This window comes from Myxocyprinus asiaticus, chromosome 6, assembly GCF_019703515.2.
Source record: "Myxocyprinus asiaticus isolate MX2 ecotype Aquarium Trade chromosome 6, UBuf_Myxa_2, whole genome shotgun sequence".
Lineage (NCBI taxonomy): Eukaryota > Metazoa > Chordata > Actinopteri > Cypriniformes > Catostomidae > Myxocyprinus > Myxocyprinus asiaticus.
Genome location: NC_059349.1, coordinates 29,723,429 through 29,795,517, shown reverse-complemented (window position 1 = coordinate 29,795,517; position 72,089 = coordinate 29,723,429). Strand labels below are relative to the sequence as shown.

At 41.2% G+C, this 72,089-nt stretch overlaps 2 protein-coding genes and 1 pseudogene across 2 annotated transcripts; 1 reads left to right on the top strand and 2 right to left on the bottom strand.

Annotated features, from left to right (window-relative positions):
• The first annotated feature begins 20,319 nt into the window (after nucleotides 1-20,319).
• LOC127442715 (UPF0489 protein C5orf22 homolog) lies at nucleotides 20,320-30,589 on the top strand (annotated as a pseudogene).
• Nucleotides 30,590-46,833: 16,244 nt separating this feature from the next.
• Nucleotides 46,834-49,113, bottom strand: LOC127442374 (melanocortin receptor 4). Its single transcript, XM_051700358.1, has one exon. The coding sequence runs from the start codon at nucleotides 48,831-48,833 to the stop codon at nucleotides 47,853-47,855; it is 981 nt and encodes a 326-aa protein (XP_051556318.1). The 5' UTR covers nucleotides 48,834-49,113; the 3' UTR covers nucleotides 46,834-47,852.
• Nucleotides 49,114-53,839: 4,726 nt separating this feature from the next.
• LOC127442379 (galactose-specific lectin nattectin-like) lies at nucleotides 53,840-59,657 on the bottom strand. The gene is made up of 7 exons (XM_051700366.1): nucleotides 59,589-59,657; nucleotides 59,327-59,409; nucleotides 59,070-59,173; nucleotides 58,751-58,885; nucleotides 58,441-58,564; nucleotides 58,245-58,348; nucleotides 53,840-54,024 (listed from the first exon to the last, which is right to left on the bottom strand). The coding sequence occupies exons 2-6, from the start codon at nucleotides 59,373-59,375 to the stop codon at nucleotides 58,275-58,277; spliced, it is 486 nt and encodes a 161-aa protein (XP_051556326.1). The 5' UTR covers nucleotides 59,376-59,409; nucleotides 59,589-59,657; the 3' UTR covers nucleotides 53,840-54,024; nucleotides 58,245-58,274.
• Nucleotides 59,658-72,089: the final 12,432 nt, after the last annotated feature.

The window sequence follows — 72,089 nt, the reverse complement described above, 5'->3', positions numbered from 1 at the left end:
AACAGCTCACATTCAATGTATGGAGAAAGAGAGCAGAGAGAGAGAGAGAGAGAGAGAGAGGTTGATTTTTGAAAAAAAAAACTATTTACAATTAAATCAGTATCGCTTCACAATAGCTTAAACAATATAATACATTCAACAAAATTCACAGATAATAATATGCATTGGAATTACAAAGAAAGAAATACTGCACACAAAGCCCCATGACTGCACCATATCAATTCAAAAGTGGAAAGATCTTCCATAGTTTTATAAAACCGAAAATCAAACAACACTCTAGATTTGATCAAAGTTAAAAAAACAGACATTAACATCATCACTAGACCTTTGTTCCATTTTGTTTTTTCTGCTGATATAAATAGCCATTTTTGCTTGCCCTAAAATAAAATTCAACAGTTGACAGATAAAACATTTTTTCTGAAAATACTTAAAACCCAAAATGAAAGTCTCAATACAAAATTTTAATTAAACCTACAACACAATACTTTTAACTTCATAAATAAAGGATCCAGTCTAAAACAATGCATGAAAGCATGAAAAACAGTCTCCCTTTGAAGACAAAAAGGGCATGCAGAAATGACTTCTGGATTCAACACCGAAATAAAAGAATTGACAGCAATGGCACCATGGAGAATTCTCCATTGAATGTCACCTACCCTCTTAGATAATGGTGGCTTATATAAGGATCTCCATTCAGGCTTTACATCATTACTTAGTTTAAGAACAGAACGCCATGGTGTATCAATTTTTTGGTCAAACCCCTTCTTATTAAAAACCAAAACACAGGCTCTATACAGCTTTTTGCCTTCACTTGACAAAAAATCTAAAAACAAAGATTCACATGGTTTAAGCAAAAAACCTAAACACTCATCAAGATTGGGTTGAACAGCTAAACACGGAAAGGGATCTTCACTATCAGGAGTACTATCCCCTGTAAAAAAATCTTTCAGTAAGTGGTCCTCTTCAATTGTAAAACATGATTTTAGTTTTGTCAAGAACTGAGTAAATACAGGAGCAGATCTGATTCCCAGATGTTTGGATGCTGCCTCCACATTCTCAAAGTGAGGCCCAGTTAAAGTCAATAAATATCCCAAATTGAAGACCCTGGATTCCTGAAATAAGGTACTGAACCCTGGTAAATTACAGTGCGTAGTATTGTCCAGACGGGCCCCAAGTATCAAAGGTTCTTGTAATAGCCAGTGGAGAGAGTATGAGTTCTCAGTCTTATGAACACGAAAAAACTCCACACTTTGAAAAGATTCCGATAAGAAACAGGCATTCCTGATAAATCCAATTTTGTTGGATCCATTAAAAAGAGGGGTTTATCCAGACCAAAACTTCCAATGGTGCGCAAAATGGTGCAACTAACAGCACGCCAGCTAACATCTGTAGAACCATCAAAAAATCTTTGTAAAAACTGTAAACGAAAAGCAGCAATCCTGCTTTGTATATGAATCAAACCTTGCCCACCTTCTTCTTTGGAGAGGTATAAAACACTCTGTGGGACCCAGTGTAGTTTGTCCCAAAAAAAGTTCACAAGGGCAGCTTGAACTTCAGCTAAAAACTGTGGTGAAGGATCTACACATGCCAATCTATGCCAAAGTGAGGATGCCACTAAATTGTTGACGATGAGAGTTCGCCCCCTATAGGACATATTTGGTAATAACAAATTTCCATTTATCCGAGCAACCTTTAACTTTTTCCAACACCCCCTCCCAATTTTTTTGTAACACACTGTCATCTCCTAAATAAACTCCTAAATATTTTATACCCCCTCTACCCCAACACAACCCATCAGGAAGGCAAGGTTTCCCATCAGTCCATTGTCCTAACAGTAAAGCATCAAATTTTTTTTTCCAGTTAACCTTTGCAGAAGACAACACTCTAAATTCTTCAATTAAATTAAGTAAAATCTGCACATCACTTTGTCTGTTGATCATTATTACAATATCATCAGCATAAGCTGACAAACAAAAACTATTATTACAATTTGGTAAAACCAAGCCACATAAATTACTTCTTATTTGTTGAAGCAAAGGCTCAATAGCTACAGAATACAACATTCCAGACAAGGAAGAGCCTTGTCTGATACCTCTAAGAACCTGAAATGGAACACATAAGCCACCATTAATTTTCAGTGCACTCTCAACATCACCATACAGTACTCTGACCATGTCAACAAACTTCTTGTAAAAGCCAAAAGCTGTTAAAGTTCTCCACAAATAAGAATGCTCAACTCGGTCAAAAGCTTTCTCCTGATCCAAAGATATCAAGCCACAATCTAAATTCAATAATTTAGAGACATAAAAAATATCTCGAATTAAAGAAATATTATCAAATATAGATCTACCGGGGACACAATATGTCTGGTCTGGATGGATAACCTGATCCAACACTCCAGCATATCTGTTAGCCAATGCCTTGGACAGCTATTTATAGTCGCTACATAGGAGTGAGACAGGGTGGCAGTTTTTTTATATCAGTAAGGTCCCCTTTTTTTGGAATAAGAGTGATTACTGCTCTTCGGCAATTCAACGGCAGCCTACCCTCTGACAAGCTATCATTGAGTACCTCCAGCAGATCTGCACCCAACTCCAACCAAAAAGCCTTATAGAAGTCAACTGGGAGGCCATACATTCCTGGAGCCCTCCCAGACTCCATGCTTTGCAGGGCCTTATGAAACTCTCCCAGGGTCAAAACTCCTGCGAGGTCATCATTAGCCTCCTCTGATACCTTTGGTAAACTGTCAAGGAAAACATTTTCCACACAACACCCTGACTTGAGCTCACTTCTATAAAGATTTTGATAAAAAAGAACTGCTCTTCCCCGAAGATCAGACAAAAGCACTCTGTCTTCAGAATGCAATGTATGAATAAAACATTCTGCCCATTCTTTATTCCAGATTGAAGAAGTATTTGGATGGTGCATCCATCTGATCAATACTTTGAAAAAGTGAACGGACCAGAGCCCCCTGTGCTTTATACCCCAGTAGATCAGCTAACTTAGCCTTATTCTTTAAGCAGTCTTCCAAATAGCGGAGCTCACCAGTAGATTGAGCTAATTATTGAGATTCAATTATCTCTTTTTCCAAAAACTCTAAAGAACGAGTCAACTCTTTAGTGACATTGTGAGTGTACTGTTGAGTAAACTGTGTTATTTGAACCTTGCCAAAATCTCACCACTGTTGTAATGAAAGAAAAGATGACTTTGTTTTTCTATAAACTTCCCAAAAAGACTTAAAGGATTCTTTAAAAAAATTATCATTTATCAGGTTAGTATTAAAATGCCAATATGCGCTTTTTGGTTTTATCGAACTTAAAATAAACTTACAGTGCACCATACAATGATCTGTAAAACCTACTGGCGTCATATAACACTTATTGAAAATACTAAGATGATAATTAAAACTATAAATTCTGTCCAGTCTAGCTAATGACATAACATCATCACGTGTGTGAACCCAAGTGTAATGTCTCTCATCGCCATTTAAAGATCTCCAGATATCACATAATTCATATTTTTTAATAATATGAATAAGATGTTTACGTGATGCCAGATGAGGCTCGATGTGATTTCTATCTAAATTTAGCTCAGTACAATTGAAATCACCACCTATGAACAAGAAGTCTTCAGGGCAGCAGTTTTGTAATGTCGAACACAGTGTGTATAAAAATAACATTCTTTCGACTGGTGCAGTTGGAGCATACACACAAATAAAATTGAACACAGAACATTCAAAAATAGCTTTGACTTTTAAGAGTCTACCTTTTACAATTTCATCAACATCATACGAGATAGGACTAAAATTCTTTGTAAATAAAATGGCAACTCCCCCACTTATTGAAGTATTGTGACTTAAAACAGGGATATCATCAAACTCCCTCGCCCAGTCAACAGCATTTTTCAGATCACTGTGAGTTTCTTGTAAAAAAGCAACATCAATATTTTTCTGTTTAATTACTTCATATAATGTTGCTCTTTTCCTGGAATCTCTTGCACCATTAACATTCAAAGTAGCTAAATGGACTTCACTCATAACTAACAAAAAAGAAAATAAACACAACCCATAAAGCCAAAAACATCAGCCTTCCTACTCAACTCCTAACAGGCATCACTGTTCAGGGCATTAATGAGATTTCTCACAATTTTCTTTAATCGATACACTTCTTTATTCATAAAGGAACCCTCTGCCATTAGGCTTCTAGCTTTTTCACCTAACTGTTTTAGATCAGGAAAATATTCACGTGCACACCTCTTTTATTTTTAGTTGATCTAAGAAATAACTTGATATCATCAAGCTCTTAACTCCAACCAATAATGTCACTCTGGTAAAATGTCACACTAGAGTCAGAAGACTCACCATAACTCTCTGTATCCTGATCCTCATCCTCTTGCACATCACTTTTTTTACTTATTTTGGCATCAAATATTTTGTTACACTTCTTTGTTTCTGGGGGCATTTTAAAAATAGTTTGCTCTTCCTCCATTCTAACACAATCCATCTCATATGTCTCAACACTGAATTGTCCTCTGAAGCACTACCATTTTGCCCATCTTTTTTGTTTTCAGAAAACTGTGTCATGCTCGCTAAATCCTTTATGCCAGTATCTGAAAACGTTTCGGTATGTGCCGTACATAAGTGCTCATGGTGCGACGAGGTCGACACAGTCACAGTCTCACCGGGAAAATGTGTAGCCATCACTGAAAACGAAAACATGAACGAAACAATATGTTTCAACAGAGGCGACCCACTACTGATTGGGATCTTTTTAATCGGAGATACCAATTTCCCATACCTGGATAAAGCCTGTGTTAGAATTGTATCACTTACAAAAGGTGGAACGTTTGACAAAGTGACTCGCTTAACTTGCAAAGAAAGGGGAAGAACAGGGACAAATTCACCACTGATAACTATTCCGTGTTTGACTAATTCATTAGTTTTATCTACACTGTCAAGGAAAACCACCATGGCACCGTTCATTCTGGAGGCAGATAACAGGCTCTCATGCCCCACAACCTCTCCAATGGCCAAGTAGCATTCTTCCACCCCCACCCAGAAAACACCCAAAAAAAAACAAAAAACAAAATTATATATATATATATATATATATATATATATATATATATATATATATATATATATATATATATATATTAAGCACAGCAAAGAGAGAGAAAAAAGAAAAGAAAAAAATCACCCACAACACTCCACTCGCAGCCACACCATTCCGTCCACTCGCACCCAGTCACTCCGGAAGTGAGAGAGAGAGAGAGAGAGCGATAAGAGAGAATAAGGGAGAGGCAAAGAGAGACAGGAGGAAAAAACAGAAAGAGAACATGGAAATCCATCAGCCCATCGTTATTTATTCAGCAGAGCCCTGACAGAGAGTTAGAGCTAATAATCCAGCAGAAGTGAATTGAGCTCCGTGTGTCCTAAAGAGTGCCAAGAAACACTGCACTCCTTCACTCTCCAAATCAGAGTGGCATAGATCACGATGCTGGGTTGCAGACAAACTGACTGACTGACTGACTGCACAAAGTTTCCACCTCCTTCTTTATACCTGTCATACCTACCGTGAACTTCCTGGCAAAAGTGTGAGCGAAGAGCTGGAAGCAGAGCTGGGTAGTAATGCATTACATTAACTCCGTTACATTTACTTGAGTAACATTTTGGGGAAAAAATGTCTTTTATGAAAATATTTAAAGGTGGGTAGCCTACTTTTCACTCTTACTCAAGTAAATTTGTAATGAAAATTTGTTACTTCATTATAATGGGTGACGTTCCTGTCATAACATTACTGGTTTTAATTCAATAAGTGTAAATAAATGTGTAATTTATTGAGAGATTTTTGAGAGGGACTTTTACAACAGCAGAACTTTACAGCTGTACTCTGTCACTGTAGTCAAGTGTTATATTGTCCGACCGGGAGGGGAGGGAGGTGGGGATGCATCATTGTCAGAGGCGTGTGAAGACAAAAGAGGAAGGGATTGGATACAGTGACGCACAGAACGAAGAGGTGCGGCTGTGAGTGGGATGGCCAATGGGCCAGTGGCCCAAGCTCCGCCCCTGCTGCACAGTATTTCTGCGTTTGACATATGTGGCACATTTGTCTCATGGATAACAGAGCTCTGAACTTAAACAAGCCCAACATGTTTCCAAATACAGAGGTAACTTGCAGTTTACCCTTAGTGTACAGAAATAATTATATAAATTATTTAGACACTGAAAATACTGTAACTACACTGATCTAAGAATCCATACAGGACATTAAAATGGTGACAGTAGGCATTAAAAAAGCATGATCTTATTTCGTTTTATTCAGCATTACATATAATTGGGCCTGTGGGACATCTTTCACATTTTTCACCATAATAATTACTAGAAACTGGTTTCTAAACTACTCTTGTAATTGACAGATTCATCCAAATCTGACAAGCGTCCTTAAAGTGATAGTTCAACTATAAAATGGTTTCTCTTTATATGCTTCCCTTAGGCTCAATTTTTAAAAAACATGGCTTGAATTATCACTGCTATGCGTATAATACACAAATTGATCTACCTCTGAAGCATAAAAATGGCTTAGATTCTCTCATTGCCTGTCTGATGTTAAGGCCTGGATGTCTTTAAGTTTCTTAAATTTAAATGAAAGTAAAATTGAGATCATTGTGTTTGGCTCTTCAGAAGCCCCAAAAACTTCTCATTTAAATTTTGGTGTCTTATCGTCTTCGGTTAAAACGTGTGTGAAAAACTGGGGGTCTTTTTTGATAGTGCCCTTAAATTTGACAAGCAAATAAACAGCTTTTATCAACTAAGAGTACTTGCTAAAGTGAAGTCCTTTCTGTCCATCAAGCACTTCGAAACAGCGATACATGCTTTTATCACCTCTAGACTGGACTATTGTTATTCCCTATATTTGGGAATAAACCATTCTTCCATATCTAGATTACAGATGGTTCAAAATGCAGCTGCGAGACTTTTAACGGGTGTCCGTAAACGTCAGCACATTACTCCTGTATTAGTGTCTTTACATTGGCTTCCTGTCCGTTCCAGAATTGATTTTAAAGTGCTCTTGCTTGTATTTAAATCCTTAAATGGCCGAGCCCCTGCCTACCTCTTCGACCTTTTGTGTGAACACCATCCAGGAAGAGCTCTTAGGTCTGCCAACCAGAGTTTATTGACTGTTCATAAATTGAAGATAAAATCTAGGGGTGATCGACCGTTCGCCATAGCCACACCAAAACTTTGGAACAGCTAACCGACTTCTATCAGAACTACTCCAACACTACATATTTTTAAATCTAAGTTAAAAACGCATCTTTTCTCTCTAGCCTACAACATGTGATGTTCTCTGTTGTTTGTTATTTTATGTCTTTTGGGTATATATTATTATGTTTGATTGTATTTAAAAAGTTCTTGCGAACACATTGTGCAGCACACTGGTCAACTGTTGTTGTTTTTAAATTGTGCTATATAAATAAAATTGAATTGATTCCAAACCTGTTGTTCCAAACCTATGTGACTTTGTATATTTTGTGGAACCCATAAAAGATATTAGACATAATTTTAGAGACTGACAGTCTCAGTCACCATACCCTGTTTTTTAAATATGGAGGAAAAAACATGCAGTGACAGTAAATAGTGACTATAAGGATAACATTCTGTCTGACATCTCTTTAATTGTGTTGCCCTGACGAAAGTCATATGATTTGAAACAACATGAGAGTGTCACATATTCCTGTTTTTTGCATTGACTTTTATGTTGAGATTCTTGTTTAGTTCCCACATTCCTGTTTCCTGTTGGTTTGTAGTCCTTTGTAGTTTCATTTTATGATTGGTTTTCCCCTGATTGTTTCTACAGGTGTTCCTCGTTCCCTTGCTTGCCCCTGTGTATTTAAGCCCTTGTTTTCCCTGTTTCCTTTGTCAGTCTTCACATGTATTGTCATGTCCTGTACCGGGTTCCCTGTGTTTTGTTTTAATTTTTATTCTGAGTTACTTGGTTCATCTTTTGTTTCCATTAAAAGCTGCACTTAGATCCTCCATCCTCGCCTGCCGTGTTACAGAAAGACTGACCCAAAAAAATGGATCTAGCGGCTGTCAGAATTCTGCTCCTTCAACAAGGGGACCGTCCAGCTGAGGATCATGTCCGTGAGTTTTTAGAGCTGGCAAATGTAGTGCACTATCCAGACCGCTCTCTGGTGGTTTTCTTCCAGGCTGGTCTGAATAGTGCACCGAGGGAACTGATGCCTCCGGCTGATCCTCACTGGACGCTTTGCGAATATGTGGAGAAGGCTCTGGAACTTGCGATTCTCTTTATACAGTGGATTATGGCGGGAACCCCGGACCAAAACCTGCTTCTTCGGCACCCTTGTCCAAGCCCTCCACAGCCCCTGTCTCCAAGTTGTATGATCTGCCACTGATGTCGGTGCTTAGGTCCATGAAGACCCTACCTCAAAAATCGCCCACGCCTGCCACGGTCAACGAGCCAGCGCCCACGCCTGCCACGGTCAACGAGCCAGCGCCCACGCCTGCCACGGTCAACGAGCCAGCGCCCACGCCTGCCACGGTCAACGAGCCAGCGCCCACGCCTGCCACGGTCAACGAGCCAGCGCCCACGCCTGCCACAGTCAACAAGCCAGCGCCCACGCCTGCCACGGTCAACGAGTTGCCAGCCTCGACCGTCCCAGAGCCAGCCTCGACCGTCCCAGAGCCAGCCTCGCCAGCCTAGTCCATCGAGAGGAGGAGGAAGAGAAGAAAAGTTTCTGTTCCCGAGTCCCTTTCCATGCCCACGGCCACGGAGGTCGTTCCCGAGTCCCTTTCCATGCCCACGGCCACGGAGGTCGTTCCCGAGTCTCTTCCCATGTTCCTGACCACGGAGATCATTTCCTATTCATCCAGGACTCTTTGTCTCGAGCCTCCCACGGCTCCGCCTTCCACGGCTCCGCCCCTCGAGCCTCCCACGGCTCCGCCTTCCACGGCTCCGCCCCTCGAGCCTTTCCTGGCTCCGCCCCCAGAGACTATTCCTCCAGTGGCTCCGCCCACTCCCCCAGAGGCTCCTGACCCTGTCTTGGCCCTGCAGCCTCCCATGCCTCCTGACGCAGTCCCGAACTTGAGGTAATTTCCTTTGTCTCCTGGCTGTCCGCCTGATCTGCTCTGGTCTCCCTGCTCTCCTGGCCGTCCGCCCGATCTGCTCTTGTCTCCTGGCCGTCCGCCCGATCTGCTCTTGTCTCCTGGCCGTCCGCCCGATCTGCTCTTGTATCCTGGCCGTCCGCCCAATCTGCTCTTGTCTCCTGGCCGTCCGCCCAATCTGCTCTGGTCTCCTTGGTCCTCACTCCCACCGGCTCTGCCTCAGTCTTCCGAGCCCCCAGCTCCACCTCAGCCCTCTGAACCTCTGGTTCCAGCTGGGTCCTTCGAGCCTGCAGCTTCGCCTTGGTCTCAAGCCTCCCTAACTTTGCCTTGTTCCTCTACTCCCCTTGCCCCTTGTGCCCCCTTGAACTGCCTGTTTACCCCTTGTGCCCCCCTGAACTACCTGTTTTCCCCACACCCCATGGACAATTGTTGGGTTTTTTTTTTGGGGGGGGGAGTGTCTGGAATCTACTCCTTAAAAGGGGGGCTCTGTCACATATTCCCTGTTTTTTACCTTGACATGTTGAAATTCTTGTTTAGTTCCTGTTAGTTTGTATTCCTTTTTAGTTTCATTTTAAGATTGGTTTTCCCCTGATTGTTTCTACAGGTGTTCCTCATTCCCTTGTTTTCCCTGTTTCCTTTATCAGTCTTCACATGTATTGTCATGTTCTGTACCGGGTTCCCTGTGTTTTGTTTTAATTTTTATTCTGAGTTACTTGGTTCATCTTTTGTTTCCATTAAAAGCTGCACTTAGATCCTCCATCCTCGCCTGTCATGTTACAGAGAGTGTATGATGACAGTTTCCATTATTAATAATTATTAGTAGTAGTATAATTATTGTTCTGTAATACATGTTAAATATGTACACTGCCTGGCCAAAAAAAGTCACCGTTTGGATTTAAATAAGCAGATACTTAAGAGCCTATGACTGGATCATTATTGCAGTGATTTAATATGTTTCAGCTGGCAACAATTCTTAACCCTGTTACGTCCCTGGATGTATTTAAGGTTTTTTTGTTTGTTTGTTTTTGTCACTGTTCATTTGTTTCATTACATCTGTGGAAGTATGGCCTTTACCTTATTGTAGTTGGAGATTTTTGCCACGTACGTGCTGACCGACCTCCTTGCAGGATGATTAACAGCAGGTGTCTGCAATGATGAGTAGTCTACCAATAACTCCTTAGTCTGAATTGGTTCGTAAGGAGAAAAAAATGAAGCAGATATTCACTGCAATGGAACTTCCCTTTTTCCATCCCAGACAGTTGTGACTGTTGCATTGCTGCTACATAGTGTTGTAGTTGACCATTGTTGTAAATACCGAGTTGTAGATAACTGTTGTTCAAGTTAACCTTAATCATTGTACAAATATTGCAAATACTAAATATTGTAGATACTAGTTAATAGTGGAAGTTGTAGGGAGGTGGGTGCCATTTTTGTTCAACCTCTTGCCTTTTCTCCTGTGTTTTGTTTAGTGAGGGAGATAGGAAAGTTTGTTGTTTATTTACACTTTTTCTTTGTTAGGTAATGTAACTCTGACTCCCCAACAGATATATAAGTTTTGTTTGTTATTTTGGCCTTTGCCCCCTCCTGAAGCCTTTTTGACTTCCTAATTTGTTTTGGATTTTAAACTCGACTGGTCATTGAGTGCGGGGATGGGAGGAGGGAACTCCTATGTCTTGTTACTCCTCTCCAACCCCTAGACTGGAGAGGGGATGTAGCAACCCTAACTGATGCAGTGTGCAGCTTCTCATTTCTTAAATAACTATGTCAGAAGATGTATCCCGTGGTTATGGAAAAGATGTTACTGTGTTTCAGAAGGGGCAAGTTATTGGTCTGCATCAAGCAAAGAAAACAACTAAGGAGATTGCTAAAATCACAGTAATTGGGTTAAGAACTGTCCAACGCATTATTAAAACCCGGAAGAATAGTGGCGAACTGTCAGATTTGCGGAAGAAATGTGGTCGGAAAAACATCTTGAATGATCGTGATCAGAGATCACTAAAATGCTTGAAGTCACATCATAAAAAAATCGACAGTAGAACTCACGGCTATGTTTAACAGAGAAAGTAAGAGCATTTCCACACACACAATGCGTTGAGAATTTACAGGATTGGGACTAAGCAGCTGTGTGGCCACAAGAAAGCCACTTGTTAGTGAGGCTAATTGGAAAAAAACAATGACTTAAATTGGACTGTGGAGCAATGGAAAAAGGTCATGTGGTCTGATGTGTCTAGATTTACCCTATTCCAAAGCGATAGGTGCGTTAGTGTAAGAAGGGAAGCGCATGAATCGATGCACCCATCATGCATAGTGCCCACTGTACAAGCCTCTGGAGGCAGTGTTATGATCTGGGGTTGCTTCAGTTGGTCAGGTCTAGCTCAGCAACGTTATGTGGCAATAAAATGAAGTCAGCTGACTACCTGAATGTATTGAATGGCCAGGTTATCCCATCAATGGATATTTTCTTCCCTGACGGCATGGGCATATTCCAGGATGGCAATGCCAAGATCCATCAGGAATAAATTGTGAAAGAGTGGTTCAGAAAGCATGAGGAATCATTTTCACACATGAACTGGCCACCACGGAGTCCTGACCTTAACCCCACTGAAAGTCTTTGGGATGTGCTGGAGAAGGTTTTATGGAGTGGTTCGACTCTCCCATCATCAATGCAAGATCTCGGCCAAAAATTAATGCAGTTCTGGATGGAAATAAATCTTGTATTAGGATGTCGAAACAATGCCATGATGAATGCACGCCGTAATCAAAGCTAAAGGGGGTCCAACTAAATATTAGAGTATGCAACCTTTTTTGGCCAGGCAGTATATTATGTAATGGAATATTGGGGCGTAATCATCCATTATGTTTTATGTGGAAGTAAGTAGTTACTCGCTATTTGAGTATTCTTTTAATTGGACACTTTCTTACTCTTACTTGAGTAGTTTTTTACATTACTACTTTTACTTCCATTTGAGTAATGCTTTTTTTTTTTTTTAAGTAATTGTACTTGTACTTGAGTAAAGATTTTGGGTACTCTACCCACCTTTGGCTGGAAGCCATAAAACCTGAGGAATAATTCAACAAAAGAGCTCTCCATGGTGCCTTCCCACTCCAGTGTGAGCTTTCCACAAACAAACCCTTGGCAGCTGATGTGAACCCGGAGCCACCAGCCCAGCAGGTTGCACCTGGATGTGGGAAGGGATGAGTGGCGGCAGGCCCAGCGTGCGAGACATGCGGCCTTCATCATTAGATTGGGTCAAAGCCAAAGGCCTCTGTCTGCATTAATCATAGAGGAGATGAAGTGCTACACCTCAGAACAGACCACTTACATATAGATCTTATATATTCCAATGGCATGTACCTTACAGCATCTCTCAGAGCACCCAATTAGAGATGGTTTGGTACCACACCATGTGAGATACATTGTACCAGTGCTAACTGCATTACAGTCTCATTAAGGAGTCAATGTTAAGCACCAGCTTCAACAATAATTTAAATGAAAAAAAGGCTAATACCCCCAACATGGTAAAGGTGACAAATGCACATAGTACACAAAACAAAGATTAGCACAGGGTAGTATTGGAATACATTATCGCATTTCTTAAAGGAATTTTCTGGGTTCAATACAAGTTAAGCTAAATCGACAGCATTTGTAATGTTGATTACCACAAAAAATATATATATTTTTTTTTCTTAAAAAAAAAAAAAAAAAAAAAAAAAAAGCCAAAATCGAGGTTACAGTGAGGCCCTTACAATAAAAGTGAACGTGGCCAATTTTTGGAGGGTTTAAACACAGAAATGTGAAGCTTATAATTTTATAAAAGCACTTGCATCAATTCTTTTGTTAAAACTAGTGTATTATTTGAGGTGTAAAGTTGTTCAAATCATCATTTTTACAGTCATTTTAGTGTTTTAGTGTTTGTTAACATTACATCGTCATGGTAACGAAGTTGACAAATTGGCTATAACTTTACACAGAAAAGGTTTGTAAGTGATTTTATCACACTAAAATCATGTTTACACACATATCCTTTATGTCTTGTGGTTATAGCAAAAAAGTGAGTATTTTATCTTTAAAACTTTTGCCTCCATTCACTTCTATTGTAAGTGCCTCACAGGAACCTTGATTTTTGATTTTTTTAAAGAAAAGGAAGAAGGAGTCTAAATTAATTTTTTGTGGTAATCAACATTATGCCACAACTGCTTTCGATTGAGCTTAACTTGTATTGAACCAGGAACATTCCTTTAATAAGAATATGGAAAAAAAGAGATAACTGCATTACAGTTACACACACAACCCACCCTGTGAAGTTCCGTCAAAATAGCGTAGGTATGTAAACGTATAAACTCTAAAAAATAGAAAGTAAATTCATAATAATTCACTCATATTATCTGAGTCTGTGTTAATCTTGTTGATAAATTACTAATGAAAATTAAAATGTTTAGGGGTATTTTTAGTTCATCAATGATAACAAAGACAACACAAAAAAAAGCATCATGAAAATAATTGATAGATTTTAATTCAAATTTACTGTTGACAAAAATGTGACAAGGAAAAAATTAATACTGCAAGACATTAACAATGCACTAACAATGTTTTTAGAAGAAGGATAATCTAGAAAGAATTTATTCAAATAATCCAGTCATGGCACGTTAAGAATTTCACTGCTTGAGCTGTGTGAGTTGAAATAGCTGAACTGAACTGATTCACAAACGAGTTAATTACCTCACTCTACCTCAGTTAATTATCATTCATTATAATTTAATGTATACAGTATAGGAGATTAATCAGCTATATCCACAACAGAAATATAATACTACAAATATAGCCTCAAGCGGCAATCATCGGGGTCCAAGCACATGTGAAGAAATAACAAAAATAATCAGAATTGACAGAAATGATCCAGTGGATGCCAAATTATACAAATTGACTATATAAAAGCTGCTGAAAGCTGATTGGTCGATGGTGACCATGTTTTGAAACTGTGCTCATTACAGTTTTAGTAAACTGGACACGCCCACTACCAACGTTTTGGCGTACTGTTTGACGATAAATCAGAACTTCAAAATTCCTTTGATAACCTTTCATATTGGGACTCTGCTGAATCATTCTGCACTGGTTTGGTTCTGATCAGGCAAATGGCCTGGGACGAGTTTATGCCCATGCATAAATCTGCCACTGTGTGGCATAATGATGAGGCACTTACAATCAAAGTGAATGGGGAAAATGAAAGTGAATGTGGCCAATTTGTTGGAGGGTTTAAAACCAGAAATGTGAAGCTTATACTTTTATAAAAGCACATACATTAATTCTTCTGTTAAAACTCATGTATTATTTGAGCTGTAAAGTTGTTTAAATCGTCATTTTTACAGTCGTTTTAGGATTTTAGGTTTTGTTGATATTACATCATCATGGCAACGGAGGTGTAAAATTGGCTATAACTTTAAACAGAAAAGGTAAAATCATGTTAACACGCATACTGTTTACATATTCTAGCTAAACTATTGAAACAGTGAGTCTTTTAACACAAAAAAATGGGCCCCCATTCACTTCCATTGTAAGTACCTCACTGCAACCCAGAGTTTTGCTTTTTTTTTTTTTTTTTAAGAAAATGAGGGACAAAATAAATTTTTGTGGTAATCAACATTATGCCACAAATGCTGTTCAAGGTGCAATATGTAATATATTTACTGTCAGGGTTGGGGAGTAATGGAATACGTGTAACAGGAATATGTATTTAAAATACAAAATATAAGTAACTGTATTTCACTACAGTTACAATTTAAATCATTGGTAATTAGAATACAGTTACATTCAAATAGTATTTTGATTACTGAAGAGATTACTTTGCATTTTATTGTCTTTAGTTTCATTTAATATTTAGTCCTTTCAAATGGAAAACATTTATACATATAAATGATGTGATCCAAAGTGCATTTGAACAGCGGTGAAACGCTTTCTTATGAAGTGTTACATTCATACGAGCAGACAGAGAAGTAAGTTTGGAGCAGAAGAAATAGAAATAAACCTTGTGTAAACTGTCAGCTAAAATGCTATTTCTAGCCATTTTACATGCACGTTACCAGGCATGATCATATTATTTTATCAAGAAAATTCATGTTGGATCATAATTTCTTTTTTTTTTTTTTTTTCTAGTAAGACCTTTGATATTAGGGCAAAAATCATATTATTGATAATAATTTTTGTATTGTTTATTGTAAAAATATCTAACAATCCTTAAAACAAGATCAATTTGATTTATCTTGTTTTATAAACAACACTGCATAAGATATTTAGGTTTTTCAGAGAATGTATTTTTTACATGTGTATTTTGTCTTACTGTACTGGCAGAGTTTTTATAGTCAAAACAAGTGAAAAATCTACCAGTGCTGAAGAAGTAATCCAAAGTATTTAGAATAAGTTACTGACCTTGAGTAATCTAATGGAATATGTTACAAATTACATTTTATAGCAAGTATTCTGTAATCTGTAGTGGAATACATACAAAAGTAACCCTCCCAACCCTGTTTACTGTACTAAAGCATAAAATTATCACATGTTATCAGAGATTTGGGAAACATGCTAAGTTGAAATACTGGCTTCTCCGAAAACAATGCTACAGCCAGTATATTCTACTTTGAAATGTCTATTCCGGGCTGGAATTTCTGTTTGTTTTGGCCTGTGTGATCCCGCCCACTGCCCATTCCCAATAGTATTTCGACACCCCGGGTTGCCAGATTTGAAACAAGTTAGCAGTTTAACACAGCACGGCTGCAGCCATGGAAGCCAGCAATACATCTAGCTAACATTGACATAGATAAATAAAAAATCCACATGAGCTGGTTTATAGTTTACAAACAATAAAAACATAGCAAACGTATACATTAGCTGATCAACTTACAGTGTAAGGCTCGTTGCTTGCCATTGTCAGTTTACTCATTCCTGTTGCATGTCCTCAACCTGGCAACCCACGTGAGCTTTGAATCTGGGGAGGAGGGGGCGGGGGAGACAACTCTGTCCAATATTTTGAATTTGGACTGCAGTACACATTTTAAATGCTTGATATCAATGTTACATATTGCTCCTTTAAATGAACTTAACTTTTATTGAACCCAGAACATCCCTTTAACAGCAATTAATCATCATGATGGCACTGCGGATGGCAGCCTCGGTGTGGAGCTCCTCAGTTCTTTTGTTGTTTTTGTTTGTTTGTCCTGTGTTTAGTAATCTTTTTCCAGTCAGTTTTAACAGAGAACAACTGCTGAACATTCGACAGCATATACCAGACAATTTTTTCCCGGTTTTCAAATATTCAGACATTTTGCTAGACATTTTAGTTGGTAGGCGCAGCTCTGCTGTTCAAGAGACGCAGGCGAGGGAGACGGTGCACAGGTCAAACTCCATCGGCACGGATTTCGAACAGCACTGCCGAGTATTCACTTAGCGAATCTCCGCTCTCTTCCTAACAAAACAGACAAACTACATCTCCTCACCCGCACAAACAAGGACTTTCCAACCTCTGCTGCCTTGTGCTTCACAGAAACCTTGCTGAGTGAAGCCATTCCGGACAGCACGTTACATCTGCCGGGCTTCCAGCTGTTCAGAGCGGATCGCATCGCGGAGTTAACGGGGAAAACGCGAGGCTGTGGAACATGCTTTTATATCAATGAATGTTGGTGTACAGATGTAACAACGTTAAAGAGGATGTGCTGTCCTAATTTGGAGGCGCTCTTTATTAACTGTATGCCTTTCTACTCGCCACGGGAGTTTTCCTCATTTATTCTGGTGAGTGTGTATATCGCACCAAATGCGTGTTTGAACACAGCGCTACAACAGCTGGCTGATCAAATCACAGACACAGAACAACAATACCTGGACTCAGTTATTATTATTCTTGGGGATTTTAACAAAGCAAATCTCACACGTGAACTGCCCAAATACAAACAGCACATCACATGCCCCACCAGAGACAGGAACATACTGGATCATTGTTACACAACAATAAAGGATGCATATCGCTCTGTCCCTAGAGCAGCTTTGGGACTCTCTGATCACTGTCTGGTTCATCTTCTTTCAGCCTACAGGCAGAAATTAAAATCAACCAAGCCAGTAGTAAGGACTGTAAAGAGATGGACCAATGAAGCACAGCGGGAACTACAAGCCTGCTTTGATTGCACGGACTGGAGTGTTTTTGAGGTTGCAGCCACAGACCTGGATGAGCTCACAGATACTGTTACATCATATGTCAGTTTCTGTGAGGATATGTGCATTCCTACTAGGACTTATTTAAAGTTAAAAAATGACAAACCATGGTTTACAGCAGAGCTCAGGCAGCTTCGTCAGGCCAAAGAGGATGCTTACAGGGGTGGGGATAAAGTCTTGTACAATCAGGCCAGGAACACACTGAACAAAGAAATCAGAGTGGCAAAAAGAAGATACTCTGAGAAGCTGAAAAACAAGTTTTCAGCTAACGACCCTGCATCAGTGTGGAGTGGCATGAAACAACTCACAAATTACAGGACTCCTACCCCCAACCCTGTAGGGAACCAACAACTGGCTGACGACCTGAATGTGTTCTGCTGCAGATTTGAAAGGCTCAATCTCACACCCCACTCTGACCTTCATTTCACACAAACACCAACACCTCCTGCAACCCCCCTCCTTCCCCCTCCTACTACTCAACCTGCACTTAAGATCTGTGAAGGTGATGTGAGCCGCATCTTTCGGAAACAAAAGACGAGGAAAGCTTCAGGCCCAGATGGTGTCTCACCAGCATGTCTTTGATCCTGTGCTAACCAGCTGGCCCCCATCTTCACACAGATCTTCAATACATCACTGGAGCAGTGTGAAGTCCCATGCTGCTTCAAAGGCTCAATCATTATTCCTGTCCCAAAGAAACCAAAAATCACAGGACTTAATGACTACAGACCTGTCGCCCTGATGTCTGTGGTCATGAAATCATTTGAGAGACTGGTGTTGGCCCACCTTAAGAACATCACTGGACCCTTTCTAGATCCCTTTCAATTTGCTTATCGAGCAAACAGGTCTGTGGATGATGCAGTCAACATAGGACTGCATCATATCCTGCAACATCTGGACAGACCAGGGACATATGCAAGGATCCTTTTCGTGGACTTCAGTTTGGCTTTCAACACCATCATCCCAGCTATACTCCAGAATAAATTACACCAACTCTCTGTTCCCATGTCTATCTGTCAGTGGATTACCAGCTTGCTGACGGACAGACATGCAGCTTGTGAGACAGGGGAAACTCACTTCTAGCACCTGTACAATCAGCACTGGTGCCCCCCAGGGATGTGTGCTCTCCCCACTACTCTTCTCCCTCTACACCAATGACTGCATCGCCAAGGACCCCTCTGTCAAGCTCCTGAAGTTTGCAGACGACACCACTGTCATCGGCCTCATCCGAGATGACAATGAGTCTGCATACAGAAGGGAGGTTGAACAGCTGGCTGTCTGGTTCAGTCAAAACAACCTTGAGCTGAACACACTCAAAACGGTGGAAATCATTGTGGACTTTAGGAGGAACACCCCAATACTGAGCCCCCTCACCATTCTAAACAGCACTGTGGCAGCAGTGGAGTCATTCAGGTTCCTGGGCACTACCATCTCACAGGACCTGTACTTCGTTTGCCAGCTGAGGAAATTCAACCTGCCACAGGCACTGCTGATACAGTTTTACTCAGCAGTCATTGAGTCTGTCCTCTGCATTTCAATAACTGTCTGGTTTGGTTCAGCTATGAAATCAGACATCAGAAGACTACAAAGGACAGTTCGGACTGCTGAGAGGATTATTGGTTGCCCGCCCCCCTTTAAGAACTATACACTTCCAGAGTCAGGAAAAAGGCTGGAAAAATCACTCTGGACCGCACTCACCCTGCCCACTACCTTTTTGAACTGTTGCCTTCTGGCCGACGCTTCAGAGCTCTGAGCACCAGAACCGTCAGGCACAAGAACAGTTTTTTACCTCAGGCTATCCAGCTCATGAACAGTTAAACTGCCCCATTGAGCAATAACTATGTGCAATACACAGTTTAGTCTTTCTTATATTTATCCAACACATCCAACCTCTTCTGCCATTTCATTCCTCTGAAAACAAACCAACAAAAAAAAAACATTTGCAACAGATTTGTATTTGCTCTGTACATAACAGATTATATTAGATTTGCACTACCCATGTGTATGTGTTTATGTATGTATGTGTGTTTCTGTACGTATTTGTATAATTATGTTTTATTTTTTATTATTATCTATGTCTTGCTGCTGTTTTTGTATTGTTTTTGTATTGTTGTACACTGGAAGCTCCTGTCACCAAGACAAATTCCTTGTATGTGTAAGCATAATGGGCAATAACGCTGATTCTGATTCTGATTCTGATTATGGCACTATTTATTTTGTATAGTAGCCAACTAGATAGGGACCTATGGAGGTATATTTTTCCATGATATGTCATGTCACGAAAAAAAATAAATGTATTCAATAATTAGAGATACAGAAATGATTGTATTTTTATACATTACAATTTTTTTTTAAATGGATATCAGTGCACAATCTTGCTGATAGTGAACATGTTCTTAGCATCAAAGGATTCGTCATCTAACTTAAAGGTGCACGCAGTAATTTTTTGAAGTATGTCGAAGTATGGCTTACACTGATACCTAGTGGCCTGGGTGCTGCATCATTCAAACACAGCAGCTTTCAGTTACCACTTCCATTGTAGAAATTTACTATGCACTGTAAACCAGGAATAAATTAATCCATGAGTGAAAGTGTCCAATAACAGGGCAGTAACTGAGATTAAGCGAGTAGTGTTCAGCTGGTCATGTGATCATAACATGGCTGCCCCCATAAGGCGCCCCTGCTTCATGTAGAATAAAAGAGTTTTTATAAGGTTACTGATATGACTGAACTCTTCATCTCACATGAGTGGTCTTAATTTTATATAAATTCCGAGGCATTATTATTTCGAATGTTCTCAAATGGCACAATAATAACCAAGAGAGAAACACAGGAACGGCACTTACAAACCCCTTAAGAATATTTCTCCTACTCCTCCAAAGCCACATTCACACACACACGCACACGCACGCACGCACGCACACACGCACACACACACACACACACACACACACACGCACATCTTGATGTTGATTTTAAAAAAGCTCATGGATATGTTATGCATCAACTAACCATATACAGTGAGCTGAGTATTGAGAATTGGATTATGCCAATGGTGTATGCTGGACACATATCCCACGTTGCCTGGCTGCATCCCTACTGGGCTCAGCAGATCAAAGAAGGGGAGCACACTATGTGTATGGGAAAATATTCCTCCACCACTTCCATTAGGTGCAGTATAATAATTATATTTATAATTATAATTATGTATGCCATACCTGTATAATGGATAGTTCACCAAAAAAATGCTAATTATGTTATAATTTACTCACTCTCCTGTTTATACAAACTTGTATGCATTTCTTTCTTTCACTGAATACAAAAGGAGATGTTAGGTAGTATGTCAATCTCAGTCACCATTCACTTTAATTGCATCTTTTGCCATACTATGAAAGTGAATAGTGACTGAGGCTGTCATTCTGCCTAACATCTCCTTTTGTGTTCCACAGAAGAAAGTAAAGGCATACAGGTTTGGAACAAACGTGTTATAATTATTTTTCCTTTGCAGAGTTACAAGCACAGACGATTACTTTTTGAGTGATGCCCTTTATGTTCCACTGGATCAACTGGAAAACCCAAAAGAATTGCATTTAAATGTAATTAGAGTGGATCCTGTCCACATTTCTCAGAAAAGGGAGTGTAAAAATTGACAAAGCAGTGCTAAACTACCTAAAACTGTTCCTGCAAGATCAGTAGATCAAACGAGTGATGAGCGCTCAAAAATGGACACCCCCTGCACTTCCTCTTCTCAACCACATGATGGCAGAACTGCATGAGGAAACGGCAGTGACATTGCCATGAAAGCAGATGAGGGGTTAACAAGCTACCTTACAAACCAGCTTTTATCATTTATAGAGCACACTGACCCCTTCATACTTGACATTGAAATTTTTCAAGGAGATGCATACTCAGATGAAGTGTCATAAGCAGACCCATTCTTATATTCATTTTGTTTCTTAGGCAATTGCAGTTCTTTCTGCATATATTGTGACATCGTTATAGGAAAGCAAAGATGTTCACAGCTTTGTAGACATTTAAGATACTGATTCTCCAGGTTAAATAACCAGTCTTGACTGGCTATTCATCCAACGTGTGTTATGATCGTATGTACTGTTAATATACAGTACATTGGTGTAATATGTTGTCTGGAGTGATACATGCTTTTGTGTTTCCACTGTTGTCATCTTACAGGAAGAGTATGCTCTCCTGCAAGAGTTATACAGCTTTAGCACACCACAGCAGGATCCAGATGAGGTAATGGAGGTTATGAATTAAATGTTCCATACCAATTTAAGAGGTACTGTTTACTCACAGTCATAGCCAACAAGACTGTAGCAGTTGCTAGAGATCTTCTGAGGCCATACGGAACTAGAACTAAAGAGAAAATAAACAAATAAGTGTCACAGTAAATTTTTGGAATAACACCACTTCCTGTTGCCCATAAATGGGGCTTCAATCTTTTTAGTAGAACATTATACTTATCTTGAAGGAATCTGCTGCATCACACATTTCTTTGCCTAATTGCACATTGTGCATGTAGCCTTCCGTGATGTGCTGAAGACCTATAATTACTACATATACATGCATGATCAATCCAGATGCATGAAAAAATATTGAGATAAAAAGTACATTTCTTGGTAATTTTCACATCTTCACTGAATTAACGTTAGGTATGATGCATTAATACAGATTTGACTCTGCGGGGTTTCTCAGAATCAGATCTTTAATTATAACAAATAATTAAAATATAATAATTAAACAATTATTCAATAATTAAAATAAAACAATTCACATAAGATAAGTTTAGTTTAAACGTGCCCATACAGTGTGTATGCAGGAGAGAGAGGTTTTGGCTATTAATTGATTTAAGATGACCAGATGTATATTTGTAAAAAAATGGGGGATATATTTAATATTTACAATACATTTATTGAAAAGATGTTATTTTATATAGGTTACGGTATACTGTGCTTGCTGATTTCTATTCTGATAGAATGGGGGATTTTTGAAAATGTTTATTTATTTATTTATTTATTTTGTTGCTTGTTTTTCCAGACCAGGGTGCTTGTTTCTCTTGTGAGATTTGGCAACACTGCAACTGGTATATCACCCACCTTTAGCACAGTACTGTCATTTTAAAAAGAAAGTTATAAACCATTCTTTTATTTCATTCAAACCGGTTACCAGTTGGAAAGGAGGTTGCGGAACGCTGGAACCGGAACGAAAAAATACAGTTTCTGCTCAGAACGAACTGAAAGAAAAACATTTTGTTTTAAGTCCACAGCCTCCAGTGACTTAATACTTTTATTAAACAGACCTCAGCGATTTTATAAAATATGCCAATGTTCAAATATGGGTTACTGTAGTTAAACTGGTAGAGCATGGTGCTAGCAACGCCAACATGTGGGTTCGATTCCCAGGGAGTACACAAACTGATAAATGCACTGTATAAATGTATATCATGAATGCACTTTGGATAAAAGTGTCTGCCAAATGCATAAATGTAAATCACAGTTTAATATGCAATTAAGTATGCCGTTTGTAAGTTGATTTCCCCCAGAAAGTATAAACACTTCAAAACATTTCTCTGTTTGTTTGAGCATCAATTATACAGTTTACCTTTACATTTATTATTAATACAAATAATCATAACAAACAGTTCTACTGGCAAGTAATGTTCATTAGCTTAACTGTAAGCTGTTTACAGTTGCCAAGCAATTTGGCAATGTAGCAACAATAATTCAAATTCAATTTATGTGCAGTAACAGTATATTGGCTATTTTACAAATACATTGAACTGGTTCAGTCTATCAGAGTTTAGAGCGGGAAATGTTTGTCAAATAATTTGTACCTCTGTTTGAAAGATTGATTTATTCCAAATAGGTTATTTTATTTAGGTTATGATGCATACCTTGCTGAATACAGGATAGTTGTAATCAAGGATGCACATTTAACAAAGTGGCAAATAACAGTGTTTATTTATATTGGTATTCAGGAGGAGCTCTCAAATTGCGTAGAGAGACACACCCATCAGCTTGAAGACCTGGAAGCTGCATTTGCTGACCTGGTGGAGGATGACAGTCAGGAAACTATAGATCGTTTAGCAGCAAACCTTTCATATGCATTTCTGCTATCATAGTGACTGCAGAGCCGCAGGCTCAGTTTTTTTTATTACAGCTTCATATCAGCGAATCATTGGCTTGATTGTTTGCTGTATATGGTAGATATGCATTTAATCAAGCAGGAGATGATACAGCCTCATGCATTGATTTTTTTTTTTTAATCTTCATCACTTTTCTCTCTCTCTCTCTCTCTCTCTCTCTCTCTCTCTCTCTCTTTTATTTTTATTTTTTATTTTTTGCAGAATGAAATCTCTCGCCCGATTTGTACACAGCCTTAAGAATCGAACTGAATCACCAGACTATGAAATGGTGAATTTGTGTGTGTGTGGGTGGTGTGTGTGGGAACAAGGGGACACCTTAATAAACATACTAAATATTTGAAAGTAATGAAATTTAATACAAATAAAAAAATGGAAAGGTTTTTGTTAGGTTAAAGTTTAGGGGTAGAGTTAGGGGATAGAAAACATCAGTAGTTTAAAGTCAATGGAAATTTCCCAGCATGATAGAAAACCAAACATGTGTTTGTGTGTGTATGTTTTGCTTACATTGTGGTGACCAGCCAACTATCACTAATTTTAAATTGCTTAATAAACACACTAAATAATATTTTATATTACATACGAAGGGTTTGCTGCTAAACGATCTATAGTTTCCTGACTGTCATCCTCCACCAGGTCAGCAAATGCAGCTTCCAGATCTTCAAGCTGATGGGTGTGTCTCTCTACGCAATTTGAGAGCTCCTCTTGAATACCAATATAATTGAACACTGTTATTTGCCACTTTGTTAAATGTGCATCCTTGATTACAACTGTCCTGTATTCATAACCTAAATAAAATAACCTATTTGGAATAAATCAATCTTTAGAAACATATTCAAATGGCAGTAAGCAAATTAACAATTAAATAAATGTAATAAGATTTTGATTGAGAATATAACCCTCTAGAACCACCTAGCTTTCTGAATAATTATAACATACATATTAGAGAGTTTCACAGCTGAATGCTTTTCTGACTGCATTATTTACCAGAAAACATGAAGGATTTTTTTTTCTCAAGAAATATGAAGTAAACATACAACCCTAATTCCAAAAAAGTTGGGACAGTATGAAAAATGCTAATAAAAACAAAAAGGAGTTTTTACTCCTTTATTAAAGAATTTCTTCATATAAAATAAATAGCTAAATAAATATCAGTACTGTATGTTTAGTATCAGTCAGTGGCTGACCATTAAAATAAAGAATAAATTCAAATAAAATAAGTAGCTAAATAAACATCAGTACTGTATGTTTAGTATCAGTCAGTGGCTGACCATTAAAATAAAGAATAAATTCAAATAAAATAAGTAGCTAAATAAACATCAGTACTGTATGTTTAGTATCAGTCAAATGCTGACCATTAAAATAAAGAATAAATAAAAATAAAATAAATAGCTAAATAAACATCAGTACTGTATGTTTAGTATCAGTCAAATGCTGACCATTAACATTGTTTTCTGCATTGTTTTTTGCTTTGATGTGTATTCCTGATACAAATTAAGAAATACATTTTGATGTGACATTGTAATATCGAAGCTGGACACCCAGAGTATGGGCTTTGCAATGATAATGTAAAGATTAATAATTTGAAATATGATAAAATAAAGTCATTTTTATTTGTATAGTGCTTTGTAGCGCAATGTGCGTTATTTTGTGTTCTTACGTTCTCGTGGACTCGTGGTAGCTTTGCTTAAAAACCAAGCAATATCACATGAATGTTTTAAATCCAAAACTATTCTTTCTAAAAAATTTCTCTCAAAATGTACTCATCCACCTTAGCTACAAAAACATTTTTAGTAAATCTTTGAAACCCTCTGCATGCAATGTGCCCTTCTAGTAATATCTTTACTAGATCTTATTTCATTGGAGTTACCAACTGTTCGTAAACATGGAGTATGAACCAAGAAGTTAGAGGCTTGGAGTGTTGCTTTTGATAATGTAAAATCATTTATTTTATTTATTTCTGATTTCCCATGTTGTACCTGCATTTAAGTTACATTTGTTGGATATAAAATCATTAGGCACCTAGTAATAAAATGTATGAACATTTCTGTCTCATTTTATATATATATATATATATATATATTTCAGATACCTTATTTTTTATCTGTCAGAATGACCGAAAGCATTTTTAATTATCTGTCAATGTTTTTACATTAAAAAAAAATGAGACAGATTGTGTTGTGTGAGTCTTGGTGTCCCTGTGATCTGTTAGCACATTGTTTAATGAGCACAATCTCATTATCACACTCATCAGTCTCATTCTTATGTCAGTGAGTCAGGTGGAGTCTAGCCCCTCGCAGTCCATGAGAACATTTCTCATTACCCACTCTCTTAATACTCTCTGGTTGATGATGCGTAACCATCAACAGATATATTTTCCAGTTTGTGATGTATATTGAGATTATAATCTTTCTTTAAAGGGATAGTTCACCCCAAAAAATTAAAGTCTGTCATAATTTACTTACCCATATGTTGTTCCAAACCTATATGATTTTCTTTCCTCAGTGGAACACCAAAAGAGTAGTTTAACAGAACTCGCAATGAAGTGGAAGGAGACCAAGGGCTGTCAAGCTCCATAAAGGATATTAAAGTAGTCCATATGACTTGTGCAATATAATTCAAGTCTTCTGAAGCCACACCATAGCTTTGTTTGAGGAACAGATTGAAATTTAAGTCATTATTCACTGGAAAATCTTGGTCACCAATCACCGTTGATTATAAGGTGTTGGGGCTTCGTTCAGGAGCGTGTTTGGTTATTAGCAATAATTAATAATTACCAAAGATGATTATTAATAATTAAAATCAATAGAACATTGATTAGAATCAACATTAGCTTATAATCCTTCAAATCAACAATCATCAAAGATAACTATCAATTATCAAAATCAATAGAATATTAATAAGGATTAATATTGCTGGGGCACCACCCTGTAATCAGGGACTAATAACCAGACAGTATATCAGTCTTAATATAGGATTGTTCTCTTACGAATGTCAACGTCCGGAGAATATCGACATTCAAAAAAAGGAAAAATGAAGGCTTGAATCCGAGCACTGACATGCCCTGCCAGCCCTTGGCACAGGTGCATGCAGAACAATACCAAAACACTTCTCTTTAAAGTATAACAAAGTTTATTGATGCAGGAATATCAATTAATAATCAATACAATGCAGTTGATAAACTTCCGACTTCCAACTTCAAACTAAACAGTAACATGATTAGATATGGTAATAGATAAGCCTATGATACATGAGAGGAGTGTAGGTGGTGTGTGTGTGTGTGTGTGTGTGTGTGTGTGTGTGTGTGTGTAAGGAGAGAAGGAGTGCACAAAAGGGCGAGTGTGGCTCTCGTGGAGGGTACGTCATGCAAGGTTTCCGGCTAGAGAATGTGGCCGCAAATGTGGGTGGAGAGACTGGTTAATGGCGTCTGCCCGTTTAACGCTGGGCTCTGTCGCCAAGTTTTCTGTTCACCAAATGTGTGTGCTGGTATGTTTGTGAGGGGTTGTGTGTGTGCGGTTAGTACGAGAGAGAACAGGGTGACAGCACCGAAGCCAGTTTAGCGATTGTGGGAGAGACGGCAACCGTTAGTTTTATCACTCAGAGATGGTTCTTTAATGGATAAACTCAGTGTGCCGGTCTCACCCGTGATGGCGGAAATGCACAAACAGCTCAATGTGGTTGGATGACAACACAGCAAATCTTATTTGTCGTAACAGTGAGTTACATTAATACCTTGAGTATTATTAGCATCAATGAGCAGACTCGGCAGCAATAACCTTGATGCACAAGAATAACACACTATAATAATCTATCTCTGACCAGACATAAACCTCTTACTTGAATCGCGTGAGGACGTGTGTTGAATGTGTGTTCGTCCGTCGTTTGACTCCGACTCGGTTCCTTGAAGCTTGGGTGATGACAGGAGGCCGTTTCCTTGCTCTGTCGGCGGGCGGTATGGCGGCTGATTATCACAGGTTGGCGGAGATATCAGCGAAGTCGACTCGGTTGAAGGAGGAGGAGAAATCTTCTTTCTTCACTTCTGCAGGCAAAAAGTTGAGATGCGGATTGCTCGGCGGTCTCCTTCGGATCTGTTAGCATGCTCGGTGGAAACCAGAGAATCTCGGCTCGTCCAGCGAGGTGGAGATTGTATGGTCAAAGTTCAGGTACGTACGTTACTTCCTTGGGCAACGAGGCTACACTTAGGAGCAGCAGGGCTGCAACTAGACGTGGCGCATACTGTCGCTGGAAGCAAGGCATGGGAGGAATCTCTGGGGTTTTATACTCTCGATGACATCATGATTGAGGGATACGTTCTGTCGTGCGTTTCATCCAATAGGAGTTGAGAGTTCAATCCTTCAGAATTTCACACCTAGGTGTAAAGTGAGCAAGGCTTGATGGGATCTGTAGTCTGTTTGGACTCTCTTTGTTTGATTTTGGTGCTGTTTTGCTTCGAGTGTTCCTACAGGGCTTAGCCAGGCTTATGACTGTGTGTAGGCCTGCCTTTGTCTCCTATCTTAGCACATGAGGCCCAACAAAGGTAAAAAGAACTTCAACATTCTGCTTTAAATGACTCATTTTGTGTTTCACAGAAGAAAGTCATATGGGTTTTGAAAGATGTGTGGGTGAGTATTTTCAGTTTTAGCTGAACTAGGGATGTAACGGTTTCACGATATACCTTGGTTTTAAAACAAGCATTTTTCATACCATTGACAACATCTCATTTACGGTATTGCATGAATATAAAGTGAGGTTTTCTCAACTTTTCTCAAATCCAAATTAGTTAAATTAAGAGAATCACACAGCATTATATAAACTTGACGTGATAAAAACATTTCTCTAAATTGCGACTTCCTCATTTTGCATTCAACCGTTACTCCATTTTAAAGGTGACACACACATGCCGCATACACAGCAGCAGCTCACAGACATGTCGGAGCCTGAACATTTATTTCCCCCACAAAAGTGGTTGAAATCCACTGTAGGAATTATTGGGTTATTTTTAAGACCTATGAGGCACCATCAATGTTTCTTAGTTACCCAGTTTATAAGGTTTACAGTGATGAATATAAGTGAAAATGCATTAGGCCTATATGTTTTACAATAAAATATAGACCTCCTTTCATAAAAAAACAAACAAGAACAACACCAGATACATTGCAGTTTTACATGATTTGTAATGGCACATTAGGTTTACATGCAGACTAACATTATGTTTGTTTTCTGTCACACGAACACAGCAAATGTATTTAAGTGCTTATAATATGCATCGTTATGATAGGCAGACTGTTTGTTCATGCAATTATTTGCTTAAGTGCAGCTAAACAGTAGGCCTACAGTGTGTTTAACCCTTTAAGCTCAGATGGGCCCGGCCTGCTGGCAGGTCTGTGACATTTGTTTTTTTTTAAATAATATTAATAACTACAGTCTTGACCAACAAAAATAGGTATCGTTTGAAAGCTTAGAAGCTCTGCTTTCCAATGCATGCAGGCATTATGACCAAAACAGAAGTGTTCCCTTTAGATCATCAAAAAAAACATAAACAAAAAAATAATTGCACTGTACATATTGCAATCAGTAAAAACATCAGACTCATCAAATTGCCATGTGTCATAAGTTTTTGGAAAGCTCTCAAAGAATAGAATACAACCAGACTATTTGTTTTACTCACAAACAAAAAATAGCAAGTAATACCTAAGTATGTCTTTGACAATTATGTTGCTGTTGCTTGTATGCCGTGTTTTCCCTTATAACTTAACGAAAAATAAACGGAACATAAAATATCACATACCATTACTTAGAGGCAATTATCTTTCAAACGAGCCCACATACAATCAGATGCATAGATCATTAGATAATCCACACAAAGCACATTGTTACATATGACCACCAGGAGATGGTGCTATGTAAGTGACACAGACTCAATGATTCAAAAGGCACTCATTCTGTGAAATCTCATGACTAAAATCATGTCTGCATGCTATGCAAAACTTTAGTCACTGATATGTTTGTATGTGTAATTAGTTCTTATGTACAATTATTATGTTTTATTTGTTTGGAGAGGCTTTTGGACACATGGAGACGTTTTTGGACACTAGGATAAATTAGTTTTGTAATGCTATAACTTTTTAATTGCTTTGTCATATCAACACAATTTTTTTCTCAGATACAGTTGACATGATTGGGAACAAAACAAAAAACTATTTTTCAGAGCCACCTTATTTACACCCAGAGATATATAATTTCAATTCAGCAGATTTTTAGGCTGAGTCTCCAAATGTATCATAATCTATATCATAAAAAATCCTGAGTTATAAGCCTTTAATTTTGGGTATGCCACTGAAACAGGAAATCTTTCAAAACACCCTCAGAGCTTAAAGGGATAATACAACTAATAATATTATATGTTATTTGTAAAGTACTAAAAAGTGTTTACAAAGTGCTTTAATGATACTGTAGCAGAAATTAGACATTACTGGGAAAATAAATAAATATCATTAATTTATTTATTAATTAATAAACAAATAAACTGCAAAAGAATAATAATTTATTTGTATCATTTATTTTATGTATTCAGTAGGTATTGTTTAAAATGAAACTAAATTACAGAAACATCCAATTACTGAATCAAATGCTGAACTGTTAACTTTGGCAGTACTCATTTAAAAAACATTTCTTAATTCAGTTACATAAATCTTAAAATAATAATTTAAAAATATATATGTTTTACAGTATGGCATACAATTAAATTGCAGTAGGAAACATGTCTTTTTTCTAGTCTAATTTTAGCTATGATTAAATTTTTAACTGCTAATATTAGCAATGCACCTTTATACCGTGATACCGTAATACAGTGGTATTTTTTTGTGATGGTTATCATATTGTGAAAATGTCATAGCATTATACCTCTAAGCTGAACTATTCCTTTAATATCTTTTTTTTATTATTATTTATTTATTTTATTTTTTTTTTCAGGTCCAGTTTGGATGAGTACTGGCCAGCAGAACAAGTGGACTCCGTTCAGAACAGCATGCTGAACATTTTAGAGTGCCTATTCAGCTCCTTGGATATTCACAGAGAGTATGAATCAATACCAGCAGAGAGCACATGAGGAGATGGGATAAAATTTAACAGGGGGCTGTGGCATGTTCTTTGGCAAGGGCTGCTTTAAGATGGTTAACGTTGCAAGGCTTTTAAAGCCATGCTGAGTTGTGCCGTGTGCTCTTGGTTATTGTTGGGATTGAGAGAGTGTGTAACTATGAGGTTGTGATGTATAAATGTGCAGTGGAAGGGGAGTGGGTTTCAGGCTGGGATATGGGTTTTTAATTTAAAGCAATAGTTCTCTAATGATGTAAATGATTACATGATTTACATTTTCTTGTATTTGTGCCAAGTGCATTCAATTTAATATATTAGATCCTGCCACTGTAGGAGTAAGCACAGAATGAAATACGGGGTTGTTTTTAGCATGCTTGACAAACTGATGTTTTCTTTGATTTATTTTCTCAGTAAAGTAAACAGCCTGAGATTTTCATATGAATTCTGTGCTGCAGCCATTTATACCTTGTGTTTCCAATGTTCAGTTTGACGGTTTGATATATGAGTTGAGAATTGGAGGGACATTGATTCTAAGAGAGCATTTCCCCTTTTACTCTGTGGCCCTCTTGAGCCTCGACTGTCTTTGTCTGAGGCCTGAGGTGGTTACCAATTCATCTGAGCTTTGTACTTGCCACCTTTTCTTCTTTTTGCTCCACACCTGCAGACTTCTAGACTGCCCTGAGTATGTCTGACCAGACTTTAAATTTCACAGGATGATGAACACCTATTGTGTTATTCTTTTTCTCTTAACTATCAGTAGGACTTTAATACAATGTATTTTGTTTTGTTTTCCTGCTGTTACGGAACCCTCCATTTTATGATGTTTGCATTATTGTATTTTGTGATTTATCACATAAATACGTTAATGTAAACCACTTTCTTACACAGGAAGAAGTGCAGGATAGCAGCTTAATGTTGTATTCAGGCTAAGTGTGTGGTGTTACATAAACTCGTAGTCAAGGGTTCTACAAAGCTATAAAGAAGAATTAGAATGATTACCTTACAGAAACACTATAGATACCAAGGATGCAAGAGGAGATGCTAGCTATAGTCACTACTACTGGTCAATTAAACAGCACTGGCTGATCAGTTGCTCAATTAATCAGAAGTGACAGTGACTCTAAAACGTGAATAGTAGGACTGCTGGTCTAACTCCTGTGAAAAATATAGGTTTGTACTGCCATACTGCCCTTGAAAAGACTGCTTTCCTAACACTACCCTACCTGAGAATTTAAAATAATGATACAATGAAGTAAAATAAATTGTCATCATTCATTTGCCCCCTGGGATTTGTGTATAGTATGTTCCTAATAAATCATTTATAATACATACCTGAAACTCATGCAAAGTTCAGCAAGATGTCTCGGTATGAACTGATGTTTTTTTGTTTGTTTTTTAATTAGATGCAAGCAAATGCTAAACAGTGCAGCAATTAATAGGTCCACAGCAGTCCTCTTCAAAAGCTGCTTATTTTGTGTGGAAAACAGCTAATACAAATGTTCCATTGGTATACCAATCTAGTTTTATTCAGTTTACTTCAGATGAATACATGCTCCCATAATGAATGAATATGACATTTTAGATGCTCTCAAGAGAGCAACCATGAAGTTTGAAGGCTTTCTCTTCCCATCTAAATATGTACCATTAACAGCAATCTTCTAATATTAGTCCGGGTAAATGGTTTGCACAGAATAACAGAAAGCATGACTGATTGAATATCAAAGTTGTTTTTGACCCTTATCCCAACCCATAAAGCAGCACTTGCAAGTTTTTTCTTGTTTACTCTCGTGTATGCAAAGCACAAATCTAATGCAAGAAATTTGATTTTGAACATTATTATGCATCAAACTATAAAATTATGTCATTTATAATGTCCCATGTAAAACACTGTTTACTTATTTACTCACAGAAATGTTTAAGTTAGGAATAGTTCATCCAAAAATAAAAATCTTTTCTTGTTTAATTTCCATCATGTCATCCCAAATTATATTATTCTTCAGTGGAAAACAAAAGGTGAATTTATGAAGAATATCTTTGCAACTCTTTTCCATATAATGAATGCCAATGAGGCAAATGACTGCAAAAAAAACAAAACAAAAAAAGCACTATAAAAGTACCATAAGTGGTCCATTCGACTGTGTTATATCCCAAGTCCTACGAAGCAATATAATTGCTTTATGTGAGAAACAGACTGAAATTCAAGTCGTTTTTCAGTAAAAATCATGATGTTCATGAAAGAAATGGCATTGTTCATTTCGTAAATGAATTGTTCTTTTGAGTCAATTCAATGTATCAGTTGATCCTGTTCACCAAAAAGGTCTGAATGATTTGTTCACGACTTGACTATTTCGGTTCTCGAGTTCAGCTCACTAGAGGGGAAGATTATCAGTGAATAACAACTTAAACTGAGGTATTTCAAACTTTAGCAGACTTGGAATATAGTGTCAAATGGAGCTTGACTGCCCCAGTCACTGTCATATATATGTGTGGCCATGATATTCTTCAATATATTTTCCTTTAGTGTTCTGCAGAAAAAGGAAATTCATATGAGTTTGGATGACATAAGGATGAATTTTCATTTTTGGGTGAACTATTCCTTCGAGAATTTTTGTCATTTGTGAGTAGTAAGCCTGGTGTTTTCACTTAATGAGGAAATCAAAGGGAAAAAGCAGTGACCTTTGAAGTGTGTCAGAAAGGTTTTGAGCTTCATGATTATAGGGACTTTTTGCCAGGGGCACTATGAGTGTTCTCATCTGCACTACATATCAACGTGATGAGATGCAGGCAGCTCACAGAAACGCAGAACACACCATTCCCACAGCGTTTACACTCACTAATGGACATTTTTTATTAATCTCATTCCTGCAAAGTAATCACCTAAGGCAAACTTAGAGTTGCCTCCTGCCTCTCAAAGGCTCACCGTGATTGTGAATATCATCTTATGCCATTAGCCTTGTTATCCTGCAGGTGTAATAGAAACTGGTTCTCTTTTTCATGGTTTGTTCACCTCCTGAACGTCTCCTGAAAATTAACTATGCACAGTTCTTTTAATGGAGTTTTGATGAGCTTTTGGCATTAGAAACCATGGTTAATTTTTGGCACTGATATTAAGTTATAGCATGTTAGCATATTACAAAGAGTCATGAGTCTTTTTGCATTACTTGATCTTATTTCTTTATTTAATATAAAATGTACAACTCACTACATTTGGACTTGCCAATGCAAGCAGGCACTATGTACATTTGTTAGTTTCTAAAATATATTTATTTTATAAAGAAAACAAATCTTAATAAACAATTATAAACAGTTCACCATGACTTATTTTTTATCACATTTTAAATGTAATATTTTTTCTTGTTTTCATTCATTTAACTAATTACTAAATCTGACAATATCTGTATGCCTGAAGCACGGGTGCTTATTCTAACACTGTGCAGTCATCACCATATTGAGTGATGGTGCCAGTTTGGCTTAGATGTTAAATATGTCACTGTGGTGAACAGCTTAACTCTGTTAAGTCCAGACGGATGATGCCGTTATCTCAAAGGTCTAGCATATTATTCCACTTTGAGATCATTCATCAAATGTCTTTATGTAGAATCAATTAGAGAGCTGTATGCCATACCCAGCAGAATGTTAATGGAGTTGCTTGTCAGGTATTCAGATTGCTCTTAGTGAATCAATTTGTTAAGTTGGGTAGGGTTTTTGATCATAAAAGCAGATGCATAATGTTTACTTTGGTAGTGCAGTATACCATTTACTTTAAAAGGGGAATTCCGTGAAAAGCCTCTTGAATCAAAACAAAGTCAGACTTTCAGTAATTAATTTGGTGATAGCAAATTTAAAGGAAAAGTTCACCCAAAAATGAAAATTTGCTGATAATTTACTCACCCTCAGGCCATCCAAGATGTATCTGAGTTTCTTTCTTCATCAAAACAGAATTTAAGATTTTCTGGATTTCATTTCAGGCCGCCTCCTCTAAACAATGCAAGTGAATGTCCTCCATTTTTTGACGGTCCAAAATGCATATTTAGGGTGCATCAAAATAATCCACACGACTCCAGTCGACAAATAAAGTTATTCTGAACGCAAACGATTGATTATTTTTAGAAACAAAACAATACTTATATACTTTTTAACTACAAATGTTCGCTTCCCTACATCTCTGTGACGTGCACTCATGAGAGGGATGACATAAGCTCATTGGTAAGGTCACGCGTCACGTGGAGGAGGAGTCAGGAAGCGCGTCATTGTCTACATTATTTTTTTAATTATTATTATTTGGAAATGATTTTTAAATGTATTTTATATTGTTTTGAAATTGTTTTGGTTTGTGAACAGCACAAGTTCCTCTTGTAAACAATGAGGTGGATACATCTTGGATGGCCTGTGGGTGAGTAAATTATCAGTAAATTTTCATTTTTGGGTGAACTATTCCTTTAATATATTTGCATACTGTAGGGTCATACAAACAGGAGATGTTCTTTCAGGTATCCTTTTGTTGTCCTGACATATATATATATATATATATATACATATACAGTTGTGCTTAAAAGCTTGTATACCCTTGGAGAATTGGTAATATATGTACCATTTTTAAAGAAAACATGAGTGAGCAGGCAAAAACAATTTCTTTTATTTCTTATGGGATTAATATTCAACTGTCGGTTATAACAGAATGGCACAATCATAAAACAAAACATGGCAACAAAGAAAAAAATGAAATGACCCCTGTTCAAAAGTCTGCATACCGCCCCCTTTAGCATCAATGACAGCATGCAGTCTTTTGTAATAGTTGTCTATGAGGCCCTAAATTCTTGCAGGTGGTATAGCTGCCCATTCGTCTTGGCAAAATGCCTCCAGCTCATGCAAAGTCTTTGGTCATTTTGCATGAACCACACGTTTGAGATCTCCCCAAAGTGGCTCGATGATATTAAGGTCAGGAGACTGTGATGGCCATTCCAGAACCTTTACCTTTTTCTGCTGTAACCACTGGAGGGTCAAACTTGGCCTTGTGCTTAGGGTCATTGTCGTGCTGGAAAGTCCGAGAGCGTCCCATGAGCAGCTTTCGTGCAGAAGAATGCAAATTGTCTGCCAGTATTTTCTGATAACATGCTGCATTCATCTTGCCATCAATTTTCACAAGATTCCCATCTGCCAGGGTATGCAAACTTTTGAGCAAAACTGTATATATAATGTATATGTGTGTGTGTGTATATATATATATATATATATATATATATATATATATATTATACACACACATATATATATGTATGTATATAATGTGTGTGTGTGTGTGTGTGTGTGTGTGTATGTATGTGTGTGATATATATATATATATATATATATATATATATATATATATATATATATATATATATATATATATATATTTATCGTTCTGGTTACTTGCGTAACCTCCGTTCCCTGACCTCTGGTCTTTGATAAAAGGCCAATGAAAATTGGCTAGTGGTATTTGCATACCACTCCCTGGACATATGGGTATAAAAGGAGCTGGTATGCAACCACTCATTCAGGTTTTGTGCTGAGGAGCCGAGACAAGGTCCTGGCCATTTCAGCGGGTAGTTCAGCATTGTGGCAGGAGGGACACAACGTCTCGTTCCCTCCATCAGGGAACGGAGGTTACGCAAGTAACCAGGACGTTCCCTATCTGTCACTCACTCGACGTTGTGTTGATGTAGTGACACTAGGGGTCCCTATACAAAACGCTGCAACTGGCTGAACTGTGTTACGTGAATTGCTGTGTGTGATGGGCAGACCACTGTGTGCCTCATAGCCAGCGCACCAGGCCAACACGTAACCTCCCCTAACACTGTTATGAGTGTCGAACGGCCCTTTAGGGACAAGTCGACTACCCAAAAGATAGAGATGGGCTAGTCCAGTCATGGCCTATAATCCCCTTTTTTTGGGCAGTGGAAAAAAAAAGGGGATAAGAAGCCATGACTGGATTAACTGACTGGGGCCACCAGGTCAAGTCGGGGGGTGTCCCTCCCAAGGGGAAGACACCTCGGAGACCACACCCCACCCAGGGCGGGGGGAATATTTAAGTGGAAATACGTCACATGGTCTTGCCGAGCTATGTCGGAAGTATGCCATGTGGGGAAGTCCCATGGTAGGCCCTCCCCTACGGGGGAGGAGTTACTACAAGCATGGTGACTGGGGCAGAGGAGCCTCTGCCCAAGGAAGATGCAGTTTGCCAACAGGGAAACGAATTAGCGGGAGATATACGTCGCATGGGGTTACCTACGGGGAACCACCACATGCAGAGCAACTACCCCAGTTCAGGGCTTAGTTAGCACATGTACTGAGCCGGCAGCGAGTTTCTCCGCAAACTTGTCTGCCACAGGGCTCGGAGGAAATCAACCAGGGAACACAGTTTGTGAACACTACTGGGAGTTAACGGCGCACGTCTTCAGCTCAGGGGAGGTGAAAGGCACTATGCACAAGAGATACACCCAGCCGGCTGTCCCGGACTTACCTGCTTGTGCATGCCACTACACGGGACGAAACCGGTTCCACCCAGAGATTGTAGAACCACGCAAAGGTGTTGGGTGTTGCCCAGCCCGCTGCTCTGCAAATGTCTGTTAGAGAGGCGCCCCTGGTAAAGGCCCAGGAGGCCGCTACACCCCTGGTAGAATGGGCCTGTAGCCCTACTGGGGGCGGCACGTCCTGGGCGTGATATGCCATAGTTATGGCGTCAATGAGCCAGTGGGTGATCCTCTGCTTGGAGACAGGGCTTCCTTTCCACTGTCTCCCAAAGCAGACAAAGAGCTGCTCAGAGACTCTAAAGCTCTGTGTGCGATCCAAATAGATGCGTAAAGCATGCACCGGACACAGCAACGTCAGGGCTGGGTCTGCCTCCTCCTGGGGCAGCGCTTGCAGGTTCACCACCTGGTCCCTAAAAGGGGTCGTGGGAACCTTGGGCACATAGCCCGGTCGGGGTCTCAGGATAACGTGAGAGTAGCCCGGACCGAACTCCAGGTATGCTTCGCTGACAGAGAACGCTTGCAGGTCTCCTACCCTCTTGATGGGAGTGAGCACAGTCAGGAGGGCAGTCTTCAAGAAGAGTGCCTTAAGCTCAGCTGACTACAAGGGCTCAAAGGGGGCTCTCTGTAGACCCTGAAGAACTACAGAGAGGTCCCATGAGGGAAAGAGGCACGGTCTGAAAGGATTCAACCTCCTGGCACCTCTCAGGAACCTGATGATCAGGTCATGCTTCCCCTGTGTTGTGGTGTGCCGCTATAGCGGCTACAAACACCTTCAAGATGGAAGGGGACAGCCGCCCTTCCAGCCTCTCCTGCAGGAAGGAAAGCACCGATCCGATTGTGCATCTCTGGGGGTCTTCGTGTCGAGAAGAACACCACTTAGCGAACAGACGCCACTTAAAGGCATACAGGCGCCTCATAGAGGGGGCCCTAGCTTGAGTGATCGCTTAAGTGTTCTGCGTCCCGTCCAGGGGCCAGACATATTGATTCCAGAGGTCTGGTCGCGGGTGCCAGATGGTACCCCGTCCCTGAGAAAGAAGCTCCTTCCTCAGGGGAATTTGCCGGGGGGGGGGCTGTCACAAGCGTGAGGTCCAAGAACCACGTCTGGGTGGGCCAGTAGGGTGCTACCAGGCGACCTGCTCCTCGTCCTCCCTGACCTTGCACAGGGTCTGTGTAAGTAGGCTTACTGGGGGAAACACATATTTGCGAAATCCAGGGGTTCAGCTGTGTGCCAGCGCGTCTATACCGAGAGGTGCCTTGTCAGGGCATACCAGAGCGGGCAGTGGGAGGATTTTTGGGAGGCGAACAGGTCTACCTGTGCCTGTTCGAATCGACTCCAGATCAGCTGGACCACCTGAAGGTGGAGTCTCCACTCTCCCCTGAGGGTAACCTGCCGTGACAGCGCATACGCTGCAGTGTTGAGGTTGCCCGGGATGTGAGTGGCTCGCAGCGACTTGAGGTGCTGCTGACTCCAATGGAGGAGACGGCGAGCGAGTTGTGACATACAGCGGGAGCGCAGACCGCCTTGACGGTTGACATATGCTACCATTGCCGTGTTGTCTCTCCGAACTAACACGTGCTTGACCTGGATCAACAGCCAGAACCTCCACAGGGTGAGCAGAATTGCCAGCAACTCGAGGCAGTTGATGTGCCAACACAGCTGCGGGCCCATCCATAAGCCGGCAGCTGTGTGCCTGTTGCAAACAGCGTCCCAGCCCATTTTGGAGGTGTCTGTCATAACCACGACGTGCCTGGAGACCTGCTCTAGGGGAACGCCTTCCTGTAGAAAGGTCGGTCCAAGGGCTGAAGAGGTGGTGACAGGTCGGCGTGATGGCCACGCGATGTGTCCCGCGGTGCCATGCCCATCTCGGGACATGAAGCCAGAGCAGAAGCGGTCTCATATGCATCAACCCGAGCGGAATGGCCACCGCTGAGGATGCCATATGCCCCAGGAGCAAACTGCTGTTTTCTTTTTGAACACCTTCAAACAGGTCAGCACCGACTGTGCATGCTCGTTCATGAGGCGCACCGTCAATGAGACTGAGTCCAACTCCAAACCGAGAAAAGAGATGCTCTGAACTGGGAGGAGCTTGCTCTTTTCCCAGTTGACCCCAAGCCCTAGTCGGCTGAGGTGCGAGAGCACCAGGTCCCGAGAGTGAGCTAGGATTAGCCAATCGTTGAGATAGTTGAGAATGTGAATGCCCACTTCCCTTAATGGGGCAAGAGCTGCCTCTGCAACCTTCTTGAAGATACGAGGGGACAAGGACAGACCGAAAGGGAGGACCTTGTACTGATACACCCGACCCTCGAATGCAAACCGCAGGAAGGGTCTGTGTCAATGTAGAATCGAGACGTGGAAGTACGTGTCCTTCAGGTCTACCGCCGCGAACCAATCTTGATGGACGCTTGCCAGAATGCATATTTTGCGTCAGCATCTTGAACGGGGGTCTGTGTAAAGCCCAGTTCAGTACTCGCAGGTCCAAGATTGGCCGCAACCCACTGCCTTTTTTCAGTACAATGAAGTAGGGGCTGTAAAACCCCTTCTTCATCTTGGCTGGAGGGACAGGCTCTATCGTATCCTTCTGTAGGAGGGTAGCGATCTCAGCACGCAAGGTAGCAGCATTCTTGCCCTTCATCGAGGTGAAGTGAATGCCACTGAACCTGGGCGGACGCCTGGAGAACTGAATCGCGTAGCCGAGTCGGACGGTCCGAATCAGCCATCGTGATGAATTGGAAAGCGCAAGCCATGCATCCAAGCTCCAGGCGAGGGGGACCAAGGGGACAATCTTGTCGGACGTACCGGCAGGTGGGGCCTCGCGGTGGGGCGGAGCACGAGGTGCCACGTTGTGGCAGTGCTGAGTTCAGGGACATCGAAGCACTTACCTGGCTCCTTGTGACCACCCCCAGAACAGCCTGGGACGGGGGAGGAAGAGGCCTGTCCTCGTGACCTGTGGAGACTGTCACATTGGGGGCGAAGTTGTGCCACAGCCGGACACACAGGCGGGGAGACCGCCACTGGAGTGCCAAACCTGCAAGGATGAAAAGGTGGACGGTGGTCGTGATGACGGCCGTGCACACCGGGTACGTGACCCAGGGAACAAGAAAACCGCTCTTTTGCTGAACTGTTGGGTACCGCAGCCACTTGGGCATGCGGTGAAATTAAATGAAAAAGCAACAAAATATTCTCCTCCAGGCCCTCCATCGTGGGATGGAGTGGTCTGCTTACCAGCTCCAAGGTGGGTTTTGTCATCCCCGTGTCACCCGTCTCAGGGGCGCTTTGAAGCCTTCCGTGGGTTCTTGGCGGCCGGCCGTGAGACGGGTGGCATCTGCTTCCTGCGGTGGGCTCCAGGCCGGGGCCGGGCCAAAGGGGTGGGCTGCGGCAGAGCCGGTGCAGTCACCGCATGGGGACGCCTTTGGCAACGAGCAGACGGAGTGCGGGATCTTGAGTCGCGCTGGGGCAGGATGTGCCGGATAGCCTCCGTCTGCTGCTTCACCGTCGAGAACTGCTGGGCAAAATCCTTGACGGTGTCGCCGAATAGGCCAACCTGGGAAATGGGGGCAGCAAGGAACTGTGCCTTGTCGGCCTCACCAATCTCGACCCGGCTGAGCCAAAGGTGCCGCTCCTGGACGACTAAGGTGGACATCGCCCGCCCGAGAGTCTGGAGCGGAACTATCCTCGTGCAGTTCCTTTAGCACCTTGGCTTGGTGGACTTGCAGGAGAGCCATGGCATGCAGGGCGGAGGCGGCTTGTCCAGCGGCACTGTAGGCTTTGGCTGTCAGGGACGACGTAATCCTACAGGCCTTGGACGGGAGCTTTGGGCGTCTGCGCCAGGTGGTGGCACTCTGCGGGCATAGGTGCACCGCGAGCACCTTATCCACCGAGGGAATCGCCGAATAGCCCCTGGCCGCCCTGCCATCGAGGGTAGTGAGGGCAGGGGAGCTGAAAGATCGGGACTGGGCAGTAAAAGATGCCTCCCACAATCTTGTCAGCTCCTCATGCACTTCCGGGAAGAAAGGGACTGGAGCGGGGCTTGGCTGCTTTGAGCAGCACCGCGAGCCCAGGAACCAATCATCGAGTCGCGAGGGTTCAGGGGAGAGCGGAGGGTTCCACTCTAGCCCGACTCTCACGGCTTCCCGGGAAAGCATGTCCGTCATTTCCGCATCAGCCTGTGACTGGGCAACCGAACCCCGGGGGGGGGAGCCCAGCTGTGGCATCTGCGTCCGACTGGACGAGCCCGCTCTCCGATGCTGCGCTCGAGAGCTCATCAGCTTCGCGGGCTCCGAACAAGAGGTCGAACTCACCGTGAGACGAGCTGGCGGATTCATCCAGAAGCCCGATCGGGGCAGACAAACGTGCTGGGGAATGGGAGGTCCGTGGGGGGATACCCGGCGGAGGCGGTCCCATTGGGGTCCCCAAATCGCCCCAAGTGCTAGCCGTGCTGGCCACATACCGTAGGTAGAAGGACCGAGGTGGGGAGCTGCTGGGGTGGCTTGCTTTCTTACGAAAGCAAGCCACAACCACAACGTTGCCATGGTCATGTTCTCGCAGTGAGTACATGATCCATCCACGAACGCTGTCACCACATGGGTCGTGCCCAGACACGAAAGACAACGATCGTGACCATCAGAATTTGAAAGGTAACGACCGCAACCAGAAATAATACACAAACGGAAAGGCATCTTTAAAAAGATGCGTCTTTAAAAAGACGTTCCGTGTGTGCCGCTCTTTTAGAGAAATATAATCTTTTAGAAAAAGATACTCTCTTTTTTCTGCCGAAGCGCCCAGGGGCGTTCTCTGCAGTGCACCAGTGCAGAGGAGGGAGAAGCTGCTGAAATGCGCCGTCAGATCCAGCAGAGGTGAATGAACAGTCAGCTCAGTAAACATCGACCGTTCGGCTCCGAAGAGAAAATCTGAATGAGTGGTTGCATACCAGCTCCTTTTATACCCGTATGTCCGGGGGAGTGGTATGCAAATACCACTCGCCAATTTTCATTGGCCTTTTATCAATGATCAGTGTTGTCTCGGGCTCCCAAGAGTGACCCCTAGTGTCACTACATCGACACAACGTCGAGTGAGTGACAGATAAGGAAATATATATGTGTGTGTGTGTGTGTATAATATATATGCACACATATACATATATGATACATTTATTTAAGAAGCAAAATTTATATTAACAATTGTTTTCAGGGAGTATATCTCAAATTAAGTTTACTTTTACTTTATTGGCAAAAACATGTGATGAAATTTAGTGAGGATTATGCACAAAACAAAAATCTGAAAAATGGGATAAGAAAAGTAAACCCAATTGAAAGGATATTCTTTGAAAACGTGAGTCTTTCTTACAATGTTTTTTTTTTTTTTTTTTTCACAATTACATTTATCTTGTTTTAAGGATATTTTTTATTACAATTATTTTAGCAGTGAAGGGCTTGTTTTCTAAATAGCTTTTTTAAGACATGCATAACATAAAAACAACTGATAATGAGTGCCGTTGCAGAATCTCATCATATATAATAATACAAATAATATGTGATTAATCACACATAAGGTCTAGACATTGTAAACAACTCCATATCGATATTAGGTAAATTCTATTGTGTTACAAGCTATGTGCAGTTGTTGCAGGCCATTTTATTGTCCACTGAAGACTTCCAACAGGCTGCTTAGATTTAGCAAATTATTTAGCTGGAAATGATTGTTGGACCAGGAGGGTCCCTGGGGCATAAAAATGTGAAATGGCTCATAATTAGGTGGCTGTCTAAGCATGTAAAAAGGGCATGAGGGTAATTCATGTAATCAAGGAGAAGAGGGCCTGTTTAATAAGACTACCTGAGAGGAAAAGTCATCTTGTCCTAAACTCTGCCTGTGTTTTACTTCAGCAAAGTTTATTTCTGTTAAATACAATGCTAAGAATCTGGGTATGTTCATGTCTCTGGAGACATTTTATTTTCTGTTGTTTATTTGTTCTTGGATTTTTAGATTTTGAGTTTGCTTTGGTTTGAATCAGGTAGGACTGTAACATTGTTGGCTGCTGACAATGATGGCAATAATGAAGACGTGAAGATGAAGAACCCAAGTGCAGTTTATTTGCAAACGTGAACACCAATAACCCTGACTACAAAACAAAACATGGACCTTGACTTGACTTGACTTGACTTGACTTGACTTGACTTGACTTGACTTGACTTGACTTGACTTGACTTGACTTGACTTGACTTGACTTGACAAACACGTACCATCACATTCAATACTAGACAACTAGACAATGCAAACATGAGGGCTTAAATACAAGACATGGGAGAACATAAACCAATGAACAAACAGAACTCATAACAAGCTAATTAAACAATAAACTAATGAAAACATGACACATGAACATGGAGGGAAAACAGGAATCACATGACAAGGGAAACAGGAACTAAACATTTCAAAATAAAAGACATGAATCAACAGAACACACATGACAAGGACATATAAGGCCACATTTACACAGCAGCGGACAGGGTTGGGGAGTAACGGAATACACGTAACAGGATTATGTATTTAAAATACAAAATATTAGTAACTGTATTCCACTACAGTTACAATTAAAATTGTTGGTAATCAGAATAGTTACATTCAAAAATAATTTTGATTACTGAAGAGATTTTTTTGCATTTTATTGTCATTTGTTTCATTTAATATTTAGTCTATTCAGTTGGAAAACATTGATCCATATAAATGATGCAATCCAAAGAGCATTTGAACAGCGGTGAAACACTTTCTTAAGATCTGTTACATTAATGCGTGCAGACAGAGAAGTATGTTTGAAGTATGTTTGGATTGGCAGAAATAGAAATAAACCTTGTGCAAATTGTCATGTGAACATTTACCTTTATGCTTAGCTAAAAATCCTATTTCTAGCTGTTTTTCATATATATATATATATATATATATATATATATTCAAGAAAATCCATGTTAGATCATAATTGTTTTTTTCTCTAGTAAGACCTGTGATATAAGGGCAAAAATCTTACTCTTGATTAGAATTTTTGAATTGTTGTTTTTTTTTTTTTTTTTTTTTTTTTTTTAAATCCTTAAAACAAGATACATTTACTTTATCTTGTTTAAGAAGCGACACTGCATAAGAGTATTTAGGCTTTATTCAGAGAAAGTATTTTTACCGTGTATTTTGTCTTACAGTTCTGGCTGATTTTTTCTGCGCTCGAGCACCTCCACAAATACTTTTTAACCGAGTGCAGAGTGCAGCATTTGTCACGTGGGTCACAATGGCGAGCAGCTTCGGTGAAATTCAGCGGTTGGATCTTCGGATTGCACACAGCTCATATCTCCCTCTGTGTTAACGAAACCCCACATGATTAACAAGAGTCACGCAGATATACAGTGCAGTGTGGCTTTCACATTATATGATGTGAGTGAGAACTAGCTGTCCAGTACGGTTCCGTTCACACAGCACAGGTTTACCGAAAGTGCGGTTGTCAGTTTGGTTATAGAATGTGGTTGTAAATAACCGACCTGAGTGTGAACATAACTGTATTAGGCACTCGAACAGAGGACTGACAACCGTATTTTGCTGCTGTGGGAACATGGCCTATTTGATGACTGAATACGGTTATTTATGAGAGTGACAATTACATTCTATAACCGAACTGACACAAAATTTTCAGAACTTGTGCTGTGTGAACAGAACCATATAGGACAACTAGTTGTCAGTCACATCATATGATGTGAGAGCCATGCTGCACTGTACACGTGCATGTATCGTGTTAATCATGAGGGGTTTCCTTAACTCACGGACACGGAGATATGAGTTGCATGTATCCGAAGATCTAGATGCTGACTCTTATCAAAGGAGTCCCATCGCTCATCAATTTTATGGTCTGGGGGTGAGCAGCGCGACTCAAATACTGCTCTACACTTGTTTAAAAATCATTCAAAGCCGCTGTCATTTAATTATGATTTGACGTGTGAACTTGCACCTCAGTTAGACTTGTTTATTTAATAACGTGGCATCAATTGTGATAAGACTTGCCGTTGGTATTGATGCCGCATTCTTTGATATTTTCTATGGTTACAGCTGTTAGAATACAGGCATGACTTCTGTTGTTCGTTTATTCACCTTATTCAGCCCCACGCCTTTTCCGCGCTCCGCTCTTCCGAATTTTGTCATCTTCTTATTTGTCTTGAAGCTACTGAGAAGAGTCGATCAAAATGGATAATCTGTGATTAATATGTTAGAAAGACATATTAAAGTTTTTAAATATTTAAATACATATTAAAGACAGAAAGTTTTTTTTTTTTTTTCCAAGAGTTGATGGTGTGTCTACACCACCCCTTTACTACATGGAAATGCTCGTGAGGTGTTTTTTCTGTCATTGTAAATGTTAATTTTTCCGACACTCACGGAAGTTAATTGGGCCTGGCAGATTACCTTTGGACAGTTATATGACACACAACACTTTTTCATGATACTAGCATTTTATTCTTATATGTGTAATTCTGCTTCATTTTTAGGTTTTTCATTTTTACTTGTTAATAATTTGTGTTAAAATGTGTAGCTGACAGGAAATTTCAAACTGTGATAGCTCGTATTATTTAAAATGCAAGTTCATAACATTAAAGAAAATTACAATTGTACTTTTTAAAATTAATTTGACAACCTACATTTTTAAGAGGATTAAATGTGATAAAAAATTGTTGTAAATGGAATATTTAAAAAAACATACACTTTCATAAGTATATTTACATTTAGTTTTAGTTTTTGTTTTAGTTTACGATGATAATCTTGGTGTGTGTGTGTGTGTGTGTGTGTGTGAATATAGCAGCACCCCTTCCCCAATCCCACTTTAACACTCAAAAAAATCTGCTGATTTAACTATAACGCAGTGTGTGAATGACATGAGAAGATGGTCAGGGGTGTCGTGCAGAGATATTTTGAATGACTTTGTGTTTTCTCTTGGAGTTTCATGAGCACAGAGGCATATCAGTACCAGTACGTCCACAGCATAAAGGTAGGACCATGTGAATTTATGAATTAAGTACTCTTGTTTTAAATTCTCCCCGCTCTGCTTCCAGTTGTTATGACATCCCCTGAACACTTTAAAATACTCATTATAGCTTTTGACAACTCTATAACCTGTAAATCCACTTCACTAGTTTATAACACTTTGATATCAATACCAAAGATATTATCTATATAGCAACCGCTAGACTGAAAACAAAATTTTCAAGATGGCTGCGCTTTAGTTTCTCTTGCGCATAAGGTGAATACAGACAGACTCTTCGAGATGCTACTATAAGCTGCTATATGAACAGGAAATTTCGAGACTCACAAGCGTAAGTAAACACAGCTGTCAGTCCCAAATATTGACTGTGTGAACCTGTCCTAAGATTTTACAGAGGGAAATCTATGCATAAATCACTTAAGTTTAGGAGACAGCAATTCGATAGAAGCAAATTAATAGAAATCCCTCCTTATAATTGCACCAGTAGATGACTGGCTGTTCAGGACAATGGTAAACTTTAAGGCTTGAAAGGCAATCTCCTGGATGATGTGGAGTAGACAAATTTACCTTTTGAGCTCCATGATGCTGAAGCTGAATTAAAGGACAACAGAACTGGACAGAATCTAAAGTAAACAAAGGCAAAAGCTGAAGTGGAATATGTGAAGTCCCCACTAATGCCATAATTTTAGCAGTTCCACAAGAAAATATTTTGAGGCACAGGTTTTTTTATTGTCACAATGAAATGGTATTTCAACAATTAAAAATAGATTTATCTCAACTTATAAAATATAAAAATAAGCATGAATTTACTAAACACTCTGTATGTTTATCAAGCAACAATGGTCATCAAGCTAGAGAATTGCATAAAAAACAACAGTTGCCAAATATAATACAGGTGCTTGAATCATTGAATCACAACCACACACAGCCTCTTGAATCTTCTTTTATAAAAAGCTTTTAAGTATTGATGCCTCATCACATTTTGAATATATCATATTCAGCAGACAAAAATTAATGTGACTGGTATACATAAATAGACACTGTAATGTCTATGAATGAAAAAAATACTGACACTTACTGAATCATTAACATGAGCTCATTGCAGTATGTGCACCTATTTCAGGGTTTCATTTTTATGGTCAGCACAAGCATAGTATCACATTTATGTGGTGGTTGCATTTGGTATCAAATTATGTGCACAGTATAACCGCACAACAGACCACTGCCCTACAATCAGATCTACATTCTCAGCATCATCCAGCAATGGTTGCTAAGCACTGTCTTGCAAGGCATACCAACATTTCACAATTAGCGTTTAGTGCCTTAACAACAATAAAACACTTGTCGCACTTTATATTTTTAGTCTTTAATCTTTAGTCTTTAACTACTTTTTACATAAAAAAATAAGCATTTGATACAGTGTTACTTGTAGTGTAGCCTACATACGTGTTGTGTGGCAAAACTCACGTAAAATTTGCATTTGCTACTACCGAGGTAGGGGTACAGGTTAAGGGTAGGTTCAGGGGTTAGGATTAGGCATTAGGCTATTGTCATTAGTGTAATTACAGATGCATGTACTGTACTTAATATAAATATAATCTGGAAATCAGATTAACAAAACATATGTACACAATAAATCAAGTCAAAAATCAAATGCTTAATATTTTTTATGCAATTACTTAAGTAATGTAGAAGTTAAAGACACCTAATTTAAAAAGGGACCAAAAACCTTACACTACTAACAGAGTGTACAAGCTTACACACAGAGAGAGGTCAGTCCATACCAGCAGCAGCAGATTTCCTTAAAGGTCTTCCTCATTTCTTGACTCCTGAAGGCATAGATGAGAGGGTCAATGACTGAGTTGCACATAATGAGAATTAGATACATGTTGAAGTGGGACATGAAGCAGACACAGTAGGGGTTTCTTGGGCAGGAGATCATGAGGATGAGGTGCAAGAAGAACGGAGCCCAGCAAACCACAAAAACCCCCAGCAGTATGGTAATAGTGATGGCACCCTTCATATTCGCTGCCTGCCATATAGGGCCATTACCAGGAAGGGCGGCAATGCGCTTCATATGCAGTCGGGCGAGGAGAAACATGTGGACGTAGAGTGAAGCCATGAGAGCCAACATGGTAAAGAACATACTAATAAGGCAGATCAGAACAGTGGTGCTCTCTGAGTACACAATAAAGAGCACACCAGAGACCGTGCAGAAAGTCCAGATGCAGGTAATTATGATGCCGGCCCGCCGCTGGGTCATGATGTTGTGGTACCTCAAAGCGTAGAAGATTGTGATGTAACGGTCCACTGCAATGGCTAACAAACTCCAAATGGAGGCTAACAGTGAGCTGCAGATCATTGAATCAAAAATGTTGTCCATGTTCTTGATGATGCTCTCACGATTGGTCAGGTTGCCCCCCGTGATAAGTGCCATGACCACTGTCTCAGAAGCATTAGAGACACTGACCAACAAGTCTGCTACAGCCAGGCTGCAGATGAAGAAGTACATGGGGGAATGAAGGTTCTTGTTCTTGATGATTGCAGCAATCACCAGAATGTTCTCCAGGAGACTGACAAGCCCAAGTGTAAGGAACACCTCTGTGGAGATGAGAAGCTGCTCATAGCATCCAGAAGTTGATCCCCTCTCACCCTGAGCAGCCTTCCCCACCGGAAAAGCTCCTTGGCTGTGATTCCGGTAAGAATGATGCAGTCCATGATGATGTGAGGTGTTCATTTCCAAAAATATCCGTAGTTGATGTTTTGATCTCTATCTAACTCAGACCTGCATCTCCTGCTGAATTCATCAGTCAGGCAGTGTCATATTACACATCTTTCAGCATGAAGATCAAAGTGTATTTGCAGGTACAAGCATCCATTAATCCCTCACCTCAGTAACACTTTTTCCAAAGCAGCAGAAGTCAAAAAATGGGCAGGCTGCGAGAGCCCCCCTAGCACAAAAATTTAAGAAAATAAATGCAGACAGAAAAAAAAAAAAAAGAGAGAGCATAGGAGAGAATGAGAACAGACTGAATGTTGAAGCGCTGACTCTGAGTGAAAAAAGCAACATGCAGGATTCAGTGAGTAAGGCACACAATCTCCAGCACGCTTCCAACACTTGGCAGGTGGTGATATCCTCTAGCTCTTACAGCCGCTGTCTGGCATGCTGAGTACTGACTCCGCCTCCAGCTTTCTCCACCAATCAGAGACTGCTTTGATGGGTGAATGTAGGCTAAAGGCCTATTCACACCAAATCCGAGAAGAATTTGCAAGATGAACTGCAGACGAAAGGTCTGTTCACAGAGAAAACTAAACGAAATGAAAAAATATTTAACCCCTATACAGTTGTTCAAAAAACATATTTATTCTGGGTAACTGCACAGATTTTTCAGCATTCGGCTCTCAGTGCATTGGATTAAAATAGGCCTATTTAACGCTAAGGCATTTATTTACCTGCTGTTTCATTGTGCTCTTTTTATATTTTTTATGCATTTTAAGGAATACGAATCTGTGAGTGAGATGAGTACAGAGCATGTCTTTATATTTATACACATGTATTTTACTACGAGTATATATGTATAAAAAAATACATGTGGAATAATTACATTAAGTAAAAACAGGTATAGTATAACATATAATGGGTCAAAACATTAAAAAAATTATACAAGAGTAAACACGGGTTCACTGTCTTATTTAATTCAGGGTTTCTTGTGCATGACGAGCAAAAGAGCACCATTACAGGAATACTTGTGTTATCTTGGCATTAAAAAAAGCAGTGAGATTTGGCAATATGTTTGGCTACACTCTCGGTAAAATATTGCTTTTTATGTGAGATTTTACTACGAGCTTAGCAAATTGCCAAACCTCATGCCAGGGGTGGTAGCTCAGTGGTAAAATACGCTGGCTACCACCCCTGGAGTTTGCTAGCTCGCTATCCCAGGGCGTGCTGAGCGACTCCAGCCATGTCTCCTAAGCAACCAAATTGGCCCGGTTGCTAGGGAGGGTAGAGTCACATGGGGTAGACTCCTCATGGTCGCTATAATGTGGTTCGTTCTCAGTGGGGCGCATGGTGAGTTGGGCGTGGTTGCCGCGGTGGGTGGCGTGAAGCCTCCACACGTGCTATGTCTCGTATGACTACGCTCAACAAGCCACATGATAAGATGCACAGGTTTATGGTCTCAGACGCAGAGGCAACTGGGATTCATCCTCCACCACCCAGACTGAGGCAAATCACTACATGACCACAAGGACTTAAAAGCACATTGGGAATTGGGCATTCCAAATTGGGAGAAAAAGTGGAATAATTCCCCCCAAAAAAAAAAAAAAAAAATACAAAAAAATGGCAGGATAAAATAACAGGTACACTGAAATACATAGTAAATAATGTACATTAAGAGAAAACACCAGGTATATTAAAAAAAATGAGGTTTACAGCTTCCATATGATTTATTTACTGCATATTCACTGTAAACCCTAATGTTGTCATTAATGGAAAAAATCAAGTTATCTTAATTAAACATTACATGAAATGTCAAGTTTTGGGCTCGTAACTCAAATATCAGTGTTCTTTTATTTATCTTTTTTTTTTTTTTTTAATCCATAAACTTAAGTGTTAATAACTCAAACGTTTGAGTACAAAATTGAGGCTATGAGAAATACCCATAATCCCTTGTGCTTTAGTTATTTAAATATGTTTCCTTGGTCAAAAGGAACTTGGCTTTTAAATAGTTGTTATTAAGAATTTATAGAGGTTTTAGCTTTTTTGTAGAATTATTTATGTTGTATTGTTGCAAATAGTTATTTTGTGTAATGTCAACATTGTGATCTGTGTCCCCTTTGGTCAGTGTTAACCTTATATCAGTTCTCCTTGTGCATGTGCAAGTGCAGTACATGTATATATATATTTCTGTGGAGAAATAAGTTTATTTATTGATTGACCTAGAATCAGTTATAATCTTCTTTCTTTGAGCTGTGTTATTGCATGATCTTAATTTGAGTCTATTCAATAAAAAATGAAAAATAGTACAAACAACAATTTACAGCAAATCTGAAGTCTACTTGCATCTACATGTAGTTAAGTTTATTCTGTATGAACACCAAGTTAAGTGAACTTAATTGCACGTGTTTTGGAGATGCCGTTACGCAATTCAATTGAGGGAACATGTTTACTCAATTAATTGGGTAAAGTCAACTTATTAGGGTTTTTATTGCTGTATTTGCATTGAATTCAGTGTTTTGTGCATGAGAAGAGTAAAAAAGCACAGGAATAGCCTATATGTTTTTTTTTATTTTTTTTTTACATTTTATTTATAATAGTCAGATTTATGTTTGTAGTCCAAAAGGTTCATGAACTGCAACTATTTAGTCTTCAGGAGCTATATAATTTTGGGGATGTGTAAACTCGTAAGCATCTGCACGTCCTATGCCAATGTTTTAGTAGTTGATTAGTGCCATCAATGCACTGGATTGTGCAGCAGCAACTCTGGAAAAATTACAAAAAGCTCACATCTCATTGGTCTTTCAGTTTTCTTCACAGTCCGATGAAAAAAAGGGATACTTACAAGGGATACTTACAATTCCAATGAGACAAATATTTAAACCTTTTCTCTGATGATGTCATGGATTTCTCACAAGGTAAGGGAAGAACACAGAACAGTTATCTTGACACACAGCATTATTGAGGCTGGGATAAAGATGCCTTTCCATATCTCACATTACTCCTCAGCGTTACTTCCTTATTTTATGAATAACAAATCATTATCTATAATTGCAAAACATTTCCCACTGTACTTTCAGTTATCTTGTGTTGTTTCAAAATATCTTGGCTACACCAAAAAAAAAATCTGCTCTTAAACCTTTCTCAATCATCATGATTGCGTCAGCCCCAAATGGTTCCCTAGCCTTTAAAGTGCTGTTCATAAGCTTCACCATGTTGAGATTATATGACCAGCATGGATAATTTTAATGAAACTGAGCTTGAACCGTGACAGTGAGGATTTCTATATAAACATCAATATGAAATTCTATCCTCAAAATTGAACACAATAGATATACATGTGCTCTGACATAAAGATTACAAAGAATATCTTGTTTTATTTTAGATTTTTAAAGAATTTCCTGGTTAACTTCTCATTACCATAATGCATCCAGCTTCAAAATTAGGACTGTTAAATGCAGTATAAACAAATTTTACATTTAAGCTCATGCATTTGGCAGGTGCTTTTATCCAAAGTGATTTACAGTCCATTCAATGTATACATTTTATCAGTTTGTGTATTGCTTGGGAATCAAACCCATGATCTTGGCATTGCTAGCACCATGATCTACCAGTTGAGCTACAAGCAGTGGCAATTTTAGGGGGTGGCCTGTGGTGGCCTGGGCCACCCCTGAAATCTCATTGGCCACCCTGTGGCCACCCCAGAACTGATTGGTAGTTTATCATGTTCATCAACACAAGAACGAAGAACCAACAGAAACACCTGTCAATCAAATATGACATCTCAGGTCATTTGTTGATTTAGAGCCACACTGACCCAGGGTCAGTTTTATATTTCTGACCATTATAGTAGTGGTGGAACTGAAGCTGTGTGAGCTGATCTTTGATCAATGGGGGGAGGGGCAGGCCGCGGGTGGCCAGGCAGGTGCCACAGGTCACAGCAGCGGGAGCCAGGTCTGGAGTATAACGGTCGGTCAGAAGCACAAAGCTGACACGAGCTAGCGTCTACCTCCAACTTCCAATGAGTTGACATCGATTTGTGGTCAAAAAGAAAGCTGTTATTTGAGAGGTATGTTCATCTAATTTATCGTTTAATTTATCCCGAATTTCCATGTGAATGTGAAAACATGTTTTCATTGTTACAGTAGCTAGGTTAAAGAGTAAGCTAGACCCTACACCACATTCAGCCTGTTATCTTTATATTATTTCTGCCATGTTTTCTGATTTAATGACGGAGGTGTGTAAAGCGTTTTACAGATGTATATGTTCAATAGCTAAAGTTATATATATGGCTAACCTGTGTGTGAAATGGAAGGGTTTGTGCTGTGACTTTACTTTAAATCTTTACATGAGTTATTTATGAGCTCTTTATGTGTATTATTGGTCAGTCAGGCCAATAAAATCTTCAAAGTTTTTATACCTTATCTGATATTTTAAATATGCAGAGGCAGGGCAAATTGCACTTAAATGCTGCAAATGATTTGACTAACTATTTTATTTGGTAATATTCAAAGTAATTGAAGCTATCAGAACATGTGGAAAATAAACCTGAGTAGACACTGTAAATAGAGTTTTGTTTTTTATTGTATTCAGAGCTCAATCTGCAATTTTGGGGTTTCCAGACAGACACCTATAAGCCCTCGTAGCCAATTTCACACACTGATTTGTACCCAATTTAACAATATTTCTGCTGGACAGTGCAGTTATAGCTAATAAATGAATGAATAATTGATTGAATGATTGATTGAATTGCGCCTCAATCAGTTATCACCTGTACTTGTATCTTTTTATGATTATACACTATACCTGATGTTATACGCAGATTAATTCTCTACAATTAGAATAGCTCTTAAAAATGTGTAACTGACTTTTCCTAAACAATTACTGATTTAAAAATGGATGTTATGTTAAAATAACCAGAGATTCCCAGAAACTGTAATAGGTTGAAATAGAACAGGAATAGAAAACTGTCAAATGTCAAAACAACAGTCTGATATTGAATACAAACAATTCAGTGAATGCTAACATGATTTTAAGAATTCATTTATTCTACATGTGTAGATGTTGAAGCAAAGCAATGCGATATTTACACATTTTGATCATGTGCCATTCATAAAGGTTCTCCTGGTATCGCCGCCCCACACTAGGTATGTGCCCCATCTTGGCCACCCCAGTAAAAATGTTCTGGATACGCCACTGGCTACAAGAACCCCTAAAAATAAATAAAACAATAAATAAAACAATAACGTGAGTTGTAGGCTACCCAAGACCCAATAGTAAATAAAAATAATTTATTTGATGTTCCAAACATCACTATCTGAATAGAAATAAAAAATAAAAAAAATAAAAATAAAAAATAATTCTCTGTATTGCAACACATTTTGTCTGGCTTTTCAAAACACAAATATTGTGAAGTAAAGACTTATTCTGCTATGATGCATCAGCAGGAGTGGAGGTTCAAACATAGATACCTGGACACTAAAAATGTTGTAGTTGTGTCAAAATAATCTGTTTCAGACACTTTCTATTCTCATCACCGCAATGGATGCTAAATTTGTAAAACAAAAATTGATTTAATGATCCATTTTTCAAATCACCAAAGTTCAGCCATGCAACTCTATGTGGTGCAAGCTGATCATTTCTTTGACTTGTTATCTGTTAGCCAATCGGCTCACGCACATGACGTTGAGTCATTCGGCTCGCATGGCGTAAACTGATTGGTTCTCTGACTTGTTATCAGGTAGCCAATCATCTTGCGTCTTGCTCCTTGTGTTTTATTTAAATGGCTCAATTTTGCAGCTAAGCTGGTTTCTCTGCAGCATGCTGAGAGTTTTATCTGAAACTATATTCCACTCCAGCATCCACCTGCCTGTTTCTGCTACACAGGGATTGTTTATGTCTATGTTGCAGCTGCATGTAACATATGCTCGATGTAGCATGTCTTGCGTTTTGTCTCATTGTGCAGCAGCAGCAGCATGTCCACATGCTAACTCTGTATGTATGTGTTTTTCTAGCAGTAGCAAGTCTTCATACTTTCCCTGCAGCAGTAGCAGCAGCAGCAGCGTAGCAGATCTAGTCTGCCTAGACCAATATACTGTCGATATGTCATACCCACATTCATGCTAAATCCTTCCAAGAGTTGGTATGACTGAACTTTATTAGTGTTTACATTCCTCTGTAAGATTAAGCAATAATTCTTGCTCATTTGTTGTGTTCATATTGTTAGTGTTTTTGTGTTGGGTCACCTCATTACTGCAAAGCACATTATCATTAACACAACATTTGTATAATTGTTTGGTAATGAGAAAAGTTTGCTTTGTTGTACATATTGTGCTGTTCATGAGCGCCACAAAGGTTGAGATCATATGACTAGCCAATATTACTTAATTTATCTGGATAACCCCTTGTAATTGGATGCTTTGACTAGCTAAATTAATCATGACTGACTGCAAATAGTGCATTTTTACAGTGGCATCAGTAACTGAGAACTTCTGTTCCCTATCTGTCACTCACTTGACGTTGTGTCGATGTAGTGACACTAGGGGTAACTCTTGGGAGCCCCAAACACCTCTGCTTTTTTCAAATAAGGCCAATGAGAATTGGCGAGTGGAATTTGCATGCCACTCCCCCGGACATACGGGTATAAAAGGAGCTGGTATGCAACCACTCATTCAGATTTTCTCTTCGGAGCCGGGCGGTTCTATTCATTGAAGCTGAATTCATCTGTGAAGTTCATTCACCTCATCTGTTGGATTCTACGGCGCATTTCAACGGCTTCTCCCCCTGTGGAGTGCAGAGAATGCCCCTGGGCACTTCGGCAGAACAACAAAAAGAGTATATTCTAAAAGAGTATATTTTCTTTCTAAAAGAAAGGCACACACGGAACGTCTTTTTAAAGATGACTTTCCGTTTGTGTGTTATTCCTGGTTGCGGTTGTTATCTCTCCACTTCTGATGGCCATGATCGCTGTCTTATGTGTCTGGGCGCTGCCCACACGGAGACATCGTTTGTGGTTGGGTCTTGTCCTCATTGCGAGAACATGACCATGGCAACGTTGTGGTCGTGGCTTGCATTCGTAAGAAAGCAAGCCACCCCAGCGACTCCCCGCCTCCGTCCTTCTACCTACAGGTATGAGACTGTGCCGGTTAGCACTGGGGGCGATTTGGGGACATCAATGGGACCACCTCCGGACGAGATCGCCAGCTCGTCTCAGGGCAAGTTCGACCTCTTGTTCGGAGCCAGGGAAGAAGACGAGTTATCGAGCACAGCATTGGAGAGTGGGCTCGTCCAGTCGGACGCAGAGGCTTCGACTGGGTTTCCTCCTTCGGGAATGATCGCCCAGTCCCAGAACCCTCCTCTCTCCCCTGAACCCTTGCGGCTCGACAATTGGTTCCTGGGCTCAGGGTGCCACCCACGGCCATGCCCCGCCCCTATTCCTTTATTCCTGGAAGTGCATGAGCAGCTGACAAATCGTGGGAGGCACCTTTTACTGCCCGGTCCCGGCTTGACAACTTGATGATCAGGTTCCTGAGAGGTGCTAGGAGGTTGAATCCCTCCAGACTGTGCCTCGTCCCCTTGTGGGACTTTGCTGTAGTCCTTTGGTGTCTACAGAGAACTCCCTTTGAGCCCTTGGAGTCAGCTGAGCATAAGGAACTCTCTTTGAAGACTGCCCTCCTGACTGTGCTCACTTCCATCAAAAGGGTAGGGGACCTGCAGGCATTCTCTGTTAGTGAATCGTGCCTGGAGTTCGGTCCGGGTTACTCTCACGTGATCCTGAGACCCCGACCGGGTTATGTGTCCAAGGTTCCCACGACCCCTTTAAGGGATCAGGTGGTGAACCTGCAAGTGCTGCCCCAGGAGGAGGCAGACCCAGCATTGGCATTGCTGTGTCCAGTGCGTGCTTTATGCATCTATTTGGATTGCACACAGGGCCTTAGAAGCTCCGAGCAGCTCTTTGTCTGCTTTGGTGGACAGCGGAAAGGAAGCACTGTCTCCAAACGGAGGATTGCGCACTGGATCATTGAGGCCATTGCGATGGCACATCAGGCTCAGGACATGCCACCCCCTGCGGGGTAACGAGCCCACTCTACCAGGAGTGTGGCGGCCTCCTGGGCCCTGGCCAGTGGTGCTTCTTTGGCAGACTTCTGCAGAGCAGCGGGCTGGGCAACACCAAACACCTTTGTGAGGTTCTACAATCTCTGGGTTGAGCCAATCTCGTCCTGTGTATTGGCAGGCACGAGCTGGTAAGTTCAGGGACAGCTGACCGGGTGTACCACTTGCGCTTAGTGCCTTTCCCCTCCCTTGAGGTGAAGACGTGTGCTCTTGACTCCCAGTCATGTTCACAGACTGTGATCCCTGGATGACTTTCCTCATTAGCCCTCTGGCAGTTGAGTTTGCGGAGAAACTCGCTGCCGGCCCAGTACGTGCGCTAATGAGCCCCTGTACTGAGGTAGATGCTCCACATGTGCTGGTTCCCCAAAGGTGACCCCATGTGATATCTTCCGCAAAATCGTTTCCCTGTCAGCAAACTGCGTCTTCCACTCAAAACACCGGCAGTGGTCACCCCCCGACACAGACACTTATAGCTCCCAGACGGTTAACAAATTCCACTCTTTTTGGGGAGAAAAGAGAGGGAAAGAGGCCTCGGCTGGGCTAGCCTGTCCCTATCATTGGGCAGTTGACTTGTTCCTGATGGACCGTTCAACGCTCATAAGAGCGTTGGGGGAGGTTATGTGATGGCCCGGTGTGCTGGCTATGAGGCACACAATGGTCTGCCCATCACACACCACCAGTTCACGTAACACCATTCAGAGAGTTGTGGCATTTTGTATAGGGACCCCGAGTGTCACTACATCGACACAACATCGAATGAGTGACAGATAGGGAACGTCCTGGTTACTTTTGTAACCTCCATTCCCTGATGGAGGGAACGAGACGTTGTGTCCCTCATGCAACAATGCTGAAATGGCCGGGACCTGGTCTCGGCTCCTCAGCACAAAACCTGAATGAGTGGTTGCGTACCAGCTCCTTTTATACCCGTATGTCCGGGGGAGTGGCATGCAAATTCCACTCACCAATTCTCATTGGCCTTTTTTAAAAAAATCAGAGGTGTTTGGGGCTCCCAAGAGTGACCCCTTGTGTCACTACATCGATACAACGTCTCGTTCCCTCCATCAGGGAACAGAGGTTACGAAAGTAACCAGGACATTTTTGCATGATGCTGCATTTACACCACTAAGCTGCAGTGAACAGAAACTGTAATTTTACTGCACCTTACAGTTTAATTAATTTTATAAGAGAATGAACAACTTATACCATAAGACATCCCAAATTATGTAATCAAATAAAAAACAGTAAATAACTATTGACTTAATACAAAAAAACCCCCCAAAAAAATCATTAATTTGTGATACAGCTCTGATTCCATTATACCCAAAGAGGTGAACTGAAAGATTTTCAGTTTTATTTGCAGTCCCTCATGACACAGATGAATGGATGGTAGTGGCTGCAAAGAAAATCATTCCACAATGCATTGTCTGCAAAAAGACAAAGATGCAGCCATTTTACTAAGAGAAACATGTGGCATTTAGTTAGAATATGGCAAATAGAGGAAGACTGCAGAACTCACTTCTGTAATATGTACCAACACAGTGTTCTCTCCCTCTGCCAACCCAATTGGTATGGTCTGGTTGACCAGTAGCCCACATAGTGTAGGATACTCTTGAGCCATCTGTCCAAAACCATGTACCCTCCTGCAACAAATTTGTTTTTACAAATTTAGCTTTGTTTAGGAAACAAGATCATGTATGATGTTTTATTTAACTTATGGCTGGTGACAAAACCACAAATCTCTTGCTTGACTGGCTTAAACTGCAAATGGATTTTCAGATTCAAAGAAAGCACCGCATTTCTTTAGTTAATCATAAATATTTTTATACCTTGTATTGGTCAGATAAGCCAATCCAAGTATCTTTCTGTGCAATGTCATAGGTTCTGATCAGCTCCTTGATGAATGTGTATTGCCTTTCATCATGTATAGACACCAGGTTAGCACCAGCAGATACACAATGTGCCTGAATGAGACAGGAAAGATTAAGTAACAGAGAGTGAGGGAAAAAAAGAAAAAGAAAGAAATAGTCTAGGTGTGTATTTAATTTGACACATTGAATCTTGGCTGTAGAAGACAAAACAAAATAAAATAAAATGTTTTTACAATGAACAAACTTTTGAATTATTGTAAATGAAGTGCAAACATACCTCAGCATCTGCCCAGGTCATAGCTGTAGCAACATACTTGAAGCATCGACCATCAAATTCATTCCAGCCAAATGAACAGGCAATGGTACCCTGTTGACTAAATTCTGTCCAAATCAAGAGACTTAAGTGATCTAAAGCTTCAGTTGTGTCAAGATGTATATCAGTTGTATATTTTTCCAATTCAGCAGTGGACATTTAGCAAAGGACATTTCAACATTATAGTTGTTATTTACATAAAAATATAAAAGGTACCTTACCTATAGTCAACAAAACGATGAAACACAGCATGGAAAGAGCTTTTGACATGTTTGGATTTTCTTATCAATCAAGTCACCGCCAACTTTGGGAGTGTGGATAGAGAAAATAGAATGAAATCATTGAAGTAATATGTATCTATGTTTATAAATACTGTATAATATGGTGTAAAATTAAGCAATTATCAAATTATGACCATCTACTGACCAAAGTCTGTTTACCTAAAATGCAACTATAAATACTGTCTAAATAAGTCTTTCTTACCTATTGAGATGTGAGGCCAACAATGGACACACTAAATCTCCTGCATATCTGCCTTTTTATAGGCTACATGAAGAGATGATGTAGGTCAGAGTGACAGGTGTCAGACACGATTAGCCAATCCAAATACACACCACAATCAGATTAAGTGATTAGATTTCATCACATTAAATCCACCCCAACAACAGAAACAACATCCCTAAACTTACACACATCAGCAACAAACATTTTCTGGACTTCTATATTTGCATTTGCACAATCTTAAAAATGTTGTGCTGTATTTGTACTTGTACTTATGTCAGCCCTCATTCCCAAATGAACATTTATAACATCAGCAAGGACACCTACAGTACATTTGCTCCAAGGTAAATTAAATATAATAACTTAACGTTAATTAATTTATGTATTGATTCAGGTCTTAGTAAAGGTGATAGTAAATAAAGAGTTTACAGCATCACAGTGATGTGTTATGAGACATTATGAGTAGTTATGTTCACCAAATGGCTCTTTTCAAGTGACTGTGATAATCATTTGCCTCAATTCTGATTCAGTCTCCACAGTTTTCAATCAAATAACTGTGTAATTTAACAATTTCTTTTACAAAAAATAAATAAATAAACGTCAGTTAAATATGCTTTAAAATGTCACTCTTCATTCCAGCCCACGTAATAATATCCTCAAATCCATTTATGAGAATATTTTGCCCAAAAAATTGTAACAGCAATATCCTATTTATTTTTAAGGGAAGTTCTTCAAAGCTTGTCAGGACAGCAACGGTAACCAAGGGGACCAGAGCTTAGCGAAGGGTCAATTGATATCACTGCATGAAATTATATAATTTTCCCCTTTCAAGGATCCCACTGCAACTCTCTTGTTCCATTAAAGGAATAATTGTCATACAGAGGAAAGAAAGTCATACGGGTTTGGAACAACATAAAGGTGTATAAATTATGACAGATTTTTCATTTTTGTGTGAACTATTCCTTTAACTTAACCATAACCCACTATAATTATAACCGGCTATTGACGCTTTTAATTTCTGTTCAGTCCAATTATTTTGTTTTCTCTCTATGATGTTATCTGAATGAACTGAATAATCAAGGTCAAAGGAAAATCAAGTCTCTTTTAACAGAACATTTATGAACTGGAAATAAACTGTGACATGGAATCTCTTATAGTTATTGTAATTTTGGCAATGTAAAATATTTCCTCCTCTCGCAGCTTAATATGCAGAGACAACTATGCCCCCCTTTACACTGGCATTAATACACGTTTTGTATGCAGATAGAATATGGATATTCTTTAGCTGGATTACACAACTTGCATTCAATACGTCTCCAATTACCTGCGAAAAATATAAAACACCTACTACATAGAAGCTGCATTAAAGGTGCATTATGTAACAATTTTCCTGTAAGATTCGCCTTTTTTTTTTTTTTTTTTGCCAATGTGTGAACGGCTTGAAACGCAACTTAAAAAAATGAGCCCTTCCCTGACTTCCTAGGTTGCCTATTAAAGGCACAGCCTGTAGACTGATTTTCATGCAAAGGGAGCGGGTCGCTTTTGCGAGGAAAATCCAAATGATGTGACGTTTATGCGCGCTCCTGAGAACCTTACCTCAGTGCTTATCTTCTGCTATTCAACAGTGACAACAGTCTGCAACACTAGGTAACGTTATCTTAGAGATGGAATCCAGCAAACCTGGCTCCCAGCACAACACCTACTCTTACACAAATTCTGAGTAAGCAAAAAAAAAAAAAAACAAAAAAAAAAACATTTATCTACTGAATCCCGTCTGGCTAAGCAGGAACGTGATTGTGGTCGAGCAAAAACTAGAGTGAACATGGGCAGGGCATTTGATTCCTGGAGGGACCTTCCTTCGGTTTTGGGGATCAAAATCAACCCTGAACTGGCATTCTTCTTATTGGACAGGTAAGCTTACATAACTGCAAAGCATGTGAAATATAGTGCCATAAGGATTGATCTGTGTAATTTTAGCTAACTTGATTTTGCCTGCTAACGCTGACGAATTGCAAGCTACCTTGCTTCATAACTTTCAAATAATTTCAACGATCTTCTCTTTATACTAAAAGTCAGGTATGCTGATTCACAGTAACTGACATAATGTTAATCTGTAATTATTCAGCAAGGTAAACTACAATAACACATGAAATGAATGCTAGACAATGTTCAAGATAAATCTCCATTCATTATTGTAACGTAACTTGGTTATACAGAAAATATATACATTCTATTATTATAAAACAATAGCGCATCGAAATATCAAAATGACAGTTGTGATGGAATCACATCAATACTGAATTGTGTCAACATATTTATAATGTGTAGTCTATTTTATAAACCGCTACTGTCATCATCCATCAAATTTAGCTAACAGATATTGATAAAGCTGGCTAGCAAGCTAACGCTGACATAGGCTATCGTATAAATGCAGTCAATGTATCATGCAAAGAAAAGTGATTACTTCAAACTACAGTCTCACATAGTCAGACCTATATCCACACTTTGTTTTAGCCCTGTTCCAGCACTGGAGAGTCAAATATAATATACAGTCTCAAAGTTTGTAGTAAAACAATCATAACTGTGTAATTTTAATTATGCTACATCTGTCAGCATGATGTTGGTGAATCACATTCATTCTCTTTGTAGTTACGTCATTGTTTTGGTCAGTGCTTGCTGGCCTCCCTATGGAGTGTGTGCGTGAGCAACAGGTAGCTGGCTGCAGTTCACTTAACGGCCACAGGTGTCATTAATAACAAGGGTTTCTGAATCTTACATACTGCACATTTAACTAAAAAAATTGACTGTCATTTATTGAATTTTAAAAACATTGCCAGATAATTCAAATGCTTTCCATCACACTGTCAGATGAAAAATAAGGTATCTGGTCAACTGCTTTCTTTACTTTAGCAAGAATGCAAATAGGGATTAAAAGTGAAGAACGGGGAGAAAATAGTTTAAAAGTGCCACCGCGTAAAAAGACCAGATTAGAAATGAGAGATTCCACGTCTAGTCCAGTTGAACAGATCATGGGATATTCATTAAATCGGGCGACAAGATGCAAGACAAAAGTGTAAGCTGTATTTTTTTGCCATTGCTATGGCAGAATAAGTAGAAAACGCAAAGAAGCCACAACACAGTGCTGTAACAACAGGTGATTGTAGTACAACCTGCAAATGGTATATCACCCACGCTTAGCACGGAGCACTGTCAATTTAAAAAAGAAAGTTATTAACTGTTCTTTAATTTTGCTCTAACCAGTTACCAATTGGAAAGCAGGCTGTGGAACGCTGAAACGGAACGAAAAATTACCATTTCTACTCAGAAATGAAATGAAAAACATTTTATTTTTAGTCCCTGATTTCATGAAATTCTCACAAGGTGAAAGAAGAACACAGAACAGTTTTATCTTGACACACAGCATTATTAAGGCTGGGAAAGATGCCTTTTTATGTCTCTCATGTGTATATATCACATTACTCTTCAGCGTCACTTCCTTATTTTATGGTTAACAAATCGTTATCTATAATAAAAATTTCCCCCTGTACTTTCAGTTATCATGTGTTGTTTCAAAATCTCTTGCACCTTTCTCAGTTATCATGATTGCATCAGCCCCAAACAATTTCCTCATAGTTTGTTAACAAATGTTGCACACAAATGTTGCATCTATACATAAATACTGTATATACTGTATATAGAAAGCGTCCATATGGACTCTTGATCAAAAGAGTATTCTTTGAAACATTGAACGCTCGACCATGCGCGAGACAAAACGGCATGCGGAAAAATGAAATAGTATACCCTAGCCTTTAGAGGAAAAAGCTTCTTTGTTGTACAAATGGTGCTGTTCATAAGGGCCACCATGTTGAGATCATATGACCAGCATGGATAATTCTCACAAAACTGAGCTTGAACCACGATAGTGAGGATTTCTATATAAAAATCAATATGAAATTCTATTCTGAAAATTGAACACAATAGTGTTCACATGTGCTCTATCTTGGACATAAAGATTACAAAGGATATCAAGTTTTATTTTAGATTTTTAAAGAATTTCCAGGTTAATTTCTCATTACCACAGTGCATCCAGCTTCACAATTAGGACTATTAAATGTAATATAAACGTCATGGTTACTAGTGTAACCTCCGTTCCCTGATGGAGGGAACGAGATGTTGGTGTCGATGTAGTGACACTAGGGGTCACTCTTGGGAGCCCGAGACACCTCTGGTCTTTGATAAAAGGCCAATGAAAATTGGCGAGTGGTATTTGCATGCCACTCCCCCGAACATACGGGTATAAAAGGAGCTGGTATGCAACCACTCATTCAGGTTTTACGCTGAGGAGCCGATATAAGGTCCGGCCATTTCAGCGGGTAGTTCAGCGTTGTGGCAGGAGGGACCAACGTCTCGTTCCCTCCATCAGGGAACGGAGGTTACACCAGTAACCATGACGTTCCCTATCTGTCACTCACTCGACGTTGGTGTCGATGTAGTGACACTAGGGGTCCCTATACAAAACGCCACAAGGCTGAACTGTGTTACGTGAACTGGCGGTGTGTGGTGGGCAGACTTGCTGTGTGCCTCATAGCCAGCACACCAGGTCGACACGTAACTTCCCCCAACACAGTTATGAGTGTCGAACGGCCCTTTCTGGGGACAAGTCAACTACCCAGAGATAGAGACAGGCTTAACCCAGTTGTGGCCTCTTTCCCCTTCTCTTTTTCCACTCCCTAAAAAAGAAGGGGGATTATCCGACTGGGCCACCAGGTCTAGTCGGGGGGTGTCCCTCCCAAGGGGAGGACACCGCGGAGACCACAACTCGCCCCAAGAGAGGGGGGGATATTTAAGTGGAAGAATACATCACATGGTCTATCCAACCATGTGGAGAGCCTTCAAGGTAGATCCTACCCAATGGGGGAGGAGTTACTACAACATGGAGACTGAGGGGCTCTGCCCAAGGAAGACGCAGTTTGCCAGTAGGGAAACGAACTAGCGGAAGATATAGATCGCCTGGGGTTAGCCTTACAGGGAACCGCCACATGCGGAGCACCTACCCCAGAACCGGGCTCTTAGTTAGCGTGTGTACTGGGCCGGCAGCGAGTCTCTCTGAAAACTCGACTGCCACAGGGCTCGGAGGAAGTCAACCAGGGAACAACTTTTGTGAACACTACTGGGAATTAACAGCGCACGTCTTCAGCTCAAAAGGAGGTGGAAGGCGCTATGTGCAAGCGATACACCCGGCCGGCTATCCCGGGCTTATCCGCTTGTGTTGCGTGCCACTACCTGGGACGAAACCGGTTCCACCCGGAGGTTGTAGAACCTTGCAAAGGTGTTGGGTGTTGCCCAGCCCGCTGCTCTGCAATGTCTGTTAGAGAGGCACCTCTGGCCAGGGCCCAAGAAGCCGCTACACCACGGGTAGAATGGGCTCGTAGCCCTACCGGGGGCGGCATGTTTTGGGCGAGACATGCCATAGTTATGGCGTCAATGAGCCAGTGGGCGATCCTCTGCTTGGAAACAGCGCTTCCTTTCCGCTGTGCACCAAAGCAGACAAAGAGCTGCTCAGAGATTCTAAAGCTCTGCGTGCAATCCAAATAGATGCGTAAAGCGCGCACCGGACACAGCAACGACAGGGCTAGGTCTGCCTCCTCCTGGGGCAGCGCTTGCAGGTTCACCACCTGGTCCCTAAAAGGATTGGTGGGAACCTTGGGCACATAGCCCGGTCGGGGGTCTCAGGATCACGTGAGAATAGCCCGGACCGAACTCCAGGCACGTTTCACTGACAGAGAACGCTTGCAGGTCACCTACCCTCTTGATGGAAGTGAGCGCAGTCAGGAGGGCAGTCTTCAAGGAGAGTGCCTTAAGCCCGGCTGACTGCAAAACTCAAAGGGGGCTCTCTGTAGACCCTGAAAAACTACAGAGGTCCGATGAGGGAACAAGGCATGGCCTGGAGGGATTCAGCCTCCTGGCGCCTCTTAGGAACCTGATGATCAGATCATGCTTCCCTAAGGACTTACCGTCGACTGCGTCATGGTGTGCTGCTATGGCAGCAACGTACACCTTCAAGGTGGAAGGGGACAGCCTCCCTTCCAACCTCTCTTGCAGGAAGGAAAGCACTGATCTGACTGCGCACCTCTGGGGGTCTTCCTGATGGGAAGAACACCACTTAGCGAACAGACACCACTTAAAGGCATACAGGCGCCTCGTAGAGGGAGCCCTAGACTGAGTGAACGTGTCTACCACCGCAGGTGGGAGACAGCTTAGGTCTTCCGCGTCCCATCCAGGGGCCAGACATGGAGATTCCAGAGGTCTGGGCGCGGGTGCCGGATGGTGCCCCTTCCCTGAGAAAGAAGGGCCTTCCTCAGGGGAATTTGCCCGGGGGGAGCTGTCACGAGGAGCGTGAGGTCCGAGCACCACGTCTGGGCGGGCCAGTAGGGTGCTTACCAGGACGACCTTCTCCTCGTCCTCCCTGACCTTGCACAGGGTCTGTGCGAGAAGGCTCACTAGGGAAAACGCATATTTGCGAATGCCAGGGGACCAGCTGTGTGCCAGCGTGTCTATGCCGAGGAAGGCCTCGGTGAGGGCGTACCAGAGCGGGCAGTGGGAGGATTCTTGGGAGGCGAACAGGTGCACCTGTGCCTGACTGAATCGACTCCAAATCAGCTGGACCACCTGAAGGTGGAGTCTCCACTCTCCCTTGAGGGTAACCTGTTGTTACGGCGCGTCCGCCGAAGTGTTGAGGTTGCCCGGGATGTGAGTAGCTTGCAGCGACTTGGTGCTGCTAACTCCGTTGGAGGAGACGGCGGGCGAGTTATGACATACAGCGGGAGCGCAGACCGCCTTGGCGGTTGACATATGCTACCGCTGCCGTGCTGTCTGTCCGAACTAGCATGTGCTTGCCCTGGATCAACGGCCGGAACCTCCGCAGGGCGAGCAGAATTGCCAGTAACTCGAGGCAGTTGATGTGCCAACGCAGCTGCGGACCCGTCTAGAGGCCGGCGGCTGCGTGCCCGTTGCCAACAGCGCCCCAGCCCATTTTGGAGGCGTATGTCGTGACCACGACGCGCCTGGAGACCAGTTCTAGCGGAACACCTGCTCGTGGAAACGAGAGGTCGGTCCAAGGGCTGAAAAGACGGTGACAGACCGACGTAATGGCCACGCGGTGTGTCCCGTGGCGCCATGCCCGTCTCGGGACTCGAGTCTGGAGCCAGTGCTGAAGCAGCCTCATATGCATCAACCCGAGCGGGGTGGCCACCGCTGAGGACGCCATATGCCCCAGGAGCCTCTGAAAATGTTTCAGTGGAACCGCTGTTTTCTGTTTGAACGCCTTCAAACAGGCCAGCACCGACTGGGCACGCTCGTTCGTAAGGTGCGCCGTCAAGGAGACTGAGTCCAACTCCAAACCGAGAAAAGAGATGCTCAGAACCGGGAGGAGCTTGCTCTTTTCCCAGCTGACCCGAAGCCCTAGTCGGCTGAGGTGTGAGAGCACCAGGTCCCTGTGTGCGCATAACCCGTCTCGAGAGTGAGCTAGGATTAGCCAGTTGTTGAGATAGTTGAGAACGCGAATGCCCACCTCCCTTAACGGGGCAAGGGCAGCCTCTGCGATCTTCGTAAAGATGCGAGGAGACAGGGACAGGCCGAAAGGGAGGACTTGTACCGATACGCCTGACCCTCGAACGCGAACCGCAGGAAGGGTCTGTGTCGAGGAAGGATCGAGACGTGAAAGTACACATCCTTCGGGTCTACCGCCGCGAACCAATCTTGATGCCAGACGCTCGCTAGAATGCGTCTTTGCGTCAGCATCTTGAACGGGAGTCTGTGTAAGGCCTGGTTCAGTACTCGCAGGTCCAAGATTGGCCGCAACCCACCGCCTTTTTTCGGTACTGTACCGGCGGGTGGGGCCTCGCGGCGGGGCGGAGCTTGAGGTGCCACACCACATCGTGGCCGTGCTGAGTCCGAGGACATCGAAGCACTTACCTGGCTCCTTGTGACCACCCCCGGAACAGCCTGGGACGGGGGAGGAAGAGACCTGTCCTCATGACCCGTGGAGACTGTCACATCGGGGGTGGATTTGTGCCACAGCTGGGCGCTCAGGGCGGAAGACCGCCGCTGGAGCGCCAACCTGCCAAATGGAGTGGAGGATGGTGGTCGTGATGCCAGCCGTACACACCAAATATGTGACCCAGGGAACAAGGAAACCACTCTTGCGGAGCTCTTGAGTACTGCAGCCACTTGGGCATGCAGCGCAATTAAATGCAAAAGGTAACAAAAAGAAGATCTGCTTACCAGCTCCAGAGCAGCGGGTTTCGTTGTCCCTGGGTCGCCCGTCTCAGGGGCGCTTCGAAGACCTCCGTGGGTTCTTCGGTGCCGGCTGTGAGACGGGTGGTGTCGGCTTCCTGCGGTGGGCTCCACGCCGGGGCCGGGCCGGAGGGGTGGGCTGCGGCGGAGCCGGTGCAGTCACCGCAGGGGGACGCCCTCAGCGATGAGTAGATGGGGTGCGGGATCTTGAGCCACGCCGGGGCAGGACAAACCAGCTAGCATCCATCTACTGCTCTACCATCGAGAACTGCAGGGCAAAGTCCTCGACGGTGTCGCCGAATAGGCCCGCCTGGAAAATGGGGGCAGCAAGGAATCGTGTCCTGTCGGCCTCACCCATCTCGACCAGGTTGAGCCAAAGGTGGCGCTCCTGGACCACTAGTGTGGCCATCGTCCGCCCGGGAGACCGCGCCGTGACCTCCGTCGCTCGGAGAGCGAGGTCGGTCACCGAGCGCAGTTCCTGCATCAATCCCGGGGCGGAACTACCCTCGTGCAGTTCCTTTAGCGCCTTGGCGGACTTGCAGGAGAGCCATGGCGTGCAGGGCGGAGGCGGCTTGTCCAGCAGCGCCGTAGGCTTTGACCGTCAGAGACGACGTAAACCTACAGGCCTTGGACGGGGGCTTTGGGCACCCGCGCCAGGTGGCAGCGCTCTGCGGGCATAGGTGCACCGCGAGCGCCTTTATCCACCGGGGGATTGCCGAATAACCCTTGGCCGCCCCACCATCGAGGGTAGTGAGAGCGGGGAAGCTGAAAAGATCGGGACCGGGCAGTAAAAGGTGCCTCCCGCGACCTTGTCAGCTCTTCATGCACTTCCGGGAAGAAAGGAACGGGGCGGGGCGTGGCTTTGAGCGGCGCCGCGAGCCCAGGAACCAATCACAGAGCCGCGAGGGTTCAGGGAAGAGCGGTGAAATCCACTCTAACCGACGCTCGCGGCTGTCCGGGAAAGCATGTCGTCATCTCCGCGTCAGCCTGTGACTGGGCGATCGACCCCGAAGGGAGGAGCCCAGCCGAGGCTTCCGACTGGACGAGCCCGCTCTCCGATGCTGCGCTCGAGAGCTCATCACTTTCGCGGGCTCCGAATAAGAGGTCGAACTCGCCGTGAGACGAGCCGGCGGACTCACCTGGAAGCCCGATCGGGGCAGACGAGCGTGCTGGGGAATGGGAGGTCCGCGGGGGGATACCCGGCGGAGGCGGTCCCATTGGGGTCCCCAAATCGCCCCCAGTGCTAGCCGCGCTGGCCTCAAACCCGTGGGTAAAAGGACCGAGGCGGGAGCCTCTGGGGTGGCTCGCTTCCTTACGAAGGCGAGCCGCGACCGCAACGTTGCCATGGACACATTCTTGCAATGAGAATGTGACCATCCACGAACGCTGTCTCCGCGTGAGCAGTGCCCAGACACGAAAGACAGTGATCGTGACCGTTAGAAGGCGAGAGATAACGAGCACAACCAGGAATAACACACAATCGGAAAAGCATCTTTAAAAAGACGCGTCTTTAAAAAGACGTTCCGTGTGTGCGCTCTTTTAGAGAAATATATACTCTTTTAGAGGGGAAAAATGCTCTTTCAGAAAATATACTCTCTAGTTTTTCTGCCGAAGCGCCCAGGGGCATTCTCTGCAGTGCACCAGTGCAGAGGAGGGAGAAGCCGCTGAAATGCGCCGTCAGATCCAGCAGGTGAATGAACAGTAGTATTCAGCTCAGTGAGCATGACCGTTCGGCTCCGAAGAGAAAATCTGAATGAGTGGTTGCATACCAGCTCCTTTTATACCCGTATGTTCGGGGGAGTGGCATGCAAATACCACTCGCCAATTTTCATTGGCCTTTTATCAAAGACCAGAGGTGTCTCGGGCTCCCAAGAGTGACCCCTAGTGTCACTACATCGACACCAACGTCGAGTGAGTGACAGATAGGGAACAAAATAAACCAAAAAAAAAAAAAAAAAATCAATAATGTATGTTGTACCCAAGACCCAATAGTAAATACAAATATTTTATTTGACGTTCCAAACATCACTATTTGGATTAAAAAAAAAAATTTTAAAAAATGAAAAAACCTGGTACCCATCAAGCCATTTCTCTGTATTGCAACACTTTTTGTCTGGCTTTTCAGAACACAAAAATATTGTGAAGTAAAAACTTATTCTGCTACGATGCATCAGCAGGAGCAGAGGTTCAAACATGGATACCTGAATTCCTGTCACTTTTTTTTTTTTTTCAATAATTTTTGCTTACTTGTTAAAGGTGCTCATACTATTAGTATTTTTGTGTTAGGACACTTCATTACCGCAAAACACATTTTCATTACCACAACATTTGTATAACTGTTTTGGTAATGAGAAAATATTCTGTTTTTCAGTATTTCATCTTAAAATTTTCTTTTTAGTTCGAATATGAATGCATTTAAATATTATTAATGCATTATATTGTTTTCTAGGTTGAAAGATTGAGAGCTGCAGTTGAATCGTTTTGTGCCTAATAATTGTTTTACTTTATATATTTAGCTGAAAGGCTGTTTATGTGACATCTAACCCCACATAGTGTAAACATGCCATGCTTTGGGGGCAAGTTGTCACAAAATCTGTATCTTTTTTTCCTGGGCAATAATGGTAAAAATATTCAATAGCTTTTTTTTTTTTTTTTTTTTTTTGTAGCCAAGACTTTTAAGGTATGTGGCAATGGAGAAGTTTAGAAGTTGACTCAAAAAAACCCACTACCCTGAGAAATATTCACTCGAGTAAAAAGGGACAACTAGCCCCTTGTCTCCCCTAAAACAAAATAATTAAATTAAAATAAAACAAAATTTAATAAAAAGTAATGTTGTCTGTCATGTCCATTTTTAAGACCTAAAAGTTAATAATTTACATAACTTTACTTAAGCTTCTCCACTCTTAGAAAAACATTCTGATGTCTCTCATCCTCCTTACTTGGCCCTGTGGAAGAGAGAAACTCAGTTTCTGTGAAAATGTAATCTATTTGATCAATATTTATATGGAAAAAAAGTTCAGATATTGCTATATTTGAACCTTTATATAAAAATGTTGCTGAGTCATTAGCTTCTCTACTGTTAGGAAAACATGCCAAGTTTTATTATAGTAAAATAAATAATAAATAAAGGTTCTTAAACTGATCTTAAAATTGATTTAAGTGTTTTTGTACCATCAGTTGTTCTTCAATAAATTATTATACAGCTGAAGCTGGTGTGCTAAATACTCTTGACTTGAGTGTATCACAATTTTAAAGGCTATCCAAATGGTCTAAAATGTTGCAACAGGGTTAATTAAGGTAGACAAAATGCTAATATAATATAATATTTATATTAACAGCAATTAATGTGTATAAATAATGATTCAGGTGCTTGAGGGTTTACAGAATGATCTTACAGTATATATACAGTGTATATTTACAGGTACGTAGCTAGTGGGGAGAAAGGTGGTAACGATTCTAGGGGCCCAAAGGTCCAGTGGGCCCCACAGCACATTCTAAACTGTATTTTGATATAGCATGATACAGCCAGGGGGCCCAGATTACCTTGCTTTGGCCCTGTATGTATGTATGTGTATATATATATATATATATATATATATATATATATATATATATATATATATATATATATCCTCCTGTAACAAACTGGTTTGCAATAGCTTTATAAACCTTCACTGTGATAAACATGGTGGTTGCAAGAATTCTGAAAGGAGTGGGGCAACAGTATGTGTTTGTGTATACACACACACATATACACCAATCAGCCACAACATTAAAGCCACCTGCCTAATATTGTGTAGGTCCCCCTCGTGCCGCCAAAACAGTGCCAAACAACATCTCAGAATAACATTCTGAGATGCTATTTTTCTCACCACAGTTGTACAGAGAGGTTATCTGAGTTACTGTAGACTTTGTCAGTTCGAACCAGTCTGGCCATTCTCTGGTGACCTCTCTCAGCAACAAGGCATTTTCATCCACAGAACTGCCGCTCACTGGATATTGTTTTGTTTTTTCTAGAGACTGTTGTGCGTGAAAATCCCAGGAGATTAGCTGTTACAGAAGTACTCCAAATCACTGCACTGCTGCCACACGATTGGCTGATTAGATAAATGCATGGATGACTGTTAGTGCCAGACGGGCTGGTTTGATTATTTCTGTAACTGCTGATCTCCTGGGATTTTCACACAC

Bases quoted from the DNA above. Each gene is read 5' to 3' on its own strand.
- LOC127442374 (XM_051700358.1), bottom strand. From the start codon at position 48,833: ATGAACACCTCACATCATCATGGACTGCATCATTCTTACCGGAATCAC.
- LOC127442379 (XM_051700366.1), bottom strand. From the start codon at position 59,375: ATGTCAAAAGCTCTTTCCATGCTGTGTTTCATCGTTTTGTTGACTATA. The intron at 59,174-59,326 runs GTAAGGTACCTT...TGATTTGGACAG, and splicing joins CATCGTTTTGTTGACTATAG to AATTTAGTCAACAGGGTACC. The intron at 58,886-59,069 runs GTATGTTTGCAC...TGTCTCATTCAG, and splicing joins TGACCTGGGCAGATGCTGAG to GCACATTGTGTATCTGCTGG.